Genomic DNA, 72089 nt, shown 5'->3' with positions numbered 1-72089 from the left:
CTGTCTGTCATTGTTAGATATTTGGATAGTGCAGGTAAAATTCAAGAGTGCTTCATTGGATTTTTGGATGTGTCAGGGGTCAGATGCTCAATCTGTGTTTGAAGTTTTAAACGAGAACATGCAGGGCTACAGTTTTAGAGAAAAACTTGTGGCACAAACCTACTATGGGGCTGCTGTCTTTGCTTCATCTCTCAATGGCCTACAGGCCAAAGTTAAAGTAATAGCCCCTAGTGCAGTATTTGTGCATTGCTATGCACACAGACTGAACCTGGTGTTGTCCCAGGGTGATAAATGCTTGCCTGAGTCAAGAATATTTTTTGCATCACTCTCTGAGTTCACCACATTTTTTTCAAAGTCCACAAAAAGGATGTCTTTTCTTGAGTCTGCAGGGTCTTCAAGATTGCCCAGAAACCCTCCTACTCGATAGGATTTCACATCACGGATAGTGAGCACTGTGGCAAACAATTATGATGGCCTCCTGCAGACTTTTGGCAAGATTACCCAGGATGAGAGCATGGATGATGACACATTAGATGCTGCCAAAGGCTTCATAATGAAACTGGAGGATTTTGAGTTTGTGTTCATGTTGTACACATATGAACAAATATTCTCTGAGACAGATGTTGTCTTTGATATTGTCCAGCAAAGGGCTATGGATGTTCTTTACTGCAAAAAACAATTGGGTCCCTTCTTGCTTTTGTCAAGGTGAAGAGGTCAGAGGAAGCTTATCAAGCAGTTTATGCAAAAGCAGCAAACCTCACATCAGACCCTCGAGATGAACCTATTAGAAAGCGCTGGTTGTCACAATTACAGGATCCCCAGGACCGCTACAGAAATTTGTACATGGCCATCCTAGACAATCTCATGGAGCAGATTTCTCAGCATTTTTCAAATTTGGAAAGCATGAGCTTCTTAGAATTAGTCAATCCAGGGAAATTTGATGAAATGAGACAAGTGTTTCCAGAGGAGGCATTTGAAAGTGTGCTGAAAAGTTATGGCCATTTCTTTGACTCAGGGAGACTGAGATCTGAACTTCAAGTACTATATTCAGATCATGACTTACAGGGGAGCAGGGGTAAGCTGTGTGATTTCTTGGTGTTTTTTAAAGACATGAAGTTGGATAGTGCAATGCCTCAGCTATACAAGCTGTTGTCGTTAGTGGCAACAATTGGCACTACATCAGCAGGTGTAGAAAGGAGCTTCTCCTGTTTAAAATGGGTCAAGTCATACACCCGCAGCACGATGGGCCAAGATCGTTTGAGCAACCTTGCTCTCCTGGCCATTGAGAGGAAACTGGTTAAGTCCCTGGAAAAGACGGCCAATTGGTACGACAGGGTCACAGACCATTTTCTGCAAAAGGAACGGAGGGCAGAATTTAAGTACAAATAACATAATGAATTTTATGATGAAGGCCTAATATGAGCTTCCCCTGTTTCAAAAGCTAGCAGCCGCCACTGATATATATATATATATATACATCCATTGTCTAACCCGCTGAATCCGAATACAGGGTCACAGGGGTCTGCTGGAGCCAATCCCAGCCAACACAGGGCACAAGGCAGGAACCAATCCTGGGCAGGGTGCCAACCCACCGCAGGACACACACAAACACACCAAGCACACACTAGGGCCAATTTAGAATCGCCAATCAACCTAACCTGCATGTCTTTGGATTGTGGGAGGAAACCGGAGCGCCCGGAGGAAACCCACGCAGACACGGAGAGAACATGCAAACTCCAGGCAGGGAGGACCCGGGAAGCGAACCCGGGTCTCCTAACTGCGAGGCAGCAGCGCTACCACTGCACCAACGTGCCGCCCTATATATATTTTTTTTATGATTTTTAGACCATCTCAACCCTATATATATATATACAGTGTATATATATATATATATATATATATATATATATTTATATATATATAGGGTTGAGATGGTCTAAAAATCATCAGTCAACAATAATCTGGCCTATCCACAAAGGTGTTACATATGTCATAGTGGCTAGAAGGACAGGGGAAAATACCAGTTGCTAATGTAAATGACACTTGCTATACCTGGTTGTCACAACCTTCTGTTACATAACTATCCATTATCAAGTTCAAGCACTCTACTGTCATTGTGTAACACAAAGAAATTACTCTTATGACAACACCAAAGGTGCATTTAAAGAATAGAATAGAAATAATAATGTAAAAACAGAATTCAATTAAATAAAAAAGGAGAAAATAGAATAGTCATACAAAATATTTCAGATATTTTTAAATATGTCATATACAGTGTTAAGAGATCAATTAATCAGAGCAAATTATTATTGCCCAAAATACTGCAGCATAAATTGTTATTGCACCAATTAACGAATGGTATACTGCATATTATATATTGTACGTTACCAATATAGTTTATTGCACATATTCAATTTTAAAGTAGATAGATAGATAGATAGATAGATAGATAGATAGACAGATAGATAGATAGATAGATAGATAGACAGATATCTCAGTCTGAGGAGATTCAAAGTTCACAAAGTTTATGGCAGATGGAAAACACTATTTTGTAGTCTGTTTGTGCATATGCGGGTTGATCTAAAGCTCAAGGATGAGTATGATCTTTGATAATGTTTTTGGACGTTCTCACACAGTGAGTCTTATACATGAGTTTGAGTGATGGCAGTTTAGCGTCGATGATGACCTCTGCTATTTTTATGACTTGCTGCAGGGCTTCTTTAGCAGCCTTATCATAGACTATATGATTTAATATCCTACAAATCATAACTTAATGTTTTTTTGCTTGCTAGAACAAAATGTTAAGTCAAAAAAGCAAAAGTCTTGAAAGGGCAGGGCTCAACACTTAAATATTAGTTGCAAACAGGAGAAGTTGGCAACAGACAAAACAACATATTGATGGCTTGCTGAATAAAAACTAAAGAATTCTGAGCAATTTATTTCTAGATCTACCACTAAGTGCAGAGCACCAACCCACCCTTCAAAAAATCTTTCATTTCTGCTACTTGTTTGTTATTTTAGAAGGTTCTCTTCATTTCTTTCCTTGTGCCTCAGTCAAGGCTGGGACACAGAATACTGTAGTAGCTTTTATTTAAAGTAAAACACACCATTACATGAATGATGTCTGTGCAGTCTTCACAGCAGCCACGTATAATTACATAGCAAAACATTACTCCATTTCTAATGAATTCACCTCATTGGGCAAGGCACCACAGGGACCTGAAAAAACTAGTGTTTGTTCTGCACATTGTTGCTACCGTGTTTTTACATCTCTGTCACCTTATTTAAAGTTGCTGTTTCATGCATCTGTCTATGGATCAAAGACAAAACCTTTTTTTTTTGCATCAGGAGTTAGGGAAACATACTTTGGGATTGTGGTTCATGGCTGGATGATTTGTTTGTCCTATTTCTGGAATTTAATCCCTGCTCATTTATGACCATTCTTTGTTTAGACCTTCATAACATTTACCGTTTCTCTGTGCTTCAGCCTCCAACAGTTCTGCAGTCAATAAGTCACAACAAATGTGCCTAAATGACAGACAAATATTCCTCATTTGTTCATTCTATACTTCATGGACTTATTGTGATTTGTGTTTCAAGCTAACCTGAGACATGGTGAGCCACTGCATTCAAACTTATCTTGTCACAGGGAGAACTGTCTACTACAGGGCAGTATGGATACCTTCTGCAGTAGATATGAGGCCAGTGTTGGCTAGAGTTGCCCAAGTTATCATTAATGACCATTTTAAGGCTGTGTGTCATTATGATCTGTCATTTACAGAGTTCAGTTCCCCTGTCCATATCCCAAAGGTGTCTAGCAAAGAGGACATTGGTGTCTTTAGCACAAAGCTAAACTATACAAATAGAGAACAAGATGTTTAGCATTGTTTTCATCTACATCTGCTTCCCATGGTTTTAGCTGCATTAGCTTCTTCTATTTGTAGCCAGAAAAAGAACAACCATGAGAGGTATATGTAAAAGAGCCTAACTGTCTGTTGTTACTTGAAGCACACTTCTCAGTGAGATCAAGGTATCCTGAACCGAAAAGTGTACTTCAAGAGGGAATCCTGAAACAAGTGTACTTCAATTCAATTTAGTTAATTTCAGTATAGCACTCTTAACTGAGTATAAGAACAGAACACATCCATAAATTTACAAATATCAAAACAATAGACAAACAAGTAGTACATATTTCCCATTAAACGAGAAGCAATAAAGATGTCAATAAAATGTCTTTCTGATGTTCCCCTTGAAAAATTATATTCATAGGGCTTTGGAATTCACAAAATAAAAAGCTGGCTGAGCAACTTGACATTTTTCCTCTTCTGGACATTCAACATTATGATGAGGCACATGTTGTACTCATAATATGCTCTTCAAACCAGGTGCATCTGTTATAATATGTTAGGAACAGGCTGCAACCACCTGCAGATTTTTCAGTAAAAGCAGAAAACTAACGTAATGGGACACAGAATCTCCTTACAGCCATGCCACTTTTTAGGCTTTTTTAAAATGTAGGAATATTATCTAAACCAGTGTGCATCTGAAAGATAACATACAGTGCATCCGGAAAGTATTCACAGCGCATCACTTTTTCTACATTTTGTTATGTTACAGCCTTATTCCAAAATGGATTCAATTCATTTTTTTCCTCAGAATTCTACACACAACACCCCATAATGACAACGTGAAAAAAGTTTACTTGAGGTTTTTGCAAATTTATTAAAAATAAAAAAACTGAGAAATCACATGTATAAGTATTCACAGCCTTTGGTCAATGCTTTGTCAATGCACCTTTGGCAGCAATTACAGCCTCAAGTCTTTTTTAATATGATGCCACAAGCTTGGCACACCTATCCTTGGCCATTTTCGCCCATTCCTCTTTGCAGCACCTCTCAAGTTCTATCAGGTTGGATGGGAAGCATTGGTGCACAGCCATTTTAAGATCTCTTCAGAAATGTTTAATCAGATTCAAGTCTGGGCTCTGACTGGGCCACTCAAGGACATTCACAGAGTTGTCCTGAAGCCACTCCTTTGATACCTTGGCTGTGTGCTTAGGGTCGTTGTCCTGCTGAAAGATGAACCGTCACCCCAGTCTGAGTTCAAGAGTACTCTGGAGCAGGTTTTCATCCAGGATGCCTCTGTATATTGCTGCAGTCATCTTTCCCTTTATTCTGATTAGTCTCCCAGTTCCTGCCGCTGAAAAACATCCCCACAGCATGATGCTGCCACCACCATGCTTCACTGTAGGGATGGTATTGGCCTGGTGTTGAACAGTGCCTGGTTTCCTCCAAAGGTGACACCTGGCATTCACACCAAAGAGTTCAATCTTTGTCTCATCAGACCAGAGAATTTTGTTTCTCATGGTCTGAGAGTACTTCAGGTGCCATTTGGCAAACTCCAGATGGGCTGCCATGTGCATTTTTCTAAGGAGTGGCTTCTGTCTGGTCACTCTACCATACAGGTCTGATTGGTGGATTGCTGCAGAGATGGTTGTCCTTCTGGAAGGTTCTCCTCTCTCCACAGAGGACCTCTGGAGCTCTGACAGAGTGACCATCGGGTTCGTTGTCACCTCCCTGACAAAGGCCCTTCTCCCCCGATCACTCAGTTTAGATGGCCGGCCAGCTCTAGGAAGAGTCCTGGTGGTTTTGAACTTCTTCCACTTACGGATGATGGAGGCCATTGTGCTAATTGGGACCTTCAAAGCAGCAGAAATTTTTATGTAACCTTCACCAGATTTGTGCCTCAACACAATCCTGTCTCGGAGGTCTACAGACAATTCCTTTGACTTCATGCTTGGTTTGTGTTCAGACATGAACTGTCAACTGTGGGACCTTATATAGACATTAGAACATTAGAACAATCTAGACGAGAACAGGCCATTCAGCCCAGCAAAGCTCGCAAGTCCTATCAACTTGTTTCCTCCAAGAAAATATCAAGTCGAGTTTTGAAAGTCCCTAACGTCTTACTGTCTACCACACTACTTGGTAGCTTATTCCAAGTGTCTATCGTTCTTTGTGTAAAGAAAAACTTCCCAATGTTTTTGCAAAATTTAACCTTAACAAGTTTCCAACTGTGTCCCTGTGTTTTTGATGAACTCATTTTAAAATACAAGTTCGATCCACTGTACTAATTCCCTTCATAATTTTAAACACTTCAATCATGTCACCTCTTAATCTTCTTTTGCTTAAACTGTAAAGGATCAGCTCTTTTAATCTTTCCTCATAATTCAACCCCTGTAGTCCTGGAATCAGCCTAGTTGCTCTTCTCTGGACCTTTTCTAGAGCTGCTATGTCCTTTTTGTAGCCTGCAGACCAAAACAGCACACAGTACTCAAGATGAGGCCTCACCTGTGCATTATAAAGGTTGAGCATAACCTCCTTGGACTTGTACTCCACAGATCGTGCTATATAACCTAACATTCTGTTAGCCTTCTTAATGGCTTCTGAACACTGTTGGGAAGTTGATGGCTTAGAGTGCACTATGGCTCCTAAATCCTTTTCATAAGGTATACTCTCGATTTTCTGACCGCCCATTGTGTATTCAAACCTAATATTTTTACTTCCTATGTGTAATACTTTACATTTACTGACATTAAATTTCATCTGCCACAAATCTGCCCAACCCTGTATGCTATCCAAGTCCTTCTGTAATGATATAACGGATTCCAAATTATCTGCTAATCCACCTATCTTGGTATCATCTGCAAACTTAACCAGCTTGTTACTTATATTCCTATTTAAATCATTTATATATATTAAAATAGCAGCGGCCCTAGCACTAACCCCTGTGGAACACCACTCTTAACATCGGCCAGTTCTGATGAGGTTCCTCGCACCATCACCCTCTGCTTCCTGTGTCTAAGCCAATTCTGCACCCATCTAAAAACATCACCCTGAACTCCCACTTCTTTTAATTTGATGCCCAACCTCTCATGTGGCACCTTATCAAATGCTTTCTGAAAGTCCAGATAAATAATATCATAAGCTCCACTTTGATCGTATCCTTTTGTTGCCTCCTCATACAATTTCAACATGTTAGTAAAACACGACCTTCCTCTTCTGAACCCATGCTGACTGTTCAGAATAACTCCTGTCCTTGCCATGTGTTGCTCAATCTTATCCTTAATAATTCCTTCCATTAATTTTCCTGTGATGCATGTTAAGCTTACTGGCCTATAGTTGCTTGGATCTGCCCTGTCACCCTTTTTATATAATGGGATGATATTTGCCATTTTCCAGTCCTTCGGAATCTCTCCAGTGCTCAGTGACTTCCTAAAAATATGTTTCAAGGGTTTATATATGTACTCACTAGCCTCCTTAAGAACACGAGGATAAATATTATCTGGGCCTGGTGATTTGTTTGATTTCATCGTATTTAATCTGAGCAGAACTTCTCCCTCTACAATTTCCAAATCCCTCAGTACCTCCTTAGTAGTCACGTTTACCTCTGGGAGGTTATCGACTTGCTCACTTGTAAACACCTCAGAAAAATTTAAGTTTAGGGCATCTGCTATTTCATACTGAAAGAATCTCTTGGGGTCTTCTTTCACCTTATCTGCTATATTCCTCTCCAACTGTCTTTTAGCCTCTCTGATATCCTTCTTAATGGTTGCCCTCATATTCTCATATGCGCTACGATTCAGTTTGCAGTCATTAGTCTTATATGCCTTATACAGCAGTTTTAGTTTCCTATTAATTCCAAATTTAGGTATGTATCTGTCCTGCATTACATGTAACACATTTTTAAACCTGTTCCACTGCTCCTCGACTGTCTCCAGATTTAAAAGCTTATCCCAGACTATCCTACTTAGACTTTGTCGCATCTGCTCAAAATTAGCCCTACCAAAGTTCAACTTAAAAATTTTAGTCTTTGCATCTGTATTCTTACAAAATACTGAGAATTGTATTATACAGTATTATGGTCACTTGACCCTAGTGGTTCAATCACCTCTACACCCTCAATTCTATCCTGATTATTACAGAATACCAAATACAGACAAGCTTCACCCCGTGTTGGCGCTTTAACATGCTGTGTTAAAAAACAGTCACTGATTACTTCTAAAAACTGCTGCTCTTGTGCTCCTCCATCTGCAAGGTTATCCCAGTTAATATTTGGATAATTAAAGTCCCCCATGACTACAATATCCCCCTGTAAACTTGCCTTTTTGATATTACTAAAAAGATGTGTGTTGAAATTACTGTCTGAATTGGGAGGTCTATAACACACTCCTAAAATAAGACCTCTTTCCCTAATATTTTCCAGGCGAAGCCACATGTTCTCACTAAGATGGGGCTCATCATCCAACTGAAGATGACTTACATTTAAATCCTGTTTGGCATAAACAGCAACCCTACCTCCTTTTCTGTTCTGTCTATCCTTCCTAAAAAATGTGTATCCCTCTATGTTACACTCATCCCCATCTTTGTTAGACAGGTGAGTGCCTTTCCAAATCATGTCCAATCAACTGAATTTACCACAGGTGGACTCCAATTAAGTTGCAGAAACATCTCAAGGATGATCAGGGGAAACAGGATGCACCTGAGCTCAATTTTGAGTTTCATGGCAAAGGTTGTGAATACTTATGTACATGTGCTGTCTCGATTTTTTTATTTTAAATAAATTTGCAAAAATCTCAAGTAAACTTTTTTTCACGTCTTAATGGGGTGCTATGTGTAGAATTCTGAGGAAAAAAATGAATTTAATCCATTTTGGAATAAGGCTGTAACATAACATCCATCCATCCATTCTTCAACCCGCTGAATCCGAACACAGGGTCACGGGGGTCTGCTGGAGCCAATCCCAGCCAACACAGGGTACAAGGCAGGAACCAATCCTGGGCAGGGTGCCAACCCACCGCAGTGTAACATAACAAAATGTGGAAAAAGTGATGCGCTGTGAATACTTTCCAGATGCACTGTAAATGTCGCTGAAAAAATTGCATTAAAAATGGTGTAGTAATGCAGTATTCACAACTTTATTGGAAACAGCATTAGTAAGGTCTTTCTATAGAAACCTCATTTTAATAAATGTAATACAGCAATAAACAGTACTACACTTATTTTTAATATTTGACAATTTATATGGAAATATTAATCACAACTATTAAAAATATTCCTTATATAAGGATACAAAGAAAGCACCTCAAATGGCATCCAGTAGATAATGACACACACACTCTGTATCATCACAGATTAATAACCGTGTGGGGTGGTCCTTTAGAAAAATAAACTTTGGCCCTTTGTGTAAATACCAAAGACATTATTATTAAATTTCTACTACCCTTTGATCCCCCTTGGTGTCTGGAGCACGTGCCCCTTAACTTTAATAAATGACATCCCTCAGATGATGGCAACCTAGGCAGCCGCCTACGATGCCTAATGGATTGAATGACTCTGCACAAAAGGATCTAACACACAGTATGTTTAGACAGATTGACAAGAAAAGTGTTCACCGACAAAAGCGCGATAGACATATGCGCCCCAACAACACCGCGACGGACAAATGAGCGCCGACAAACCCGCTAACTGGTTTTCGACAAATGCGCGCCGACAAAATTGCCACGACAAAATCGCGAGAGAGGCCAAGAGAGTGGGACACGTACGTGTGCATTATCAGTGCCGGATTTAGACTTGATAAGGCCCTAAGCTATTTGAGACATGGGGCCCTTTATAAGTATATATGACAATTGCTCACTCGGACAATTTGTTTTGGGGGCCCCCAAGAAGGCGGGGGCCCTAAGCTATAGCTTGTGTAGCTTATACGTAAATCCTGCACTGTGCATTATGTACACATTATGTGCTAGGTTATAACTGTTATAACTGCTGATGACATGCCGTGAACAAATAACTCAGTTGAGGGTTGGCATAATGTGTCATATACAAAGCGGAACTACCAGCAGTCAGGCAGCCAGCAAGTCTAAATACGCTCAGCTATCAAGACGTCTTGCTGCAATTCTTCCTACATATGCGAGGCGTGATCTTAAGGACTATCTGCGTGCCGTGCTGATGGCATGTTGCGTCTCATAATATTGACTTCTAAAATAAACATTATTATATATGCTTTAGACCAGTAATTCATATTTAATGAAACTTTCACGATTTTGTTGGCGCAATTTTGTCTGCACAATTTTGATGGCGCGTTTTAATCGAAGTTATTTTGTTGCCGCTCATATGTCTATCACGCAAATGTCGGGTCACACAAGAAAAGTGATATTATAAGGGGGACCGGGAAATTAAGAATATTTTCAAGGAAAACCAAGAGAAGAGTCCTGAGATAAGCATTACAAGACCAATTTTCAAGCAAAATGAAAACCAAAGTCAATATAACAAGGTCAAACAGATTTCCTATCACTAACAAAATTTGAAAATAGTTTGTCTTCCTGATTTTTACCAAGTGACTACAAAGCTTGGACACTAAAACCATCACTCCACCGCAAACCAGTGTTGCTTTTTATGATGTCATGCATTATGGCATTAATGATCAATCATGAGTGGCAACAGACAGTGTTATCAACAAAATGGCAGTGGACATATCACAGGATAGGCGCATCTGCTCCCAAAAGGCACAAATTGATAATGACTGCAATAACAAGAGTAAAGAGGTGTATCAAAATATAACATTAAAAATAAGATAAAAAAATAAAAACAAAATATTTCCAAAGTTTATCATAATATGGATTTTCATGTTCAACAATTAAGATTATAAGTATTCTTTGTTACTTTAATGTGAAAGGTGCTATGAAAAATAACCATTAACAATGGATAATATACCAGTCAACTCCACAACTGCAATATTTTGAATTGTCCTGCTTTTATTAAAGTAATATTGAATATTCTTTTTAATTAAAGGATTGTGATGACTGCAGGAACACACTAGTTTGGAAGTTTATTTTTGCGTGCTCTTAGTCATCCAATTTGTGAATGAGGTAGTCAGAATTAAATTGAAAGTGCAGCATTAAAGAAATGTGAGTGGCAATTCCTATATGAAGCTTTTTAAAGTCTTATACCACATCGACATCCATTATGCTTTACAAGTTTTCAGAAATAATGATTTAGAGTTAAACTTCAGTAGCGTTTGACCTCGCCACAAATGGATATTCTTGTGAAAACAAAACTTGAATGCTGTAGACCTCCATCAATGTGACGGCATGAGATAAAAAGACATTTATTGAAACTTTCAAAGGATAAAATCATATTGAGATGCCTTTGTCTTTACATGTTTTAAAAGAACAGGTACCCAAATAAAAGCTGCCGTTTTTACATGGCCCTTACAGGTTCATTTTACTTGTTACTGTGTTTCATTTGACTAGGGTTTTATAAAAATATGAACATGAAATAATATAGCATGAAACCAGTTTTAAAAGTGGCAAATGGTGTGCAGGGACAACAGGAGCTGCTGGAGGGAGTTCTAAACTAGTGCAAAAGAAAGAAATGCAGGACAGCCCTTGACCCTTTAATTAATTTCAGGCTTAACCAGTGGTGAGTAGAAGTGTCCAGGGGATGGGATTTAAAGCTATTTCACAGCCAGAGAGATACTGAACCTGGGGATGGAAGGAGGACCCCTGTTATAAAGTTCCACTCAGAACTTCATCATGAACTTCCATTTCGTTTAGTTTGATGCCCAACCTCTCATCTGGTAACTTATCAAATGCTTTCTGAAGGTTAAGATATATAATATTCCACTTTGATCATAACCATTTGTTGGTTCTTTATAGAATTCCAGCATGTTGATAAAACATGACCACGCTCTTCTGAACCCATGCTGACTGGTCAGTAAAACTCCTGTTCTTGCCATAAGTTGCTCAGTCTTTCCCTTAACAATTCCATTAATTTACCTTTGATGCACATTAAGCTGTAGCTGCTTGGATCGCTCCAGTCACCCTTTTTATATAATGAAGTAATATTTGCCATTTTACACTTCTTTGGAATTTTCCCAGTGCACAGTGACTTCCTAAAAATATGCATCAAGGGGTTATATACAGGGTGGTCCATATTTATGAATAATAGGTTTCAATATGATTGAAAAAGCGCTATTGTCAAGTAACACTTTTTGGAAAAGGGATAGAGTTGTAAATGTGGGTAAAAAAAAGTTGAAGCAATAGTTTTTGAAATCTTTGATAAGAATGGGGGAGTTAAAGTAGTAAATTTGTCTATAGATTGTTTAGATAGAATATGTGACAATATTACCCATGGGGATTTTAATGCGCATCATCTGGAGGGTTGTAAGGAAACGGACGGGAATGGATTGATAGTAGAAGAGTATTGAGACATGTAACATCTAGTGTGTATTAATGATGGTAGGTGTACAAGACATAATATACAAAGTAATACAGAAACTGCTACTGATCTTGCATTAGTTTCTAATACATTGGCTAGAGTGAGCTGGCGGAATACTGAAAATGATGTAATTTTAGGAAGTTATCATTATTATTGATTTGGGTGTAACTTTGTATAAAGTAAAGGAGACTAGTATTATAGATGGAATTTTAGCAAAGCAAACTGAACATGAAATTAAAAATATTATATGAGGAACATATATGTGGTATGAATGTAGAGGAGGTGGATTTATACAGTGATGTATTGTGTGATACTACACATCAAATAGTGTTTGAAGAAAGGATGTTAAGAGGAGAAAGGCTGTAACACAGTGAAATGAAGAGTGTTCAAAACCAATTAGGGACAGAAATAATAAGTTTAAACAAATTAAGAAAAATCATTGTATGAATAAACTTATTATGTATAAACGGTGGTGAAACAGGCTAAAAAGATTTACTGGAAGTCTTTTTGTTAAGGTATTGAGAAGAAGACTTCAGTTATAGCTGTCTGGAGAATGATTAAGTAAATGGGAGGTTTAATAAGAGTAAAAGAATTCCATGTATCACATGATGAGGGAAGAATGATGGTAACAGACGCGGAGAACTCTGAATTAACTAGCTAAACCTTTTATTAACCCTATTATTCACAGGAAAGACAATTTGACTGAAGAAATTTGGAAACATAGGAGTGTCATTTTAAAAGATTATCCAAATGTGTAGGAAGTAAATTAGTTTGGCAATGATGACATTACAGATGCAGAGTTTTCTTTAAATGAACATTAAAAAGGTGTTGCAAAAGTTGGGAAGACATCTCCTGGAAAAGATGACTTATATTACTGCATGTTTCAAAGTATGTCAGCAATATCCTTTGAAGTAATATTGAAATTATATTTGGAGGGTGGGGTGCATTCCCACTGTGTGGGAAAATGCAGTAGCGATACCAGTTTTAAAACCAGGTAAACCCCCTTCAGACCCTTCTAGCTAAAGACCAATATCACTAACTTCATACTTACGTAAAATCATGGAATGAATGGTAACAGAACATTTAAATTACTTGTTTGAAATCAAAGGAGAAATAACAGGTCAGCAAAATGGATTTAGGACAGGTAGAATGATGTTGCATTCTATTTTATGTTTAGAAGATATTAGAAAGAACAGGTCAATAAAGAATTTCTAGTAGTGGTATTTATTGATACTGAAATAGCGTATGATATGTTATAGAAGGAAGAACCTTTAATTAAATGAAGTAAATTAGGAGTAGGTGGAAGAATATCTAACTTTTTGAGTTTTCTATTTGACACGCAGTTCGGTACCACCCTCTAGAAATGACCCTCTATCTGCTACAGCCAGGTGTTACGTGGGCGACCCCTTTGCCTGGTCTTGCCACTCGGGTCCCCAACAATGAGGATCTTACGAGCTGGATCACCCTCGGGGGTCACATAATCATAGTGCCGTAACTGATGCTCCCTTACAATGCAGGTAATGTGCCTCATTCGGGACTCCATGAGCAACCACTCATTCAACACAAAGTCAAACCAATGGTACCCAAGGATTTTCTGGAGAGACACAGTACCAAAGGAGTCCAGTCTTCATCACAGGTCACTGGATAGCGTCCATGTCTCGTAACCATATAGAAAGACAGATATGCTTAGATATTGGGAACACCACACATCCCTTTCCATTGACCTCATGACCTGCCCATGCTCTCCCAATCCGTCTACTGACTTCATAGGAAGAGTCAACAGAGGCATAAATGTCACTGCCAAGTCACTCTCTCCACAAAGAGACACACTGCTGATGGCTGTGCCCAAGAGGTCGTTAAAGGCCTGGATTTTGTTTTTTATCCAAGACACTCAGACTCCTCACTTAGTCTCTCAAGCACCCCAATCAGAGCTTCCATTGACTCCGCGAAGATCACAGCATCGTCGGCTAAGTCAAGATCCGTGAATCTTTCTTCACCAAGAGATGCCCCACAGTGACTGGACCCCACGACCTTCCCCAACACCCAGTCCATTCAAGCATTGAACAGAGTATGAGCAAGAACACACCCCTGACAAACCCCAGAATCAACTGGGAAAAATGCAGAGGTTCTGCCTCCACTCTGCACAGCATTCACAGTACCAGTGTACAGGCCGGCCATGATATCCAGCAACATCGAGGGGATATCCGACAGGGCAGCTCGATGAACTGAGTCGAACACTTTATGAAAATTGACAATGGGTACAAAAAAACTCTGCTGATATTCGCGTTTGCGCTCAATGAGAACCCTCAGTGCCAGGATGCGGTCAATGGTAGACTTAGGTGTAAAACCAGACTGTTCTAGTATGACTTTACTCGGCAGTGTTATCCCCCTGTAGTTGCTGCAATACAGGCGATCACCCTTCCCTTTCCAGATAGGGGCGACAAGTCCCATTTTCCAGTCAGTTGGGATGATGTCAGTCTCCCAAATGGAAGCAAAGATTGCTTGCAATGCCAGGAGGACAGCCTTACCATCAGCCTGGAGTAGTTCACCCCGGATACCATAGATCCCTGCAGCTTTTCCCCCCCACAGCTGGTTCATCACCTGTGCAATCTCAGTGAGATTGGGGGGTTCACAGCTAATTGGAGGATCAGCCTCAGGAACTGTGAACCCAGAGATATCCAACGTCCTAGCCGGAGGATCTGATTTGAACAACTGCTCAAAGTAGCCAGCCCAGTGGGTCACAACTGCAGTGTCATCCGTAAGGACCGTTCCATCAGCCGCCGTGACTGTGACTCTCTGAGGAACAGATTCAGATTTGCATAATGCTTCGATGCCTCTGTAATCAGGACGTGGGGCACTAGACCACAGATGGTGTGTCACTTGCTCACAGATTCCTCTAACAAACGCCTCTTTATCTGCCCTCAGAGCCCTCTCAGCCCTCCTTCTTAGTTCCAGGTCAAGACCAGAGTTTCCATTTAGCCATGCACTGTGACTCCTCTTGATGATATCCAGGGTGCCCCGTGAGATGAAACATCTCCTTCTGGGAACACCGGTAACACCAATACAACTCTCAGCAACCATCAGGGTCTTGGCACGGAAGGTCTCCCACATCACAATACCCAAATCTGCAAATTCCTCACACAAACTGCATGCAAACTCATTAGAAACAGCCTGGTCTTGGAGTCTGGCTAAGTCCAGGCTCATTTACCTAGTAGGTGGTAACCTACTGGACCTAAGCTGGATCCTAAGAGTAGGAGATGGGTAGTAGGCTTACATGGAAATCCTATATTGAAAAGATTGTTGATAAATGTAAAAGGGTATTGAATATACCAAGATGTTTATGGGGATATGATTGGGATGCTAACAGAAAATCTTTTTTGACTATTTATATTTCAAAATAAGGTCAGTCTTTGATTAAGAAAGTGTGGCTTATTAGTCTGCTGCATCTTCAAGACTAAAATATTTATAGAGGTGATACAAGCACAGGCTCTAAGAATGTGCTGAGGTTCAATGAGATTCTGCCAAGTTTCAGCTACTGTATATTAGTTAAAATGGGAGTGTTGCCATTTCAGCTTCAAAGATTACAATTGAAGATAAATTATTACATCAATTGAAGAGGACATGAAAATAATCATCATGTTAAAAAAAGTGTTGAATTATTGTTGGGAACATCATTAAAAAAGTATAATTAGCTTTGGATGTGTGTGTTCATATCAATCATGTAATCTGGTTCTACTGAACTATGAGATAATTCCAACTGTAGCTTTAGGCATAACACCCCCTTTGTTTTTTTCTATTACTAACAGTTGATCTAAAACACTTTATTTTAATGATTTAATAAAAGAAAATCAATCTGTTATATCGCAATGGAAGATTGCTAGACAATATATTAATGAGAAATTTTATTGAATGATTCCAATTTTTACAGATGGCTCTAAAGAAAATACATATGGAAAGGCTGGTGTAGTTGATTATGTGCCAAAATTACAGGTTAAAATAATTAAAAAGAATTTTAAATCATTTCTGTATATGCAGTAGAATTGGATGCAATCATTCTAGGTTTGCAGTGGGTTGAAGAAAGTATGCCAAACAGAGATGTTGTATGTTCGGATTCATATTCAGGTCTGATGAGTATTAAAAATGGACAGACTAATAATTGTAGATTGGACTTGTTATTGGATGTTAATCAGATTTTATTTTGCCTATAAAATATGGGTATATATGTGGTTTTCCTATGGGATCCTGCACATTAAGTCCTTGAAGAGAATGAAAGGGTTGACGGCATGGCTGAAGAAGCTGTAAAATTGTCTGAGTTGGATATAAATCTCAATTACTAATGCCAAAGCTAAAGGACTGATAAAATCAAACATTACTGGATTATGGCAAAACTTATGGAACAATGGAGGTAAGGGGAAGCATTTGTACAAAATACAGAAAAATGTTACACTTGTGGAGGAAGGTGGAAAAAACAGGAAGGGAGGACACAATGTTAAATAATTCACTATATATTGAATAGGAAAACATGCTTCTGGATTTTGTAGGCACTGTGATCAGCAACAAACAATAGAACATGTAATATTTCACTATAAAGTATATAAAAAGGAAAGGAAACAACTTCAGGCAGCAATTCAAGAAATAGGGTTAGTAGTTTAACTGTGAAGGATTTGATTAGTTTTGAAAATAACCGTAGCTTGTGTTAGAGCAATTTTTCAGTATTTTGAAAGGCTCCAATCCAGTTGGTGGCAGTACTACACCATAAGTGGGTATGCCAAATGCCATAAAAAGACAAAATAAGAAGAAGCCAAAGTTCAGTTCAGACTAGGAGAAAGTGAGTATGCAAAGAAATAAGGTGGCTGCAGAGTGATTTACAGGCAGAGGACTAGAATGTTATTCCGATTTGCCAGGGTAAGCAATCTTTCCCTTTGAGTTTGTTTAAAGACGGAGAAAGAAAAAGAGAAAGCAGGTTAAGCATTGTTTTCACTTAAGAGCTGATTCTTTGGAGCTTGTTAAAAAGGTATTGATTTTTTTGTTCGGAACATTATTTTTTCAAGGTGAGTTAAATGCATTGCAGGCCATGAGTTGAACGCATTTTTTTCAACTTTGCCTTTTTGTTTGTTTTTCATTATGAATTATTGCAGTGTTTGTGTGCATTTTTATATTGTCTCTATGGAACTTTTTTGCAATAAATACACCTTTTTAGTTGGTATATCAGCGGTGTCTGTCTCCCTTATTGTCCCACTGACTCTCTGTCCCTGTACTTCATGTCACCAAGTTCCTGTTAGAGCCTAAAAGTAGGGACACTGGTATATGACAAGGCTGTTTATGTATTATGAACAGAATGTATATATAGGTTGTTCATCTTGAGCCCGTCTTTGAAACAGAGACATTGTGGGTAAAGAACATTACCAAATTGCAAAGTTACCCTCCATTTTCCAGTTAGTTGGGATGATGTCAGTCTCACAAATGAAAGCAAAGATCGCTTGTAATGTCAGGAGGACAGTCTTACCACCAACCTGGAGAAGCGCATCCCAGATACCACATATCCCTGCAGTCTTCCCTACCCTCAGCTGGTTCACCACCTGTGCAATCTCAGTTAGACTGGGTGGTGTGCAATCTCAGTGAGATTGGGTGCTTCACAACTAATTGGAGATTCAGTCTCAAGAACTGTGGAACCAGAATTCTTTGCTACAGCCATCCTCAATAGGATCTGTGATCACTTGCTCACCTACCAGCAACCGGAGCAGTCTGATTTTACGCCTAAGAAGTCTACCATATACCGTATCCTGGCACTGATGATTGTCATGGAGAGCAAATATCAGCAGAGTTTCTTTGCAGCCTTTGTTGATTTTCGTAAAGCATTCCAGTCAGTTCATCGAGCTGCCCTGTGGGACATCCTGAGACTTCACAGGATCTCCTCAAGGTTGCTGGATATCATGGCCATCTAGTACACTGGTACTGTGTGTGTTGTGCAGAGTGGAGGCAGAACCTCTGCGTTCTTTCCAGTTGATTCTGGGGTTTGTCAGGGGTGTGTTCTTCCTCCTACTCTGCTCAGTGCTTGCATAGACTGGGTGTTGGGCAAGGTCGTGGGATCCAGTTGCTGTGAGGCATCTGCTGGTGAAGAAAGATTCACTGATCTTGACTTTGCCAATGATGCTGTGATCTACAGAAAGTCAATGGAGGGTCTGATCGGGGCGCTCGAGAGACTGAGCAAGGAGTCCAGAGTGTCTGGGCTTGCAAGAGTCTTGGATAAAAACCAAGATCCAGGCCTTTAATCACTTCTTAGGCACTGCCATCAACAGTGTGTCTGTCTGCGGAGAGAGTGTCGACCTTGTCGAGAGGTTTACTTACGTCGGCAGTAACACTCATGTCTCTGGTGTCTCTTCCTATGAAGTCAGTAGACGGATTGAAAGAGCATGTCTTTAGAGTCCTGATGCTTACTGTCTTGCTATATGGTTGCGAGACATGGATGCAATCCAGTGACCTGAGGCTAAGTCTGGTAAAATGTCTCTTTGGAGAATCCTTAGGTACCGCTGGTTTGACTTTGTGTTGAATGAGAAGTTGCTCATGGAGTCCCGCATGAGGCACATTACCTACCTGCATTGTGAGGGAGTGTCAGTTACGACACTATGGTCATGTGGTGCGATTCCCAGAGGGTGATCTGGCTTGTAGGATCCTCATTGTTGAGGACCCGAGTGGCTGGACCAGGCCAAAGGGACGCCCACATAACACCTGGCTGTTTCAGATAGAGGGTCATTTCCGGAGTGTGGGACTTGGCCATGTGTCTGTTGTTTGCCAACCAAGATTCTGAGCTGTTTTGTCGTGTGGTGAATGCGGCAGCATACTGTACCAGTGCATGCTCCCCAGCCTGACCTGACCTACACTAATGTTTACTAGGAATTTGTCTTGATAGTATTGTTGCAACATACAAGAACAACACAGAATACAAAAGGCAAATATGATCTATACTAATAAAAGGCAAAGCCCTCACTGACAGACTGACTCACTGACACTGACTGATTGACTTACTGACTCATCACTAATTCTCCAACTTCCTGTGTAGGTAGAAGGCTGAAATTTGGCAGGCTCATTCCTTACAGCTTCCTTACAAAAGTTGGGCAGGTTTCATTTCGAAATTCTACACATAATGGTCATAACTAGAAGCTATTTTTCTCCATTTACTGTAATGGAGTTGAGCTCGAAAGCCGTGGGGGTGGAGTTTCATGTGACATCATCACGCCTCTCACGTGTTCACGCAGTATGTAGAAAACCAGGAAGAGCTACAAAAAGCACTTAAGAAAACATGCATTATATAATTAAGAAGGAAGCGAAACAATTAGAAGCGAGCGAGTGACATATAAAACCATATTCAGCGGCTCACGTGAACTGACCCAGTGCGCAGACAAAAAGCAACAGTTCCAAAGAGTGCTGTACAAAAACCGAATTACACTGCTACACTCAAATAGATAAACCACACGCCGTGGCGCAATGGTAGAGCCTTCGCCTCTAGTGCTGGCGTCTGAGGTTCAATTCCTGAGAGGGGATGCACTAAGTATATACGTGTACTTCTCGATTCATTTTAGCCTCGCATCCCCTTGGTTTGAGACGTATGAAAAAATATGTGGTTAACGCAGAAAGACAGATCACCAATTGAAGCTTCATGAATAATGGATACTTTATTCGCGATCAATGATTGTTTTGGTAAAGCCATACTCAGTGTATTCATTAGATGAACTGTAAAAAAGTAAGAGCGAGGGGAGGGTAACTTATTGAGGCACACAGGCAAAACCACAATAGCACGCGGGCTCGATGTACTGTAGTGCTGCGTCAACTCGATCTGAATTGCGCGATCACATTCGAAAAAATATTTCTTTTCAAGTTCTATTTAGTCCATATGTGTCAAACTCAAGACCCACGGGCCACATCCGCCCGCCTGTAATTATATCCGCCCGAGATCATTTTATATACTGTATTATTGTTATTAATGGCCCGGGGATATGAAGCGCTGGTAACACAATAAACTACAGATCCCATAATGCAGCGCTTCAGCTGCCTTGCCGAACACTTACCGCGTTAATCAAGTCTAGCTTATGATGCTGCAAGTTATTGTGAAGCTAGCCCACACGATGCCGAAGAGAAAAGGTGATTCTGAACATAGAGCCCTTTAAAAACCGATGGGAGGCTGAGTATATGTTTACTGACATTGCCGGTAAACCCGTGTGTCTCATTTGTGGAGCTAATGTGGCTGTAATTACAGAATTTAATCTAAGACGGCACTATGAGACAAAACATCAAGATAACCTGAAAGACCTGAATGCAATGCATAAGATACAAAAAGCAAAAGAGTTAAAGAAGAATCTGACACTTCAGCAGACGTTTTACCCGTGCAAAATCACAAAGTGATTTCAAGTGAAGCTGCTTTTATGGGAGACACAAATGCACCAGTGCAACTTGCCCCACTTTCCCTATTGCCAAATAATGTTGAACCAAGTCGGCACTACGGTGTTCCCAAATACGCACTTTGCTGATAAACTGAGCGCACTGCGCACTGAGTTCGCACGGTGCTTTGGTGACTTTGAAGAACAAAAAAAGAATTTTGAGTTATTTCGCAACCCATTTGCCGTCGATGTGGAAACTGCACCTGTGCAGATTCAGATGGAGGTGATTGAGCTGCAGTGTAATGGCACACTGCAGGCAAAGTATGATACTGCACGGCCCGCACAGTTTATTCACTCCATTCCCACACAAATGCTCCAGCTCCGTCTACATGCGGCTCGAACCTTGATCGATTGATCACTTTATCTTGATTGATTTTTGCATTTAATTTTTCCTATTACATTTTCTTGGTTGTTCTTGATATTTACACTGTTTCTGTTCCTCTTAAAAATTAAACACAAGTTTTCTATTCTTATGTCCTTTTAGTATCATAATTATTTTTATATTACATTTCAGATAGAAGACCTAATTGGCCTGGTTGCTCAATTTAGCTGTCTCTATGAGCTAAGAATAATCTTGTCAAATTACATACTGTATACAGAAGCAGAGTGTAGAAACCAATTTAATGTTCATATGATTTTTAAAAATATTTTTTGATCTTTCAATCAGAGTTCTATAATAAGGGTTTTAGGTCTTTTATTTACCTCTTATTGGCATTCTGAATTCATGGATAAATATAATAAATTAGAACTCTCTTGTGTTCTGGAAATGGGAGACAGAAGAACAGTAAGAGCCACCAATAATGACTAATATATGAAAGAAATTAAAATTAATATTGCATGTCTTTTGTTGTGATCTCAAATCATTCTTGATTATGTCTGGGGTGCTTGGAAATTGTCTGCTTTTGAATTTTTTATTATATTTCACAAACTTTCTGTTGTTTCTTTGATAACACCATCCAATGTTGGTTTTGTGGTGGTTGATATGGATGCTCTCCTGTAGTGATGTCTTTTTTTAATCAGTATTGCCTTTTTAATGAGTGGTACTTTACATTGAAGCTTAAAGAAACAGCAGAATTAATGTTAGTCATATTTTAATTTCTGCCAAGAGTTACCACTTTATATAACCTACAACAAAGTACTAATGATAATGGCATAAACAGAATAATTGTTCTGTTTGACAAATACTATAACTCTAGGAGCAATGCAAATCTTCATATTCTTCTCTAACATATGGACAACCTGAGAAGGCAGAAAGTACTCCTCTGAAGACACACAACCATCAGGGCATACTGTACATTTATCTGAATAACATAACTATGCAGAATGCATGGTTGTTGTCCAAACATTCCTATTCCCACAAAACGTTGGTAGAAACATTAAGGATGGACTTCCCAAAAGGAAGCAAGAATATTTATGATCAGTGTCCTTTAAAATAATTGATCTATGTTAGCCAGTAATTCTTTAAAATGATATTTAAGTTTTAGACAAAGTGTGACACCATTCAATTTCTTCAAAACAGTCTTGTTTGCATCAACAATCTATTGGAGTGCATTTCAGAATTATCGTATTGCTAGATCTTAGTTCAGAATACACCAGCAATAATCTTAACATGAAAAACAAATTTTTAACACATAACAACAGTATTAGCACCATTACACTGGTTACCTGTGTCCTTTAGAATGGATTAGTATATACTGTAAAGCCATAAATGACCATGCTCCTTTCTATATATTGGAATGGCTGTCCACCTACATTCCAAGTCGCAACCTTAGATCTTTTAATCACAATCTGCTTATTATTCCAAGAATTAAGCATAAAAGTTGTGGTGAGGTGGCCTTTTGCTGTTATTCACCAAAAATATGGAATAATTTACAAAGAGAGATATACCAGGCTAATGTATATCATTTTAAAAAGCTCTTAAAAATCACTTTTTTAATTTGGCTTTTTCATAGCTACATTATGGTTGCCTGGTTGATGAAGTTGCTTTCACTGTGTGTCGTGAACTAGGAGTCCCAAAAGCACTTTCAAAAAATGCCCACTAAAAGGGAATATCACTGTCAAACCATGGTTAGTAATAAGATCAAACACAGAGGTAAATACAAAGAATAATGTACATCAACAAGAGTAACATCAACATAAATAAAACAATCAAAAACAGACATAAAACATTAATTTCAACTCCAGACAGGGCAGTAACTCTGGCTATCATATGAGAGCATACTGTGTGGGCCCTGCACCTGCTTGCATCTACACTGCATCCTATCTGAAGCCAAAACATTTAAGTCATTTTAACTTTAGTTGCTATATTTCAGCTGGATGTTTTGGGTACAAATTAGTAGAGAGTTGTGATGACGCTTAAACTGCGGTTAAGTACAATAAAATATCAGAAACTTAAATTAAATCACTATTTAAAACACTATTTAAATCACTGTCATTGGTGGAGAGGGATGTTTCAACTGTCAGTGTCTGACGAAAGATGTCTGTACGAGGCCAAATCAAGATTCAAACTGTGAATGCAATCATCAGGCTCCAAAGCCACAAGTTTTGAAAATGATGCATGGTAAGAGCTTACTGGAATAAAACAAATTACTAATATTTTTACACAGTTAAAGATGTACAATAATGTCTAACCCAACAAACACTATTCAGAGTAATATCAGGTGAGATTTCATTGTGTAAATGAATCTTATGACACCTTAAAGCACACTGATAGCACATCACCTTATTCTGTTCAAATGCAAGGATTTTAAACCACCTGGCATAACAAAGTGGAAAAAAAAGGTTCTGTTTTATTTAAGATTGGAAAAAAAAATAAATTCACTTTACAAACTTCATTTAAATATGGCAGACTTTTAATAATTCTGTAATTAACTGATTAAGCATCCTAAACCTCTGGTAATCCCTAGGACGTCTCAGTATTAATGTCTGGTTATTTTACATCAAATCCTCTGAGCAGGTGGTGAAAGGGATGCTGATTATAAGCTGAACACATTCCATGTCTGAATGATCTGTAATTCATTCATTGTAACACAGAAAACAAGAAGATAAGAAAATAAATCAAAATAAGACTTACAATTTTAAAATGTATTTGTGTGCTGTTTGGTCTTTCTTTTGTTAATTTAAAAAGAGAAAATAGTGAATATATTGAAAAATAATTTTTAGAGGCCTTACATATGGATACTCTTGGCATAGTGAGCTATTGAAATTGTCAGTTCTGTTGCCGTGGTGTATATAAAATAAATGCAAATTTTTAGGCCATAAGTTAAGGAAAACAAAAGAGTTATATAAAAGAAGGAGCAAAATCCTTGATTACCTTTCTTGGTGCTTTCTGTGCCATCTTTGTTACTGTGAGACCATCTGATTGTGAAGAGGGCACTGGCATGCTATACAGTCTTCTTGGAGACCGGTTGTCAGCATCTGTTGTGGCATCCAAAGATAAGCAAGACTTGCAAAAGAACATGTTCTTGCTCTGAAGTTCTTCTTTGAGTCGATCAATTATTTGTTGTTGCTCCACAATTTTATCGTTCTACAAAAGCAGGAGTAAAAAAGTTACAATTAACAAACATCTCCACTGTTTCATGTTCATTACTCAGTTCAGTTTTTTCACAGTCTTCAATTGAAGCTGTTCATTGTATCTTTCACCTACTCCTCGGCAAAATGCCTTGGAGGGAGCATTCTTCAAAAGCAGTCCATTGCAGCATGATCAGAATGATCAGAGAAACAAAGAATAGAGGTTCATTTTATAAACTACTGTATTGAATTTACATACAGTGTCATTCAATTCAAACATTTACTCTGGTTGGTTCATTGGTTTACACCCAAATGACTTATTTACAATAAAAGTTTATTATATTATATTCTGGTTCTTCTTGTACCTTTGAGTTGAGCCACCACCCCTGAAATTTCAGTCCATATAACAAACTGTCCATTCTGGTTGTTTTACAGGACATCTGCTGACTTCTTAGTCATCTTTCAGTACATTTTGTTGTTCATTTGACCTTTATCTAGTTTCCTGATATGCCTGCAAAGGTTTCTGACATTTATTAACCCTTTATGCTAATTATTTAAGATGAAAGCTATGTTATCTGAAAATTATTCTTCCATACAACTTGATCAATTCAGATTTAAAGTCACGAAAAAGACTTAATCACGCAAAATGAGGCAAAATAAATAATACTCCCAAGGGGAAGTAAACTAATACAAGACTGTCAAAAATATAGATTCAGAATGTAAATCTTTAAATATAAGCAAGGTTTTTGCAAGAAGGCATTATGAACACTGAGGAATGTACTTAGTTTGGTTTCCATGCTAAAAATCATTTGTCAAATTTGCATTATATTACTGTATCTCAATGAAATGTTACTCAGACAACAGGCAAAGGTTTGATATGAATGATTATATGCAGGGTTTGTTCGGTTAACTTACAGGAGTAAGAAACAAAGAGAAAAGCAGGAAAGAAAGATCTAACTATGCAAAACTACCCTTACTTTTTGGGTCAGGTGGTTTATCTTTTGGCCTTTTTAACCACCCAGCTTCCTTCCTTGGCTTCAAATTTGCTTTTATGATCTTTTATTCACACTCCCACTGTCATTGAATTACCTTCAATCATTTCCTAGTTAAAAATCACAGGCATCTCATGCTTTTCAGCATGTATTTAACAAAAGTTAACGGTCAGAGGATGTTGTAAAATATCACAGACCAACAAATCTGTTGCACTTCCTAACATCTATAACATAAAGCTGTATCCTTGAAACTATTTTGGGGATAACCAACCATGTTATTAGATTCAAAGAAGGAAACTGTTGATAACTGTTGTAATAAAGTGTAGCACTGTAAGTAAGTACTCAATTGTAGTTGTTATTCCACAAGTATGAATGTATATAAATTGTGGAATAACAATAACAATTTAGTACTCTATTATAGTGTGTGATGGATGCCCCTGCTACATATGTTCTGGGGTTGCAAACATGAACAGCTCAATACCTCCCCCGGGACGCTTGGTGGCAGCCTCCCGGGCCAACGGTGATTCCCCAGCCTCCCGCCTGGCTCCATGGGAGATGGAGTCTTCAACAGCCTGGTTGGGACCTGGGATGGCTGCTAGGGGGAGCTGCATGGAGTCAACAGCCCGGCTGGACAAGTCTTCAGCCCCACCCAGAAGTGCAATTAGGACCAGGTGGCCAAGCACCTGGAATGCTTCCGGGTGGGCTATAAAAGGGGCCAGCCACCACCACTCAGGAGGCCAGAGTCTGGAGGAGGAGGACTAAGCTTGAGGAGGAGTGGTTGACGAAGAGAGTGTTTTGATGTTGTGTTTTGCTTTGGGACTGTGTTGGGCTGTATGACATGGGAAAGACATGTCCCACAGCTGAAGAGAATTAATAAAGCCACTGCTTATTTGATACGTGCCTCTGCGTCAGTCTATGCCGGGTCGGACGCTATATAGTGTCCATATTACACTGGCTTAGTCGGCAGGATCCCGGTCCAACAATTGGACCAGAACCTGCATCAAAATTCGTGTGATGACCCGACTCAGCAGAGCGAGGTACATGCTGGAGGCAGCTACATGGACAGCGTGTTCCCGAAGCAGCTGCAGGCAAGCACGCACAGTACAGCGCGGAGAAAGGGCACTCCAGGCCGCAAGCGGGCATGCACAGCACAGCGCTGGGAGAGCGCACTTGCAGCCACAAGCAAACCCGCGCAGCACAGCACACCAAAGCGCGCACACGCAGCAGGGGCCGCAGGACAAGTGCTGAGGAACTTCCGACGACACCGCACCAGCTATGGGGAAGAAAAAAGTCGGGCGAGCACAGAAGTCAGTCGCCAGACGGCGTTACGCTAGCCAGCAGCACAAGTTGCAGCCAGAGGTAGGTGACGGGCCCACAGATGAAGGGTCGCGGGCAGGGTTTTCCGCATGCGCGTCAGACTACCTCCTTGACGGCGAGAGGCAGAGCACCCGATGGCTGCCTGGGGATATGTGCCCGTGGAGTGACGGCGGAGCAAGTTCAGGAGAAAGCGATGCTGACCTGTGTCTCCCCCTCGGCCTGATCTATTGCCAGGAGGAGGAGAGCCTGGACGAGCTTCCCAAGGCAGTGTCCCCGGTAGAGCTCCTCCCTGAAGCAGGTAAAAGGGGGAAGGGCATGTGTGGGTTGCCCACCGAGGTAGATTGACTGGTGGGGATGACGGACCTTCTCCCCAAACCTCCGGATCACCCGAAGGGGCCTGGAGAATACCCAGGGCCTCGATGGCTCACGGTCGGCAGGAGGGGACGAGGGGACCCCGAAAATATTAACTTCTCTTGGGCTGTACGAGAGCTGAAACTTGTTCACCACCCCCCGCAGTCCTTAGTTAAGGTGTTTCAGGTCCTGCAGGAGACGAAGGAGGGCTTGGACAAGAAGCTCGGCGCCCCGATGGCAGCCATTGTCGACTGGCTGGAGATGCGTGAGGCGTCAGCCTGCAGGACGTAGCGGTACAGGTAAGTGTGCCATACAGGAAATGGGGGAGCGCAGCGCAGAGGCCGCGGTGATGGTCAGTACTGCTTGCCAGGCCGCTCCACCCACTACACAAGACGCTGCCATGATAACCGACAGCGTGGCAGAAGAGCATGCGGAGAGGCAGCTAGTGAATGTCAGCTGCCAAACAACTCCGCCCCGACTGCCCATGCCAGGGTTTCGGCCATCTAAAGGGGTGCAGACGGCACAGGATGTCCGTTCTTCCCATAAGGGGACCCAGACCGTCAGTGCACCCCAGAGGAAGAGGAGGACCCGGAAGAAGAGAACGGGAACTCCTGACAGGGCACAGCGTAAGCCCATCGACTTGCGAGCACAGGAGGTCTGCACTGCAGAGGGGCGGAGACGTCACAAGCCCTCTGCTGAGCTGGCGAAGGGTCAGGGGTTTCCTGCCTGCTTCCACTCCCGCAAGGGTCAAGTTGGAGGGGGTCGGCCATGTAACTGCGGCCATAGTGACCATGTCTGGAGGTGTTGTCCAGAGAGGATGTCCGAGTGGCAGGAACGTCAGGGCAGCACCCCCAGATCTGTTTATTATGTTTCCACAGGGCGGAGCCGTGGAGTTAAGGACACTGACTCCCTGTCCTGGAGAGGACCGGCCCTCACAGGGCATGCCGATGAGCCCCGCCAGGCTCATCTGGGAGAGGGGCAGTGTGATGGATGGCTGGGTCCCATGCCTGGCCGGGACACCCCTGCTACATATGTTCCAGGGGAGCAAACATTAATTAAAACTCACAAATGAGCCATGAAATAATTATTGCAAAAATAGAATAATTTACTATGAAGCACAAACCATACAAACATTTTTTTGGTTTTCCAAACTATTCACAGATAGCTCAGAAATACTCAGAAGTGACCTTTATTTTATGCAGTCATGTCTATGATGTATCATGTCGTTCTGCACAAGCTAGTTACCATAGCAACCTGCCCAACAAATGGTAGCACCCATCTTGAACCCAGAAGTTCAAGAAAAAAAATAATAATGACTAGAAGAATTGCAGAAATATCACAGAAAAAAAATTCCTCCTATTCTCTTGAGCAGTGTTTTAAACATGTGTCCAATGTTCTTAACTCTAGAATTTCTCAGGAAGCTGAGTTTTAAGTGCACAAAATGCTTAATGCTTAATGCTTAATGGTTGCTGATTCATTAGGTATGTTAATGTAGGTACTTATGCTTATTACCAATTCAGAGATAGTGAAGTGATATTTAGTCAGACTAGGGGGCTCCGCCCCCTGCTTGCTTTGCTCACCCACCCCCGGGTTTAGTTTACCAGACATACAATTTAAAGAGATTGTTATTTTCATGGGAATTGTTACATATGCATTATTTTCACTTTTACTTTAAAACTTTTGTAAAAACAATACTTGTCCTTTATTTCCGGCCCCGGGTGTGGTTAAATCTTTCTTGCAGGACGTATAATGCTGCTTGTGTTGTGAAGGGGGGGGCAGCTGAACGCATGCTGAGGAGGTGCTGTCAGGTCATCTGCTGTCTTTCTGCTGCTGCTGTTGTCGAGCTGCGTGTTGTTTTTGTTACGCTGCACATCTTTCTTTTACAAGTCTGTACAGCAGCTGTCCTTTTGCCACTTCATGTCTCTGCCACTCGCGTTGTGAAGGGGGGCTAAATGCACGCTAAGGAGTTGCAGTTGGATCATCTGCTGGATTGCTGCTGCTGGCGAGCTGTCGCGGTTTGAATTTATCTTTGCAAAGCCTGTACAGCAGGCTGTCCTTTTTCCACTTCACGTCTCTGCTGCTCGCGTTGTGAAAGGGGGTTTGGGGGTGGTAGCACTGAACGCACGCTAAGGTGAAGCGGTCGGATCATCTGCTGGCTTCCTGCTGCTGCTGATGGCAAGCTGCAAGTTCTGCTTGTCATTTGTCATTGTTTTAAGAGCTGGGAGCACATGATGTCTGTCGGCCAAAAGCATTCCAACAACTGCTTGGTTAGATGTCTGTGAACTTGTTTTAAATGTTGTCTCACTGCCTTTTCTTGCGTGATGTTAAAGTGTCTCTCGCGGGACATCAAATTGTCTTTGCGTGACATTAAAGTGTCTCTCGCAGGACATCAAATTCCGAGAAAATCACGTTTCATCTCCCTAGTCTCCCTCCCAGGATTTTTTTTTATAATAGAGAGATAACCAAACGATTTCTTAAAAGTCAGATACCCAAGTAATTTCTTGAAGATATGTTCATAGTTTTTTTTTAAAGCAAAGAACCATCACAAGACCCTAAGTGTGAATAGAGAGACATCAATATGCTGGCTGTGCCTCAGACAAAAATCTACTGGTATTCTAAAATCGAAAAAAAGGGATTGCGCTCTTTCATGGGATTCCATCAACCTGCATTATATGGGAGTGCAAGCCAGCATTACAAACTATGTGCTCTTTTGTCTAGTGTTTTATGTTAATGTCTCTTCTCAGCATTGGGGAAGATTTTTTGTGTTTTCATTGTGGCTTACAGTTCTTTCTGAACACATTCCCAGAGTGTGCTGTTCTTGCTGGATACAAAAAATATTTATTCATTTCTTAAGTTTCTTCTCTGTACCCCTTGTAGTGATATAATAGAATATAAGTTTTCATAAAGTAAACTGGACTGGATCCATGCCTATCCTATTAGCACTTAGTGCTAGGCAAGAGCCAGCTCTATTCTCAGTGCATTCAATTTCAGAGCATAATCACATTCACACACATACATTTTCTCTTAAACTAGGACAGTGTAAAATCACAAGCTAACTTAACAAAGATATCTTTGTAATGTGGGAGGAAAAGCAAAGTCCCTAAAGAAAATCACACATGGAAATGTGAAGAACATGCAAACTGTGCCCAGAGAATATGAATAACTTTTCTTAGAACCCTCGTAGCCACAGTGACATCTGATACCATTTTATGTACTGTATAAAGTATTAAATGTGGCCTGCACTAAGTATTTTGTAATATAATGAACAATTGTTTGCAACAATGCCTAATATTGGCCAATAAATTGATGAAATGGGGCCCCACCCAAGTAAACATTCCTTTAAGACACATTAATGGGGCAAGGGTAACATAGCTAGTAAATGTAGCTGCCATCCTGGCATTTTCAGAGAATTACAGAAATGTACCTACTTATCTCCTAGAGTATATTATAGTTATTGTGATATTAGAATACTTAGTAATTATAGCAAATTTGATATTATTATTATTATACTTTTTTAATTTCATATTGACTAAGGACATGAAAGGCAAACTACAGTTAAAATAAAACAAACAATGATGTTGTTCAAAAGCTTGGAATACATTTACTCCTTTATGCCCATTAGTAAGCAATAAAACTTGATATTCCTGATAACTGCAATTTTTGCAATATCCTATGGCTCTAATTGAAAATTAGATATTGCAGTACAAATCATGAACCATATGAAATGCTAAAGCTTACTCTGAAGTTGTAAAGTATGTTGAAGTTTATATTTACATAATTCAATGGTAATAAACAGATTTAATGAAAAGGTTGATTTAATTCATATGTGAGTATTACTGACGAAACCTAAATAAATGTATATAGTTCAACTGTTACCTGGAGCTTTTGTTTGTTTTCTTCGTCATCAAGAATGGCTAAGTGCACTTTATTCTCTTGAAGAACTGTGTTAATTCGAGCCTGTAATCGTTTCAATTCAGCTTCTTTTTGACTAAAAACCTTTTCATCTGCTGCCAGAGCATCCTTGAAAAAGAAGAGATCAAAAAATAATGTTACAGATCTAAACTTAGATACAACTTTCTGCCAGCAGTCACAGCTGCACCAGTAAACAGAAATACGATTTTTATAGAAATGCATGTCTGTAAATTAGATACAAGTTAAAAACGACCATAGTTCAACATTCCAGTACCATACAATACCATTTTCCAAGTCAGCTTAATCTTGTGCAGGGTCACAGGGGACTGAAGCTTATCTCGGGAAACACAGGAAATACGGACACAAACACACTTGGGCCAATTTACAATCCTAAATCAGAAAAAGTTGGGACAGCATGGAAAATGCAAATAAAAAAACTCTTGACGTTACAAACCCAAGATATTTTAGGTTTGATCTAGTCAACTTCATTTCATTTGTTAATATACATCCATTCCTGCATTTCAGGCCTGCAACACACTCCAAAAAAAAATTGGAACGGGGGCAAATTAAGGTCAAAAAATGGGTCAAAAAAATAAATAATGTGATTTCAAACAGGTGATGTCAACAGGTGATTGTAATCATGATTTGGTACAAAAGCAGACAGACTGCCCAAAACAAATCACTCCAAGGTTATATTAGTGTTTTTAGGATAACTAAACAAATAGGTCCAGTTAACTATAGATTGTTCTACTCAAGTACATCATTCCACATTTTATGTCTGAAACAATTATGTGTTCTGTTTTTCTTTTGGTTTTGAACTTATTTTAAATAGTTACTAGCTCTGATTAATTTTAGAATTAAATGTGATTTCCTTTGTCACTGATAGTTGCCACTAATTTATTCAAATCATCACTTCTCTTTAATAATTGCAGTCTGTTCTTGAGGTGGGTTAATGTTGCTTGTTATAATATTTCTGTAAAAGCTAAATTACCAAGTTGGACAATGAAAGTACTGTACTAGCTATCATATTGTATTTTTCTTTTCTTCTTCCTTTTTCACCTTGTGTCTTGGTTAATTTGGAGTCAAATTGTAAAATCCAGAAAATGTAAGATTCTTGCTGTTTTCAATGTTGACATCAGTATCTAGTGAGCTTGCGGTCCAGAAATCAGAGATGTGCATGATCCCACTTTACTTTTGCTATGTCATCAGTAACATCCCATGAAACTTAAAGGATGTATTCCAAGTTGGCATCTTAAAGAGAGGATCTTTGTCACTATTTGTGAGAAAATTCAAGTGTTTTGATTTTGTTGAATGTGATAGCTAATTCAAAAATTGAATCAATTGTTATTTTTATTGTCTACAAGAAAACACGTGGACCTCCAGTCCTCCCAAGATCTAGGTTCTAGGTGCTGCCATCATTCTTCATATTACATTATCAGCTTCTGAAGTTTGCTTCACACTCAGTAGCCATGTCACCTTCTCGATCAGTTTGCTTATGCAGTTTGCCATTTGAAAGACATGAACCCTGATAACTTTGCCGAGGCTAGAGTTGTTGATCTTCATCTTCCAACCATGTAATATACCTCTGCAATTTGCCTCACATTCAGCAGACGTCCCTGCTGTTCATTTTCTTTCTGCCATGTCACCTTCTTGTGCAGTTTGCCATAGGAAAGACATGAACTTCACAAAGCTTGCTTCTGGCAACAGTTTTTTACTTCACCAGTGCGAATTACATTATAAGCTTTCGAGTAAGATCAAGAAAAGGTTCTAGCCCCAGTGGTTCACAAGTAATCACAGGACAGACTGATACAGCTATTAGCATTACATACTGTATATAGATTTGTTTTTGCATGTGATGCTATTGTAATTGTTTTATTAAAAGTGAGATGCACGCTCAGTCAGTGAACTTTGTTTCAACGACCTTTTTTTACAATCTCTAGAATTTTCTTTTACTTTTAGTTTAAACTTTGTTAACAACTTCAAGCTTCTCTAGTATTTTTGCTCTGGTTGCTGATTTCTAGACCTTTAGAAAAAGATCTGTGTTGTGTCCAGACTGTCATTCTTTACAAGTGCAAGACTTCAACCTCACTCTAGCAGTTTTTATGTAAACATCCAATTAATAAGCTCAAGAAAAGGTTTTGAAGCAAGCCACAGATCGTAATGAGAACAGCATGCAGTATTAATTACTCAATATAAAATAAAAAAAAACAATCTAAAAATATATGAACACACACAGTTTAATTACCGGATTTTCTGAAATAACTACCACCTAATGAATAAATAAAAGTGCCCAGTCATGATAAACTGATAAAACACAAATACGTAAAGAGAATGACCTGGCACCCATACAAAATGTGCTCAAAAATGCTGAGAAAAATTAGGATTCAAAAACTGTTGCTGATAAAAGGACAAAATCTAGAATGTTAAGACCAATAAAGCCTACTTGTTCTTATTTTCAGACCACTTTTTTTAACAAAGACATTGCTGCAATGCCACATGCCTTTTATACACATACTAGGCAACAACACAAGTGTCTCAACATGTCTGTGTTATTAAAAGTCCTCAGCAAGAAAACAGAAAAATAATCTATTTATACATACAAGCATTTCGCTGTACTCTGTAAACATGACATGGTAGTGATAATAATAAAGAGAGAACAAAAATTGTTATAATCGGTTTCTGCCCTTAACACGTGGAATATACAGTATCTGGCTGGGTTCACTAGGTAAAATATTGGTCAAAACTCTATCTATCTATATATATATATTGTTCTCATATCTATCTATCTATCTATCTATCTATCTATCTATCTATCTATCTATCCATCCAATGTGCCATCAAGATTTTTTTAATGTGAAAACAGATCTTGTAAGTGCAAAGAAGTTCTTTAAAGGAATAATCTATATTATAGTCACTCTAGACTAAAGTAAACTAAAAATAAAGTTGGCAGGGATGTTTATAGTTAACCCACAAGCTATACTAATTTTTGTAATTAACTTACTAAAAATAACTCGGGCATTTTTAATAATAAAATATTAGTGCTGCTTAATTTAGCATACAATGTAGTAGAGTTAGCTACAATATATTACTGTAATTCTAGTTCACCCTGCAATTACCAGGCACCATATCCAGGGATTGTTCCTGCCTTTCGCCATGTGTTTACTGGGATAGGCTCCAGCTCCCTCATGAGCCTGCCCTGGATAAGCAGATTAAGAGAATAGAAAGATGTTAATACTAAGTAATGTTGCCTGTTGGCAACTCCTCTGAACACTACAAGGCTGCTAGTTGAAACTCCATACAATCTTGAATAAGGTACTTAAAGCGAGCACTACAGCAGTAAAAAATAAATTCATAACCAGTTTTACAGTTTGCATAATCTTATAGAGCAGCTCGTATTCACTATATAGTGGCACACTATTAAATCAAAAGTGTTAATGAGCTGTAATATATAAACTTTTATGGAAATATCTTGAATTGATTTTTATTTGTATGCAGAACATAAAACATTTATTACAGTTAATTCAGATTTTTCAAAGGACTTCATGATTTAAAGGAGAACATATACAATATACGTGGTGTGACAATTTAAATCCCGGAATGGACTCGTAGTGTCACCGAATGTAATTGTATAAAAATCATGAGTATTCGTGTTTGAACATGTTTGAACTAATACGTGCATACATTGCAAGATGATAGAGCTAGTTGTTAGTTAGCTATTGAGAAGGTAATAGATATCTGTGTGTACACTTTGGTGTAAAAATGGGTGATCAAAATTTAGAGCAACGTACAAGTATTAATATGAAATTTTGTGTGAAAATCGGCAAATGCACTACTGAAAGGTTACAACTGTTGCAAATGGCATATTGTGAAGTTGCTATCAAAGAGTCGAGTGTGTTTAAGTGGCATAAAAGGTTCAAAGATGGGCGAGAAGAGGTGGCGGAGCATGCAGTGGAAATCCACGAGTTCACTGCACCCTAAAAAATCATGAATGTCTCGCTCACAATTTAAAACCATGCCGGTGTGTTTCTTTAAGCACAAGGGAATAGTCCACCAAGAATTTATTGAACAGGGACAAACAATCAACCAACAATGTTATTTAGAGCAGAGGTTCTCAAACTCGGTCCTGGGGGCCCACTGTGGCTGCAGGTTTTTGTTCCAACCAGCCTCTGTTTTTAATTGGACTCCTGTGCTAATGAAGTGGACTGTTGTTTCCCAGATTCCCTGTTTTGGGAACAATATACAAATTAGAAAACTAAGTTTGTTAAAAAAAAAGTATTAAAATGTACTAAGCAGTTACTGTATATGTATTTTTTTCTTTTTAACAGTATTTTCATCTTGATTGTCATTCTACTTTTCTAGGTGTTCTAATTGTTTAATTAATCTGTTATTTACTACTTTGTGGGGCTGACACTAAAGTAGTTGCAGCCTTTCACGATTGAGTGTTGTTTGCTTGGATTTCTGCTCTGCTTGTTTTTAATTGTCATTATTAAGATTCAATGAAGGTAGCAAACTGCACAGAGAAAGGGCAAAATGTAATAAAAAGAGAGTTAAGCATTTAAATCCATAGCAAAAACAGAAATATTTCTAAGTTTCTTATAAATGTAAAAATCATGCTGCTGTGCTTCTCTGAATGTAGAATTAAAGATAAATACTACCAGCTAATTAACTGAGATCAGTGCCATCAGGTGTTGTCACTGATTTGGATTCTAGTTGGAACGAAAACCAGTAGCCACAGTGGGCCCCCAGGACTGAGTTTGAGAACCCCTGATTTAGAGGTACTGAAGAGAGTACAAGATTCTGACTGAATTGTGGCCTGACAAGTGGATCATTCATCATGACAATGTGCCAAGTCACACTGCGCTCACTGTGAGAGACTTTCTGGCCAAAAAAGCGATTACCCAATTAGATCATCCTGCCTATTCACCTGACTTAGCTCCTTGTGATTTCTGGCTATTTCCAAAATTAAAAGCTGTGCGTAAAGGACAAAGATTTTCTAATAAAACTGATATCCAACAGAATGTGAGACAGCTGCTCAACAGTATTCCGGAAAATTAGTTCTAGGCCTGCTTCCAGAAATGGGAACACCGTTTAGGTCAGTGTACAGATGCACAAGGGGCAGCAGCCACTAGTGTACAGTTCCACATGTATATTTTTTAAAGGTGCATTCTGAGGAATTAAATTGTCACACCTCATATATTTTGATTTAAACCATTAGCAATTAAGCCCCATGTCTGTGTCTCCATTACATTACTAAAGAATAGCTATGCATGATGCAGAATGTTGAAGGAAAATATTTTATTGCTATAAAGAGCCTCTAAAAGGTGCTTGATGTCTTAAAACATTTTATCTAAGTTTATTTTATGGCACATATCATCTGTGTATGTTTTAAAACTTAAGTGTGCCTTCCTGCTTTCACATTTGCTTCTTTTTGTGTTGGTGGCTGAGAACAATGATCCTTTCTCTGATAGGTCATTTAGGGTGAAGGAGGATGTTTGTGATGGTAGGCTACAGTGACAACTATACCTGGGTAAGGTCCGAAGGAGCTACACTGATAGAAAGTAGTTGACTGTAGACCACGGTGCAAGTACATTGCAACTGTGAACTGTATATCCCCAAATCACAAGTGTATATGAATAGACAAATGAAAGTAACAAAAGAGGTTTAAACATTATATTGCAGGTCAACCTTACAAAGAATAATCTGCACAGGTATGAGAAAGTACATGTTTTCAGGAGAGGCGTGCCCAAAAGCTTTTTCAAAATAAATCATTAAATAAACTATCAAAATCCATCGAAACCTAAAGTGAAACTTCCTCAACTAAATTTCCAGAATCTGAACAAGAAACATAAAAAAGCAATATTGACATTTTTGGCTGTACCTGACACTTTTTCAGTTCTCTCTTAAGCTGCAGAACAGTATGAAGATTAGGCTCATCCCCAGTCGTACTTCCTCCACTGTCCACTCTAGCAACAGAATTCTTATTCTGAAATTCCTCAGCTGCATCCAACCATTCCTGTAGTTTACGTTCCTGTATTTTAGGCAGGGTGGTTAACCCTTTTAGCTCTAACAAAATATTAAAGGCATCTTCAGCTGAGGTACGATAGCGGTGACACTCTGCCTGCAGCCGAGTCAGCTGCTCTTCCAGGACACGGATCCTATTTTTTCCATGTTCTCCTGTTAAGTCCTGAGATACCTGGCTGCCTTGGCTTGCTATGAGTCCATGATATTTCTGCAGTGCTTCTTTCAGTGCATGAATTTCAAGCTCCATTTCATCAATACGGTCCCACTCTGGATTATAATTGACTATTGGTTTGTTCTTAATGTTTCTTGCCCTGTTTGCATATTTAAGAGAATTTAGGGATTCATCGAAATTTGAAGATGAAGGGCTTATACAGGCAATCATTAAGGTCTTGGCATTGCCACCCAAAGAGTCTTTCAATATCCGTGTAATTTTGGCATCTCGGTAAGGCACATGTTGACTTTTACGTTTGGGGTCTCCAAGCGCGCTGATAACATTCCCAAGTGCCAGTAAGCCACTGTTGATCTGGACAGACTCCTTAAACCGCTCACCAGTGTTGCCTGTTTTGGTGACTCTCTCTGAGCCTGACAAGTCAACAAAGTGGAATTTTGATGAGATGACCTGACTAGAAGTGTGAAATGTTTCCTCAGCATCTTGAACTTTGTTCAGTTCTTCATCTAGTTTATCTACCTTCTGATCAACTGTAATCGTGAGGATGGCATGAGACCGACTGGAGTATTCATTCATTTGTGTAGTCCCTGTATGACGAGCTCCATTACCGCCTTCTAACAGATGTATTATTTCCTCTGCACTTTCCACAACACATTCTTTAGCTCCAACAATCACTGGTTAAAAGATAAAGAAAACAAACATATTAAATTATTATCTATTCCATGAAGATTATGATTCTTGACATGTTAAGTTATAGCATTAATACCTATATATACTTGGGTTGAAAACAAAGCAATGAACATTTAGTACAATGTTTGTTGTCAGGACTCAGCAGACATAAAAATGATTAAAAGAAATGCTGCTGAGGTTTCTTGATTAAAAAGCGATGAAGCAGAATTAATATGAAGTTAGCATATTAATCCATGCTAGCAGAAATGCAAGTTAATGAAGTGACCTTTGAAAAAGCTCAACAACAACCTGCCCCATTGAACTACAAAGACAGAAATGGGAACCTTTCTGCAAAACACCAGCTCTAACTGAGGTATCTCAAAAAACACCACAAGGAGAGAACAAGCGCAAAAAAAATAAAATCATGGATGTGGGAGCACATGGGAATATAATTAGTGCTTTGAAGACAATGTGCAGATAGAACCAGAAAAGAGAAATAACTGTAAAACTCAAATAAAATGCCATTTGTCTTTGTATAAAGACCAGAAAACCTAACAGTTCCCCCACTTTCTGAATTTCTAACATCAGAAAAAAATGACAAGGAAAGTGTCATGAAAACCAGGAGCTTTCATTAAAATCTGAATGAATCCAATTTTTAATCGATTGGTGGACATTTTTAGTAAGTTATAGATGGGAAGTCAGAGACAGCCCTGATTGGAGTACTCGATTAATTTGTGTAGCTCCTCAAGTATAAGTATGGACTAAGTAACGTGCAGAAACAATTAAAAATGGCATATAAAATGTTAGGTTATATTGTAAAAACTGTTGAATGCTCAAACTTTATAATGCACTAGTAAGACTGCATTTGGAGTACTGTGTGCAGTTCTGGTCACCAAGGTACAAGAAAGACATAGCAGCACTTGAAGTTGTGCAGAGGAGAGCAACCAAGTGCATCCCAGGACTTAAGGACATGTTGTACTCTGACAGACTCGGAGAATTAAACCTGTTTAATCTCAAACAGATGAGACTGGATGGGAACCTAATCCAGGAATTTAAAATGCTCAAAACCATTGTTAAAATATAAGTGTGAATCATGTACTCAAGAATGTCAGTGGGAATTAACAGGAATTGTATTTAAGACTGAAGCCAGGACACACTTTTTTACACATAGTTGTGGGCCTCTAGAACAAACGTCCGAGTCATGCAACTGAAGAAGAAACCTTGATAACTTTAAGAAGAATCTGGATGAGATATTGGGACAGCTTAGCTATTAGCTAAACAAATGGGCTTGATGGATTGAATGGTCTCCTCTCGTTTGCCAAATTTCTTAATATGTGATGCACTGCATTTACACTTTGTAACACATGTACAGTATTATTATTCATCTGCATTTTCCACAGCACACTTTCAACTCCTTTGAGTCAAAACAGATTGCTAAAATCAATGTTTACATGAAAACCAAAACTATTTTAACTATGAGGGTAAACAGGTTTTCTCAAAGTAATTCCTTCATTTTACAACAAAATTCAGTGCCCATACTGTATTTATCAAGCATTTCTGAGTAAGAAAAAAGTTAAAAGTGGCTCGAAAATCACAGAGTAATGCAAATTTGATTCTACTCTCAGGAGAAGTAAAAGCATTTTATCAGGTTTCCTAATTTAGAAAAGTACTTCTAACTTCAGCAGTATTTACGAGAGCTCGTAAGCTACCCTACAACGAGCTGCAAGAAAATGGCGTTCAAGCAGATTCGCTTGCACAAGCAGAATATTTTGGAAATGCATGACAACCATGAACTCATAAGAAGATATTGACTTCATAGAACTGGAGTTATGTTTGTAACAAATCTTGTACGTTACGTGATTGATTCATCTATGTGGAGAAGCCATGTGCTGTCAGCTGAAGTGAAAGTGTTGGTAACGTTATGTTTTTGGCAACAGGGAAAATATAGCTTTACAACATTTTTTTTTTTATTAATTTTATTGCATTCCATACAAATCAATCAAGTTTTACATAAAGAAAATTTGAGTTAAGAACAAATCGATCCCCACCCCTAAGAGAGAGAGCAAGCCAAACAGCAAATTTAAGACCTGTAGACATACCTAAATTAATAGATTCTCTGTGCTTTATGAGATTATTTTAAAATATTACTAATTAGATCCTGCCATGTTTTGAAAAAAGTCTGCACAGATCCTCTAACTGAGTATTTGATTTTCTCAAATTTCAAATAATATAACACATCAGTTTCCCACTGACTTAAAAGAGGAGAGTTTGGGTTCTTCCAGTTTATCAGGTTAAGTCTGCGTGCCAAAAGTGTAGTGAATGCAATCACAATTTGTTTGTCTTTCTCCACTTTAAGCCCATTTGGAAGAACCCCAAGCACAACTGTTAATGGGTTAGGAGGGATTGTGAGTCCAAGGCTGTCTGAAAGGTAATTAAAAATTTTCGTCCAGAATAATGTTAATTTGGTGCAGGCCCAGAACATGTGACCCAGTGAGGCTGGAACTAGTTTGCAGCATTCACAGGTTGGATCATGTCCTGGAAACATTTTATGAGAGTTTTAGTCGAGACAGATGTTCTCGATATATAATTTTGAATTGTATAATTGTATGCTTTGCGCATATGGAGCTCGAGTGAATTCTCTGCATTGCTACTTTCCACTCCTTTTCTGATATATTAATTGAGAGATCTTTTTCCCAGTGACCTCTTGGATCTTTAAAAGGGAGGGATTGTAAAATGATTTTATATATTGTAGAGATGGAGTCTAAGTCCTTGAGATTGAGCAATATTTTTTCCAGCATGGATTTGGGTGCAAGATGAGGAAAATCTGGGATGTTCTGTTTTACAAAGTTCCTGATTTGAAGATAGTGAAAGAAATGTGTAGCTGGAATGTTAAATTTGGAATGTAATTGTTCATAGGATGCAAAGACGTTGTCTATATAAAGATCTCTAAGCAAGTTAATTCAAAATTTTTTCCAGATATTAAAAACTGCATATGTTTGCGAAGGTTGAAAGAGGTGGTTCTCTTGCAGAGGTACCACAGATAGAAGCTTCTCCGTCTTAAAATGCTTTCTACATTGGTTCCAGATTCTAAGTGAGTGGAGCACAATTGGGTTATTAGTGTATCGCCGATAACGTGTGTTTATTGGAGCACAGAGCAAGGAATACAAAGAAGTACTGCAGGAGTTTACTTCTATTGCGGACCAAGCTTTACAACATTTCGTAAAGTTTGTACCAAACTCTGAATATCCTTGCAACACATGACGTAATATGCAGATTCATACAATTCCACATGACTCTACGTTAGGTGGTGTTAAAGCAAGCTGCATTCATGCAAATCGGCACACACATAAAAATCAATTTTCCAAGAGCACACATGTGAATTGCAAATTATACTACTGTGTCAGCACGCAGGTGGCCATGGATGCAAATTCTACTGTAGTAGCCAACATATTTCCATGAACGTAAGCAGAGCTGAATGGGTGATTGACAGTGAAAAGTCACCCAGGTGCTTGTAGATCTGCGTTTCATGGAAAATCTGCATTACAATTTACATTTCCAGGAGGATTTAAGAAGACAGGTGCAAACTCATGGGGCTTTGGTTAAATAGAGCCTCACAGAAGATAAGGGGAGATCACAGAGAGAGATACAGCACGCAACTCCGGTAAATTATCAGGAACACTGGAAAAGTCAATGTGACAAGAATAGCTGTGGATAACAGTGAGAAGGTGATTCTTCTGAAAATAAGGCTGTGGGTCATTCATTATTAAATAAATATGCTGGTTACTCTGGCCTTGAATCTTATTCAATGTGAGTGTCTCAGTCTTTCATTTACAGTGCTCATTATGGTATTATTTTTGATGTTGTTGTGAAGTGGCAACAATTACATGTAGCTTAGTACAGTGTTTCCCGAAGCCCCTCCTGGGGGCCCACTGTGGCTGCAGGTTTTTGTTCCAACTAGATTCCTATCAGTGACAACTCTTGACAGCACTGATCTCATTTAAATAGCTGGTATTATTTTTCCTTTATTCTGCATTCAGAAAAGCACAGCAGCATGATTTTTACATTTATAAGACATTTGGAAATATTTCTGCTTTTGCTATAGATTTAAATGCTTAACTCTATTTTATTGATTTAATTATATTTTGCCCTTTCTCTGTGCAGTTTTTCCCCTTCGGTGTATCTTATTAATGACAATTAAAAATGAACAGAGCAGACACGCTGGCAAACAGCTTAGAATAATCAAAGGCTGCAACTACTTTAGCGTCAGACCCACTAATTAGTAAGTAATGGATTAATTAAACAGAACACTTAGAAAAGTAGAATGAAAATCAAGATGAAAACATTGTTGAAAAGAAAAAATTACATTTTTCCCATATAACTGCTTGGTACATTTATATATATATATATATATATATAAATATATATATATATATATAAATATATATATATATATATAAATATATATATATATATATATATATATATATATATATATATATATATATAGTCACACACGTGTGAACAGGAGGCTGTTGTGTGGACCAAGTAATGGTAATTCCATGCCAGGCCAGGGGAGGGCGGGGTGCATTAAACCTTCTCCTGCTATCTCTACAGACCAGCTGCGGGAAAACCTATCTGAATCAAGAACATCATTTCCAGTTCCGGCACCTAGGAAAATGTCAAACCCAGTTCCGGCGCCCAGAAGATTGTCACTTCCGGTCCCGGCTCCCAGGCTGATGTCAGAGAAACATCACTTCCGGTCAACCTACATCACTTCCAGTTAAGATACATCACTTCCTGTCTGACCATTTAAAACCGCCATCTTTTCAAACCTTCACCAGTTCTGTTTTGGACTCCGTACTGTCATCATCATTGAATGAACTTAAAAGAATCCTTTGCAGCTAGGAATATTATACGGGTGGCTGCCCCAAACCTTTTCTACGTGTGTCGAGTCGCTTCTTTTTACAGTGGCGTAGCCGATAGGATGATAGCCTCAGGAGAGAAAGGAGGATAAACCTTAACCTAGGCTCGACACATGCTCATAAACCAACAAACTATCAGATGGGTAAGTACCGCTCCTGAGTTGCCGAGTGGGCGTCAGTTGGGGCGTGTCGGGGAAAGCTGGAGTATGCTTCGACCCATCATCTTTTTAAAGGTCTGGGGAAAAATAGCCCCAGGAACCACAGACTAGAGCCAAGTGCATCAGGGGACGCCTTGGGTTCTTATTTTGGCCTCCTGGGTGTGGGGACTGCCCCATCATATCCCACAAAGGGCAAGCACTTTAATAAAGATGGGAGAAACCCAGGCTGGCAGGTGAGAAACATAATGGCCTGGACATTTAACCCCACTAAGGCAACCAGGAAACAAGCCGTGGCTTTATGGGCTAAGGTGGTTGGTTGGCTTAAACCCCATGAAAATTCCAGCTACCAAATAGAGGAGCAGGTGGCCTGCACTTTGTTGCTCCGAAGCCTACCTGGGAAAATCTCCCAGCCGGCCTGGGAATATACTGATATTGTCTCACTAATTGAGACAATAGATCACATAAAGGCGGAAACCGGCTTGGGAGGGTCAGAATGGGACTCGGGTGAACCTGGGCGTGCTTGCGTCCCTAAAACAGAGTCCCGCGGCTACAATACGAAGCATATTCGAGTGGACTCTGAGACGCGCCGGCAGGCCCTGTGAAGCAACAAAGGGGTCTGCGGAGTAATGTGGGAGGAGGCATGGTGCGTTCTCGCTAATCCACTGGCTTGTTCGCATACGGGAGAAGTGTTAGTACCGCGGACTTACTGGCGACAGGTCTGTGAACTAGCACATACCCATCTGCTGGGAGTCCATTTGGGTACCAAAAAAACACTTGAGAGAATTAAGCTCCGATTTTTTTGGCCTGGAATTAACGAGGAGGTTCGCCGCTTTTGTACATCCTGTCCGGAATGTCAATTGAGGCAAATTCCTAGGATGGACCGTGCTCCTCTAATTCCCTTACCCTTAATAGATATCCCTTTTGAACGTATTGGAGTTGTGAACCCGGCCCGGATACAGACAGGCGGACATGTTGATTTCCACCACCACACATTTATTTTCACAACTATTTACAAAATAAAGTCACGTGCACCACAAACCCCAATACACAGTCCTGGCCACACAATGCCTTCTCTTCGGGCCGCCACCACACTCCTCTCGTGCCTCGTCCTTCTTCCACCCGACTCCTGCCTTGTTTTTCTTCATATCCCGGATGAGCTCCAGGTGTTCCCGACACTCCCCCGTTGGCCACGCCCCAGCGTGGCGGAAGTGCCGGCTGTTCTCCCGGCAGCTCACCGGGTGTCCTTTTAAATCTTCCCCCCAGCACTTCTGGGTGTGGCGGAAGTGCTGAGGTAACAGGTCCCCAAGGCATTGGGGCGCCTCCTGGCAGTGACCACGGGCCCCTGCAGGGTGGGGCTTCCATGCCCTCATCCCATGGCCCCCAAAGCAACCAGAGCGGCGGCCCGCACGTGATCCAGGGTGGGCGCAGACCCACATCCAGTCCTTTACGGCACCCCGGCCGGGTCGTTGCCCCTGGCTTCCCTGACAAGGTCGACCTGGTGGGACCCCTAGAACCCTCAGCCAGAGGTCATAAATATATATTGGTCCTGGTAGATTATGCTACCCGGTTTCCAGAGGCTGTTCCGCTGCGCTCAGCTACTTCAAAAGCTATCGCACTGGAATTAGTTGGGGTATTTGCGTGTGTCGGAATCCCTAAAGAAATCCTGACGGATCAAGGGACTCCTTTCACCTCGCAGACGTTCAGGGAGACTGCCAAGCTACTTCAAATAAAACACTTAAAGACCGCGGTATATCATCCTCAAACCGATGGTCTTGTAGAAAGGTTTAATCAAACTCTCAAACAGATGTTGCGTAAGGTAGTCAATGAGGATGGAAGGAACTGGGATCAGTTCCTCCCCCTTGTCCTTTTTGCATATCGGGAAGTTCCACAAGCCTCCACGGGGTTCTCACCTTTTGAATTGCTATATGGACGATAACCCCGGGGCATATTAGACGTTCTAAAAGAAGGATGGGAGAAAGAGGCCCTCCCGTCAACAAATATATTAGAGTATATCGCACAGTTACGCGATAGATTTGAGAAAATTAGACCCATATTAAAAACACATATGGAAAAGGTGCAAGCAGCTCAGGCCCGATGCTATAACCGGGGCACGTCTCTGGGAGTTCCGCCCGGGAGACTGTGTCATGGTTTTAGTTCCTACCTCTCATTCCAAATTACTGGCTCATTGGCAAGGCCCTTATGAAATTAAGGAGAGGAAGGGGCTGGTCGACTATTTGGTGAAACAACCCAGCGAGCGGATTTATCATATCAATCTGCTGAAACTGTGGAAGGACAGGGATTCCGATCCCTCCTCCGGACAGCTCCACTCTCTCTTCGCTCATCAATTACACCTTAATTTTGGAGATAATTTGACTCGCCAACAATGTCAGGAGCTCGAAGCAGTTATCCTGTCTGTCCCTGAGGTAGTCAGTGAAAAGCCAGGTCGGACCTCCCTGATTGCGCATGACATTGTGACGAAACCTGGGGTTATAGTCAGAGAACACCCATACAGAATTCCCGAGGCAAAAAAGGCTGAAGTGGAGTTGGAGATCAGACAAATGCTGGAGCTAGGTGTGATTGAGGAAAGTTATAGTCCCTGGTCCAGTCCTATCGTTATGGTCAGTAAGCCCGATGGAAGTTGGAGGTTTTGCAATGACTTCCATCGGCTTAACCAAGTCTCCCAATTTGACGCCTATCCGATGCCGCGAGTGGATGACCTCCACGAGCGGCTAGGACATGCTAAATTTTTGACTACTTTAGATATGACTAAGGGGTACTGGCAGGTTCCCTTAACGGACTCCACTAAGGAAAAGACAGCGTTCAGCACCCCTAGCGGTCACTGGCAATATCATGTCCTCCCATTTGGATTACATGGGGCACCTGCGACCTTCCAACATCTGGTGGATAAAGTGCTCCGTCCTCATAATTCATATAGTGCTGCCTACTTGGATGATGTTGTCATCTATTCCAACACCTGGGAGGAACACATACTGCAGGTTGAAGCTGTATTGCGGTCACTGGCAGAAGCTGGACTTCGTATCAACCCGAAAAAATGTTATTTTGGGTTGGTCGAGGCCAAATAGTTAGGCTATCTAGTGGGCCGGGGTATGGTGAGACCACAGTGTTCTAAAATAGATGCCTCACAAAGAAGGGTCGACCTAATCATGTGGTATGGGATGAGATATCAGAGGCTGCATTCAGTGACTTGAAACTGGCCCTTACGTCAGCTCCTATATTAAAGGCACCAGATTTTTCTTTACCTTTCATTCTCCAGATGGACGCTTCGGACACAGGTCTTGGAACCGTGCAGAGCTAGAGCGTCGATGGAGTTAAAAACCCCCATTATGTACCTGAGCCGAAAACTGTTGGATCGAGAAACTAGGTATGCGGCAGTGGAGCTGGAGGCTTTGGCTATTAAATGGGCGATTACTCAGCTGAGATACTACCTCTTGGGATGTGAATTCACTCTTGTGACGGACCATGCACCCTTACAGTGGATACAAGGAGTCCAATCCGCGGGTCACGAAGTGGTTTTTGGATCTACAGCCGTATAAGTATTCGGTCGTTTATCGCCGGGGTGTTCTGCAAGCCAATGCCAATGCCCTTTCTAGATGCCATGACTTCTCGGACCGGTATGCCCGACCCGATGGGTCTGGGCTGGGGCCATGTCACACACGTGCGAATAGGTGGACATTGTGTGGACCAAGTAATGGTAATTCCACGCCAGGCCAGGAGAGGGCGGGGTGCGTTAAGCCTTCTCCTGCTATCTCTACAGACCAGCCACGGGAAAACCTATCTGAATCAAGAACGTCATTTCCAGTTCCGGCACCTAGAAGAACATCACTTCCAGTTCCGGTGCCTAGAAGAATGTCACTTCCAGTTCCGGCACCTAGGAAAACGTCACTCCCAGTTCCGGCACCCAGAAGATTGTCACTTTTGGTACCGGCTCCCAAGCTGATGTCAGAGAAACATCACTTCCGGTCAACCTACATCACTTCCAGTTAACATACGTCACTTCCTGTCTGACCATTTAAAACCGCCATCTTTTCAAACCTTCACCAGTTCTGTTTTGGACTCCGTACTGTCATTATCATTGAATGAACTTAAAAGAATCCTTTGCAGCTAGGAATATTGTACGGGTGGCTGCCCCAAACCTTTTCTACGTGTGTCAAGTCGCTTCTTTTTACCATATTACCATATATATATATATATATATATATATATATATACTGCTCAAAAAAATTAAAGGAACACTGTTTAATGAGAGTATAGCATCAAGTCAATGAAATTTCTGGGATACTGATCTGGTCAGTTAAGTAGCAGAGGAGGTTGTTAATCAGTTTCAGCTGATTTGGTGTTAATGAAATTAACAACAGGTGCAGTAGAGGGGCAATAATGAGATGGACCCCCAAAACAGGAATAGTTTAACAGGTGGAGGCCACTGACATTTTTCCCTCCTCATCTTTTCTGACTGTTTTTCACTAGTTTCACATTTGGCTACAGTCAGTGTCACTACTGGTACCATGAGGTGATACCTGGACCCATTGTCAGACCCTATGCTGGTACAGTGGCTCCTGGTGCACGACAATTCCTGGCCTCATGTGGTGAGAGTATGCAGGCAGTTCCTGGAGGATGAAGGAATTGATACCATTGACTGGCCTCCACACTTTCCTGACCTAAATCCAATAAAACACCTCTGGGACATTATGTTTTGGTCCATCCAATTCCACCAGGTTTCACCTCAGACTGTCCAGGAGCTCAGTGATGCCCTGGTCGAGATCTGGGAGGAGATCTCCCACAACACCATCTGTCGTCTCATTAAAAGCATGCACCGATGTTGTCAGGCATGTATACAAGAACACAGGGGCCATACAAAGTGCTGCGTACAATTTTGAGTTGCTGCAATTAAATTTTGGCAAAATGGACTAGCCTGCCACATAATTTTTTCACTTTGATTTTTGGGGCGTCTTTGAATTCAGGGCTCTGTAGGTTGATCATTTTCATTTCCATCAAATGATGTGGCATCCTTTCGTTTCTAACACATTACCCAGTCTATATCAGTATAGATATCCAGGAGGATTTCTTTTTCCCATTGAGATCTGATGTGTTTTCAAAGTGTTCCTTTAATTTTTTTGAGCAGTTTATATATATATATATAACCAAACTCAGTTTTCTAATTTCTATATTGTTCCCAAAACACAGAAACTGGGAAATAACACATACCTTAATTAGCCCAGGAGTCCAATTAAAAACAGACGCTGGTTGGAACAAAGACCAGCAGGCACAGGGGGGCCACAGGACTGAGGCTGGGAAACACTGGCTTAGTGCAATATCCTACCTTATTATGTTTGCGTTATTATTCTACTTCTTCACTTGTTACTTTTAATATTATCATTACTCTGTTCTTATCTTTGTTGTGAAGCTTTTCTCACAGTATCATTAAATTACAAAACATCATCACGAGTGCCAGTTTGTGGCTGTGGTACCATAAAAGCACAACATCATTCATTCTTAAAAGTGGCCTCCTACGTGTTGCTAGAAGTTCATACAGGACTCTTCATAACTATTTCTAATGTCATCATGTTCTAAGGTTGGGACAAATTCTTCTCATAGTCTGAATTTTATTGCAAGTCCTAGGAGTATTTCTAAGATGATAAATACAGGTACAGATGTTGTTTATGCAGATGGCCATCTTCTAATGGTCACGTGGCAAGTGCAAAATGTGCCTTCCAACTACATAACCTCATTGTGACTAGGGACATAAAATGGCAGTACCCACAAATCCTAATCCATAAAAAATGCAGTGCCCACAAAAACAAATACACAAAATGGGATTGCCAAACTCATGACACCAGTATACACCCCACAATGAAGGTGAGCACAATGCTTCTTTTGGTGGTATAACCCCCAGAATTTCAAATCACTGCTGAAAAAAAGGTTTCTAAATATCTGTGATACTGGACACTTGCACTGAAAAACTAATTTGAGCTGTCAAATCTTATGTGTTTCTAGAAAGGTTTTGAAATCTGTATTACTAAATGAGCTGTTTCTTTGGCAAGATAATATTTTCTTGACACTTGTGGGACATCAAATCTATATTACACATATTAAATAACATAAGAAGACACATCCATCACGATAAAAAGTTAACACTTCAAATAAACTTCTGGACAAGTGAAGCTGTCCCCCCACACATCTTGTTATGTCTTCTGTTTGCATGGCATATTATGGGATGGCATTGAGATGCAGCAAATAGCTTTGCAACTTCAAAGTGTTTGGGTTGGAAGTGCAGTTCAAGGCCTCCTTCTGTAGTGATTGATAATGTTCTTCCAGTGATTTTTGGGATATCTGTAGGCAACCTACTGTTGAAAGACACAATCTCACATGGATTGTGGTCTCTAAATTAACATGATGTGGTGTGCTTTTGTCTGTGCTAGTATGAACTAGTATGAAATAGACCTCTAGTGCATGCAGGGTGAATTTATGTAACGTAGAGATTAAGGCTGTACACTTCAAATGCTGCGGTTGCGAATTCAATTCCCACTACTGACACCATGTGACCATGAGCAAGTTATTTCACCCAACATTCGAATTGGAAAAACAAAAGAAATGTAACCAATTGTATCTCAAAAGTTGTAAGATGCCTTAGATAAAGTAAATTAGTAAATAATTATAATTTATGCCTAAAACTGCTTGTGGCTTAAAGAAAGACATTTTGAATACATTTCTAGAAAGATATTGTCCTGGAGTGCCAGATCTTTGATTTTTTAAATAAGAGATGTTTATATTTCTGGTATAGCGGGTCCAGGGCCAGGTTTTAAATCTGTATAGCCATGTTGTTCTCCGTGGGAACGATTGCACGACTGCGGGGAGTTATTGAGGTAGGTAGAGCGAGTCGCACCTGCACGTGTGGGTGCGATCGTTCTTGATTGCCTCATTGGCTTCCTGTGGTGTGTGATTGAGACACTGCACCCATAGAGGCGTGCTGGGATGCGTAAATATATATATATGAGTCGACACAAGAGGTGGAGAGAAATAGAAGGATCGAGGAAAGAGAAAGCATGAAGTTAAAGGACTTAAAACAGCAGTCATGAAGTGGCCCCACGAAGGAGTGTTAGGCTGATGCGCTCTGGGGGCTAGTTTGCCACACTGAAAGTTCGAGTGAGTGGGGTGAGCAAGGCAGGTGTCCTCCCGAGGGATCCGAGGAGAGACTACGGGTGCGCAAAGGATGAAGGGAGGAGAGCCGACCTTGTCGGTCTGGCAGTAACATCCGTAAGGTGGCCAAGATGGAGGTTGGTTTAAGGAGCTCGTGGCTGTTGGGCCTCCGCCAGCTGCAAGAGCAATGGGTGAGCCGGGGAGAAAATGATGGAGGTGGGCCAGAGGGTAATGAGAGAGACTGCATTAACTTCTGCATTTCATTTTAACCTCGGATTTGAAAGGATTTATTTATTGATGATTTTTATCCCCACTGGACATTTGTTTTCTGGAGTATTTATTGAAATTGATGCGCTGCACTTTTTATTTTGATTATTCTTTTAATAAAAGCACTTAAGCACTTTTGGAAATATCCCCTGGCTTCATTTGAGAATTGTCCTCACTTGTCAGCTCATCTCGGTGACATTACTGGCAGTGTTGGGTTCAAGGGCTCCCATAAAGATGGATGGGAGCGTGAAGAGAACCCTTAGCATCACAATATTTTTAATATCTTTTGCTCAGACAAACAAGATCAACTGAATCTATGCCACACTTTCAAGGGCAATTAACATCAAAGCATCTTCTCTTACTGAATTGTAACAGCAACCTATCACCTTAAAACATCTCAGGCCATGTTGATTATTTTAGCACTTGGAAACAGAGATGTGTAAAAAGACCAGAAACTTTGACAGGCAGCCAATCAAAAGTGTGTAATATCACATGTCACGAAGCCCCATGTGGAATTTTAATATAAATATGAATTTGAAAAACACCAATTGCTAAATCAAACAACACCTAGGACGGCACCCAATCCTTGACATTTTCTGTAAGCTTTTTCTAAAGCTAATATCTAGACTATTATCATTTTTATTTTCTATCATATCTTGTTCTAGTTGGTATTATTATTCGTTAATTAATACCACTTTGCATTTACATTGTCTATACTTTATTCTTGTATCTAGAGTGATTGAAATAAGAAAATGAAAATGAAGACACCTGTGTGAGGATTTTGCCATATTACTTGCTCACAAGGTTATCAAGACTAGAGGTTGCTCTTCATAAGAAAGAAAACCGTGGTAAAAAGCAGGGTATATTCTTTGGTTGTTAAGTGGCACATAACCAAAATAGTTGTGTTTTTAATTGTGTTGTGATGACAACCACATGTTTATTAGTGATACTGATGATAGTAAGTTCTTAAGTAGAGACCCCTATAGAATATTGATTAGGCTATCTGTGTATAAATGTGAAGGGGTTCTTAGCAGAATATTGTGGTGGGTGACTGATAATTAGGCTTTCACCTGAGACTTTCTCTATAGGAGCCCTATGTGTTTGTGCATCTGTACGTGTGTTAATCTTAAGGTGTGAGAGTAAACCAGCACAGTATTGAACCTGGCAAGTCCCACAGAACTCACTATAATACAGACAAATTAAAATTAATATTTCTCTGACACAGTAAATCAGGGATAAAGGAGTCATATTTTTATGAAAGCTGCATGAGGTTCAATGTGTAAATAAGTAGTACAACATTTTACATTCAACGGCAGAGGAATAGTATTATAGATATGCAGGAAGCGCATGGTACAGCAGCAGTGCTCTATAGGCTGCTGGTTCAATCTGCTTTTGAGTCGCGTTGTGTGGTTCTGAGCAATAACAAATGTGTAATGTGTTGTTATGGGCGGCACGGTGGCGCAGTGGTAGCGCTGCTGCCTCACAGTTAGGAGACCCGGGTTCGCTTCCCGGGTCCTCCCTGCGTGGAGTTTGCATGTTCTCCCCGTGTCTGCGTGGGTTTCCTCCGGGCGCTCCGGTTTCCTCCCACATTCCAAAGACATGCCGGTTAGGTGGATTGGCGATTCTAAATTGGCCCTAAGGTGTGTGCTTGATGTGTGGGTGTGTTTGTGTGTGTCCTGCGGTGGGTTGGCACCCTGCCCAGGATTGGTTCCTGCCTTGTGCCCTGTGTTGGCTGGGATTGGCTCCAGCGGATCCTTGTGACCCTGTATTCGGATTCAGCGGGTTAGCAAATGGATGGATGTTGTTATGAATATTGATATATTTTTTTTTAATTATATAATAACTGTTGGCTTTTGCAGAGCTGCTTACAGTTTTGCTGGATTTGCTTTCTTCATTAATAAAATTGCCTGTTTTTGTAAAGTGATCCAAGAAGATAAGATTTGTGCTGGATAGAGAAATTGCAGAAATTTAAAGATATTGCAGAAATTGTACTGGGTAGGTAACTAATCTGACAAGATGTTCCTTCATTCTCATGGGCATTTGTGTCTGACGCAAAAGCTTATATTTTTATTGCATTTCAAAGGCATCTGTGAACATAACAGTTGAAATATATTTGAATGAACAATCTGGCCTTTAAAATGTTTTTATGGAAAACAACATTTATTCATCCTGTAACATCAGCAGTAATGTAAATTTTTTATGTACAGTACCCCATTATCTTGGTCTTTGTGTAGAGTAACCATTATTTGTGATACACTTATATTGCAGTCTATTCATCCATCCATATATACAGTACATTTGCTGAAGATGCTCATTCAAATAAAGGTCAATTGTGGCCAGAACCTATCCTGGTGTTGTTAGGGGAAATGTAGGAACCAGCCGCAGATGGAGTGCCAGTCTGTTACAGGTCACATGCATACTTACACTAATTTAGAGCTACAAATTATTTGAATGCACAGGTGTGTTTGGGATGAGGAAGACATCTGGAGTGCCCAGAGGGAGAAAAACATACACACATAAGGAGACGGTACAAAGCAGCAAACTGATAGAAACCTGACTAAGAACGGAATTGTTTCTTTAAAAGTTTTGAGGCTGCAGTTACTGTGCCACCATAGTGGACATTAGTTCAGCAAAATTTCAAAATACTTAAAAACAGAAAAAATACAACCTAGGACCATTGATATATTCTGAAACAACATGGCTCCAAAATTTGTTTATGTTATAAAGATTTACAATAGTTCAGAAATGTTAATAAACTGAATGTCAATTGGTACTGGTGTGGAGAGGAAAGTTCTCCTCTGAGGTAACTTGCTAGCAGAATCTACTGTATCTCTCTATTATAATAAAAAAAGGAGATGAGACTTTTTAGCCTGGGATGAGACGTGACTTTTTCAGAGAGATACTTTCATGTCCCACAAGCCAACAGATTTAACCACGCCCAGGGCTGGAAATAAAAGACAAAGAGTAGAACGTTATAAAGAATTCAAAAAATTCAGCATGATACACATGCAGAGCAGGTTAGAGATAATGAAAGTACTAAAATTTGAAAAATTATAGTAAAGTTTACATTAGAACAAAAATATTGTTTGGATTTAAACTTTAAGTCGGAGACTTGCAGATCGTCTGATTTGTGTTGCTATCAGGGAAAAGTTTCTTCCCAATGAAGAGGCATATCTGCAAGAATTAAAAGATTTGTTGTTTGGTGAAAGTGAAATCCACATACGCAAGCGGCAGAGATGCGAATTGTCTGGGGCATAGTGCAGGGGGGTTGGTGAGCAAACCGAGCAGGGGGCGAAGGCCCCTAGTCTATACAGATAAAAAAACTAGCTGTGCTACCCAGGTTCACCGGAGAAATTTTGAAAAAACAATGGGCCTTTGTTATAGCGCCAATGTATCAGAAGATACTTTGTATTATTATTGGCAGGTGTAGTGGTTAAGAGTTTGGACCTTGGACTTCAGACCCAGAAGTTGCTGACAGTGCGTGACCATGAGCAAATCATTTCACTTGCCTTACCAATTGTGTCTCAAATGTTTGAAGTGGACTTCGATAAAGCAGTCATTATGAGCGTGCTCTACACTGTTGTCCATGAGTAAAACATTCCTGCCATTATATCAATTCCTGCTTTTCCTAATGACTTGGCTTTTGTTGATGGTCATTGCAAAAGATCATTTAACAAAAAAGTGTATTCTTTTGAATTGAAATGGGTAATCAGTAGGAATAATGTGAAATTTGGGTATATGTTATCATCATTGTTAAATATTTAATATTTTCGATTGTTTAAATCATTCACTTAAGGATTTCTTTATGTGTTTTTTGTCAGTTGTATGTGGTTCATCTTTAAAGTCCACAAATGCAACTGCGCATGTCAAGGAATTTTGGAGGAATGAACCATTCCCCATTCAAAGCAAGCAGATGGGCATGTGAATGTAAACAGTTTCAGAGGGTGAGGGTTCCCTTTTAAAGTCTGTAGATGTGAATGCACTGTATAATACAATGGAGTAGCTCGTTTAAGGTTCCTCTCTCCCTACCTTTCTGCTTCTATCCAGGCAACACCTACGCTCACAGCCACAGTGCTGGACACCCTCACTGGAAATTTATAGAACTTTATAACTATTAAGCTTTGCATCTTCACTGAGTTTCGCCAAGCTTTCATGTTCCAATTCTCACGTCACTGTATGCAGCAAATCATATTTGTTTTTTCTGTCCAGTACTTCACTCCTTCTTCAGTCGATCATCCATCCACACAATTAGTCAGTGGTCTTAATCAACAGTTTGTGATGTGATACCCACTCCTATAGAAACCAATGGAGGTCTGGGTTACCCCAGCAATGTAATCAGACTTTGACTCCTTCTCTCAGTAAATGGCAGTGTGAGCTGATAAGAAAAGAACAGCCATATTGGAACCTGCTACATCAGACAGGAAAAGAAATGGTGGCAACATCTTCTGAGAGTGAAGCACATTACACAATGCAGGCACATCAAACACAGACAGCAGCCTATACAAACTGACATCTGCTCCATTCTTATAATCTGATTGTAAAACAAAACCATCCATATTGTTGTGCCACGAAAAAAGATCCATGACCTCAGATCAGCATCCTGGCCAGGAAGGATGGGTCCTTTTTTGGCCAGGAGGCCTTTTTAGTAGAAGGATGTGAGTGGACAATGTGCCACTAACCAACCTGGTCGGGATCCCAATATAATGGATGGACAGAGACAGACTACTTTCCAGGACTACTGTATATGCTTTCCCTGAGCATTAGTTGGCGACATTACTCTGGTGTGCTTCTCATTCAGACACTCACAAAGCTCGTTGGGAGTTGTAGATTTGGTGGGCAGTCCTGTTAGGGTCCTTGGGTGTCACTAGGTGCGCTGCTGGAGGCAGACCCTCTTATCTCAGGGATGGTGCTTCCTGGATACAACATGACAGAACCGGAAGTTATCCCAGATCTGCTATTAGAGAAGCTGCTGTGCTTCTCCCAGTGAGTCAGAGTCAGGAGAGTAGACAGACAAAGCTCACCTGAGAGGAGTGGAGAAAGGTGGAGTTGTGTAGTGTTTGCACCTGGAACTATGTCTGCAAATTTTGTGTGAAGGATTTGGGCTGTACACATATACATTTTAATAAAAGCCAATCACAACCCTTGTGGATGTGCAAATATATTGCAAATTGTTATTTAAGTCCATTACTGAATCAACCTTAGCCTGCTTTGTAAGAGCCAGAGCCTGTTCTGTCAGTATTGGATTACAGGCTGTAATTCATACAGAAGTAAGGTTACAGCTCTAAAGAAAACAGATCATCACAAATAATATCATAAGCCCGTTGCAGAATAGGAATGGAAAATGCCTTGTAATGTGAGAAAACAGGCATAAGGCTAATGTTAAGATTTGCCAGCACTCTACACTTAGAAAAAAGACTTTAATTAAAAATTCGGCCCTGAAAAAGGGAGAAAGGAACCATAAAAATCCCAGGTCCTAATGATAAAAACCAAGCTCTGATATAATAAAAGAGTTTCATTATCAAAACACAACCAGAATCAAAAAGAAAAATAAAAAATGTCTGCCTACAAGAGGCAAACCAGGCAATGAACAACAGCATGTCTGAAAAACCAAGATTCAACTGAACTAAAGGATCAAAAGAAAGAAGGTAACAAAAAAATCATGAAAAACACTGATGAAAATCCAAAGGGGAGAGTTAAAAAACAATAGAGAGCCTAAAAGGGAGCGCATGATGAATACATACGTACACTTAAGTCCTTATGTAAATAATAATACAATGCAAAAGGGAAATAACAAAAACAATTTTTGAAACATAAATTATAAAGAAAAATAAAATAAATGACTAAAAAGAAAGGACATCGGAGCCAGGAATGAAATTCTGGCTAATGCATAACAGCTAGCGTATCTGTGGATATTTGTAATTATTTCAGATAGGACAATTGCTTCATTTCAGTTTTTCCAGCAAGTTCAGATTGTTGATTACATTCTCTACATTACATTACAATTGCTACTGCAATTTTTCCAATAGTCTGCTTTTAGGGAGAAAATACAAAGATGAAAAATTTTATACACAGATTTTTATCCACTGTGGTGGGCTAGCGCCCTGCCCGGGATTTGTTTCCTGTCTTGTGCCCTGTGTTGGCTGGGATTGGCTCCAGCAGAACCCCGTGACCCTGTAGTTAGGATATAGCGGGTTGGATAATGGATGGATAGTGCCAGCTAAAAAGTACATGCAATGACTTCACAAGAAATTACTTTTAAATCAGAGAGAACATAGTGCTAATGTACTTAATTTGTTTGATTTTCAACATTCTTATGTAAAGTAAATGTGTACCTGGGAGGTGTGAAATGAAACTTCATTTGACAAGTCTGGGACAGTTAGAGGGACAAAGTTTACAAAAATAGGAAATGTGATACAGCAAAGAACAGAGGAAAAATGGAAATGGGTACAGAACTGGTACTACCGTGGATACTTGTGCATAAGCTGACCCTGAAATTTTTAACCAAAATGCCATGAAAAGTGCGTTACCTGCAGACAAGCTAAATGTGAAAATTTAAAATGCTCTGGAAAAAAATAACATTACTGTACTTTTTCAAACTTAACATGTAACCTAACACAGTACTTATTTTTATTGAAGTAAAAGTACCTGTGTTACTTAAAAAACAGATCTGCGTTACTAATGGAAAATTATAAAACAAAGTGCTGCATTATTTCTCAAAAGTATGGCATTTTGAAGACACTGCCTTCTGCTGTCTGTGTAACATTGTACAAGCATGGGCTCCGGCCGTCTTGTGAGGAAGAAGTGAAGCATTTGTGCAGCATATAATCAAGAGAAAAGAACTGAACAAAAGTTATTGGTATAAATTTAGTCTTGCATGTGTTGAGGGGTAAATGTAATTTTCCAAGTTTAGGATCACAAGGAGGCAGAGATTATTATAGCCACACTGTGAGGCAAAAAACTAAATATGGTACGCTGTTTCTTCGGGAACAATTAGTAGTTGTTTTAAATGCCGTACATTTGTTATTACTGTTATTTTTTTATTATTTGTTTATTACTATCTACTTCAATTTATCATTATTCATTTACCTACTAGACATTAAGCCTGTTACAATAACGGGAGCTAGAACAGTAGTGCATAAACATTAGTAGGAACAGTTTATATTAAATGGCAAGGGACCTTGACCTCATTCTGTTTGTTGTCTTAATTTTTTTTGTTAAAAATATTTTTGCAAGAAGCCTAAAGTAAAATAATATTAAAAATAAAATCGAAACGTATATGGCAATACAATAAGTATAATTAATAATGCCTTAGTGTAAAACTTTGTAACAATCTGTAATACACAATATCTGAAGAAGATATTTAGGAAAAAGTTTTTATTTTTTTACCTCATGAAATTTTTCAATAAATTTTCATTATAGACAACATTTTTTGTAAATACTCTGTCTGAGTTTGGCAACAGTTTGCCTTGTTCAGGACCATCTACAACATTGACAACAACATCTCTAAAACTTCAAACTCTTGATAATGCAACATATAACTGACCGTGGCTGAATACTGGTTCTGGCAAGTAAATGCCAACTTTTTCTAAGGTTTGCCCTTGAGCTCTATTGATTGTTATGGCAAAGACTAATGTAACTGGAAATTGTTGCCTTCTTAAGGTAAAGGGTAAATTAGTAGAGGATAGAGCCAAATCAATACGGGGAATATTCTGACGCTCATTTTCTTTTTTACAATCGATCTATTTGCTCGTCTTTTTTTTTTGTCTTTCAGCCTTGCTTTTGTTGATGTTTACTTGCTGAGCTGACCGTTCTTCCAGGAGATGTTGCTTATATATGATTTGAGTGTCTGTGTCTTTTGTCCTACTTGACGTGTCCTTTTTTTGGGTGGCATGTTGTTAGTAGATAGTTAGTTAGTAAACATACGCGGGGCAGTATGTGTGGTGTCTCCCCAGGAACGGATTTTATGTGCGCGGCCGCAACTACCCAATCAGCTCTCTCCCCAGCAATGCTGTCCTTTATTTTCTTATCATGCGCGGCCGCGGCTGCGCCATTCACTGTGTGCCCAGCTTCCAGTGTGTGTGCGTCCACGGTCTCCCCAGCAATGATGTCCTTTATTTGTTAATCATGTGCGGCCGCGGCTACGTGATTCACTGTGTGCCCAGCTTCCAGTGTGTAAGCGTCCACGGTGCCGTGCAGATCGCACCGAGCCCCTCGCAAGCACACTTCACCAGAAGACACACACTCAGACACCTGGACGCACACAGGGGTTTTATTAAAGAGGATTATTTATGTATTTATATATCTATTTATAGCATAGTATTGTTCTTAACTTGTGTTGCACTTGTCCTGTTTTTATATATATATGTTGCACCACAGGCCTGAAGAATGTTATTTTGTACTTTTGTATGCTGTAATACAGTGTATGACTGGTATGGCAATAAAGCCTCTTGACTTAGCTTGACTTGAATTACACAGCTAAGCAGAAAAGAGTGTGCTGCATGCAATCCATTAGCAGAAACCTATTAACAAAGTGTAACATTTTGTTTTACCCCGATTATTTGTTAGATAGTTTAAAAAAGCAGCCAGTCTTTGGGAGCTTGCAATTTAGGATGAAAAAAAGGAATAGATGTTATTAACTTTACTGCACATGAAGGACTAACTATATTGATAAAACACAAGAAAATCATTAAATTTGACTGGGTTTCGTCAGTTTCATGAAGGTTCCTATATGGGATAAGGATTCAGCAACAAATGGTGGCTACTGAATTGTGCAGTTTTTCAAACAAAAGAAAAAATGCTTGTAATGAGTTACAGTACAATTTATTATTTTTTGTAAGTAATGAGTGATGTAACTAAGTTAGTTTTAAAAGTAACATTACCCAAAACTGATGGCACATGACAGTTTGAATAGTTTGTCGTATGTTGTAATACTCTATGAAAGTAATGTCACACAAACAAAGCAGTTTTGCCTTTATGTAACGTGTACTTGCTTCTTTCCAAGTTAACTCCACGGTTGTCTAGTAAGCATCATTTACAAGTTTCTAGCATTTTGCAGTATTTATAAACTTTTTTGATTTGTTTCAAGTTTTCTTAACTTGATGTCATTTTTAATGTTTTCTTCAATTCCTGCAATTTAAGATAATATGCCACGTAAATTAGATTTTTTAAAGTTTGTAGCAGATGGCTGAGAAAAAAAATGTAATCTCTTGTTTTCATATACAAGGAGAGAAAACAGTGCCACTGTGCTGTGTGCTCGTGGTGATGTATAATTATCTCTTGTACCGTCATCAGTCCACACCTTGAACCTGTCCCAGTCATTCAATACATAAGACACAATGTTCCTCCGGATATCAAGAGTGAGCCTGATATGGCCGTGCAATATGTAACAAAGAGAATGGAAAAGGTAGGTGCCATCCCCGGGCATGAAAACCACTCGGTAAGTGACAGTTCTTTGATTAACGGTGATCACCTCGATAGACATGTTCATGGGGGTATGGTTGGAATGATAAAGGAAATGGGTACCTGAACAATGTAAAGTAAGTCTAAAATACCTACACAATAACTATAATCGTAATAAACGAACAATAAAACAGCGGAGAAGCTGTGGATTAAATAAAAAGGCTGTAGAAATCAGCAGGGAGACGCTGGGGGGATGGGGTACCCAACACTGCCTCACACGGTGACCGAGCTGCAGGCTATGGACGTATATATGTACCTAAGTAGGATTCAGTTAGCGTTGGGAACCCGCATACCAAATTTCTTGAAGATGGGCCCATAAGTAACAAAGACCGTTGAAAAGTTCAATATGGCAGCCGACAGTGGCATCATGCCACCGAAATAAATACGTACATTGGTTTCGGTTAGCGCAGGGAAGCTGCCTACCAAATTTCGTGAAGATGGGGCCATAAATAAAAAAGTTTAACGTGGCGGACGTTGTTGACCGTTATGACTGTTATGCGTAGAATTTCGAAATGAAACCTGCTTAACTTTTGTAAGTAAGCTATAAGGAATGAGCCTGCCAAATTTCAGCCTTCTACCTACACGGGAAGTTGGAGAATTAGTGACATTGGATAGTTCAATATGGCGGCCGACAGTGGCATCATACCACTGGAGTAAGTACATACATCGGTTTTGGTTAGCGTAGGGAAGCCACCTACCAAATTTCGTGAAGATGGGGCCATAAATAAGAAAGTTCAACATGACGAACGTTGTCAACCGTTATGGCCGTTACGCGTAGAATTTCGAAATGAAATCTGCTTAACTTTTGTAAGTAAGCTGTAAGGAATGAGCCTGCCAAATTTCAGCCTTCTACCTACACGGGAAGTTGGAGAAATAGTGACGTTGGAAAGTTCAATATGGCGGCTGACAGTGGCATCATACCATCGAAATAAGTATGTACATCGGTTTTGGTTAGCGCAGGGAAGCCGTCTACCAAATTTCGTGAAGATGGGGCCATAAATAAGAAAGTTCAACATGGCATACTTTGTCGACCGTTATGACCGTTACGTGTAGAATTTCGAAATGAAATCTGCTTAACTTTTGTAAGTAAGCTGTAAGGAATACGCCTGCCAAATTTCAGCCTTCTACCTACACGGGAAGTTGGAGAATTAGTGATGAGTGATGAGTGAGTCAGTCAGTCAGTGAGGGCTTTGCCTTTTATTAGTATAGATTGTTTATACCCATGGCATTTGAAAATTTTGTTTGATGCAAACCATTCAAGAGGTATTTTGAAATGTTCTAATAAAGTGATTTGATGGACACACAGATTCTAAGCATATAAATAAAATAACGCATGTGAAAACAACCGTTAAATATTTACATGTGGAAAAATGATAAAAGCAAATGATTTGCAGTTGCATGTTAGTAACATCCAGGAGCTTGTATGGGTAACATGTTCAATGAAGGTAGATAACAGGATGAGAACTCTTGCACTAAGCTAATGCCTTTCAAATGTAATTTTCTTGATTGACACCACTACAGGGTGTACAGAAACTAGGTGTTTAGGATGTCGGCCTCTATGTGAAAACATGTTATTTATAATGGAACTTTGCAAGGACTGGCATTATCAGTTCTTTCAAATCTAGAAATAAGGCTGAAAATATAATTTTTGCTAATAATACTTCTACAATAATCCCTTCTGATTCGTGAGGATTAGGAGTGCAGGACCCCCGTGAATACAAAAATCCAGCAATACATGTTGGGCTCAAATGTAGGAAATGTATCTCTGGCATCTTCAGCTGTATATTGTACATTCATTGCACTAAAAAATATGCAAAATGTTGCCAGAAACGTGAGATTGTTTATGCAGTGATCATGCTGTCTCTCGTGGGATGTCAAATTGTCTTCCGAGAATATCATGTCTTGTCTCCCTCCCAAGATTTCCCAAGATTTTTTTTTATAATAAAGTGATTTAAATTATAATACATTTTTATGTATATTTCTGGTAGTAAATGACAAAAAATATTTAATATTACAGATACAAAAGAAAATCAACAAAACACCAAGTAAAAAATAATAACCACTCTCAACATAGTCCAATTATGATGGAATATTTATGAAATTAAATCCCCTATGAACAGCCTCCTGAAAATTTATGTCTAACTGTGATGTTGATATGTGTGAAAACAGACATTTTTTAAACCACATGAAATCACACAAACAATCGGGCACAGGACAGGAACATAAATCCAGAGAAAACTATTATACGATGGGTGTAATTGTAATCCAAATGTAATCCAATTGTGTAGTTCAGCATTGCAGCAAAAAGACACCACCAATCGTGATCCTACCAGCTTGTTATGGTTCACTTTTAAAACTAGCGCCTTTATCTTTCATCCAGCAACCTTCGCGGCAACCACTAAGATTGCCCAATGATACAATTCTACAAAAGTGGTTCAAACCTACAAATCTGACATAAACAGTCATTGAGATTACCTTGGAAAACCACAGATGGCTAAGTGATAGGAGTTGTTGTGCCTGCTAAGATCCAAGCAATCCCAAAATAATAATGGTTTATACTATTTAAAATCTGGGCACTGGTTTAATTAGTTTCTTTTTTGATTGTTTAAAATAATTGTTTTCAATGTCTTATCAAACATTGCATTAGTTTATTTAAAGGATTTTTATTTAAAATCAAAAATAGCTGTGAAAGCATGTGGACATATCTTTAAAGTTGTGATTGTGTTATTTATATATTTAATTATTTTCACTACTTCTAAGATGCTAAACTGTGGCATAGTGTTTAAATCAATGGTCACTTCATCTGTTCATGAGCCTCTTGTCATGCTTTTAAGGCTGAAGGATGATAAAATGACGTAGATAAGTGTCAAATAAAAGTACAAGTCTGTCCTTTCTGATGCAGTTACATGTTCACTGCTAAGATAAAATGATACTGTTACTTTATTTTCATTTGAATGAAACAACTGAACTGTCATCCATCTGACCATTGATTTTTAACTAGCCGATCCAGTCCAGGTTCTTGGGAGGGAAACAGTCTATCCCAGCAGTACTGGGCAAAAATCAGGCACCAGTCCATCACCATGTAAATGTAAGTGCAAACATACACACTCACTTGTTGTAGGCCAGTGCAAGTTAGCGAGTTAACATAACTTGGATGTCTTTGGGATGGGAGGTGAAAACAGATGACCCTGAAAAAATACAGACAATTACAGGTAAACCATGTAAACTCCACAAAGAAAGTGCCTGGGCCATGATTTGAATTCAGGGCTTAGAAACTGTAGTGAAACAGCACTTACCATGGCTTCACCTTGCCAAAAGTGTAAATACAGTGTTCCATAATCTAAAGTTTAAATTCTTTTATAACACATACAGTTAGGTCCATAAATATTTGGACAGAGACAACTTTTTTCTAATTTTGGTTCTGTACATTACCACAATGAATTTTAAATGAAACAACTCAGATGCAGTTGAAGTGCAGACTTTCAGCTTTAATTCAGTGGGGTGAACAAAAAGATTGCATAAAAATGTGAGGCAACTACCGCATTTTTTAACACAATCCCTTCATTTCAGGAGCTCAAAAATATTGGACAATTGACTCAAAGGCTATTTCATGGGTAGGTGTGAGTAAGTCCGTCGTTATGTCATTATCAATTAAGTAGATAAAAGGTCTGGAGTTGATTTGAGGTGTGGTGCTTGCATGTGGAACATTTTGCTGTGAACAGACAACATGCTGTAAAAAGAGCTCTCCATGCAGGTAAAAGAAGCCATCCTTAAGCTGCAAAAACAGAAAAAACCCATCCGAGAAATTGCTACAATATTACGAGTGGCAAAATCTACAGTTTGGTACATCCTGAGAAAGAAAGCAAGCACTAGTGAACTCAGCAACACAAAAAGACCTGGATGTCCATGAAAGACAACAGTGGTGGATGATCACAGAATCATTTCCATTGTGAAGAGAAACCCCTTCACAACAGCCAACCAAGTGAACAACACTCTCCAGGTGGTAGGCGTATCAATATCCAAGTCTACCATAAAGAGAAGACTGCATGAAAGTAAATACAGAGGGTGCACTGGTTTAGTTCCCTCACATTTTTATGCAATCTTTTTGTTCAACCCACTGAATTAAAGCTGAAAGTCTGCACTTCAACTGTATCTGAGTTGTTTCATTTAAAATTCATTGTGGTAATGTACAGAACCAAAATTAGAAAAAAGTTGTCTCTGTCCAAATATTTATGGACCTAACTGTAAATCTATTCTTTTAAAAAATGTACAATACTGTATATTTTTACCTGTGTTTCCTTTCTCATCCTCTCTGATGTGTATGTCTTTTGAAGATGTTTCATGTCCAAGTAAGTCCCTGAGCTCTTCCTTGTAGACCTCTATGTAGGATACCTTAACTGTAAACTCTGTATTTTGGTGTTCAGAGATGCTTTGGAAGATTTCATTGATTGCACGAGGTATGATGCCTTTTTCTTCATCAGCAGTGGAAACTGGAAAAAGTCCAGAAGAGTCCTTTTAATGTCAACACAAGGAATGACTACATTGCAAAGCATAATGACAGGTTATAAAATATTTAATCACTTGTCTCATTTTAAACTTGATGCCCCAAATAATGATGCACCATTTTGTTATTCTGTCAATAGGTTTAACTTATGCAAAGCAATGATTTTCCTATCTAAAATGTAATTAACATTGAACTTTTACGATGCAAAAGTGTTCTCAGGAGTCACTTTAGCCTTTAGTAGGTAAAAATTTAATGTTCATTTTATATAAATGTCTGCAGCTCTCCAGCAGAGTATGTGGCATAGTCAGAGACTTGATTCTGATTGCAGAACTTACAAATAAGGGAAAATATTTACAGTAATCCTTCAACAGTAATCAATATCACCATGACTCATCTTTAAAATCCACATTCAACACTCTTGGATTATGCATTCATCATAAAAAGCAATTATAACCTACAGCAGATGACCTAACAAATTTGTTTTTCAGAGTGCTGCTAATTTTGTGGTGTTTCCAAAAGGCAGGATCCTTTCTATATTTTCAGGTTTTATTGTGTGAGCACAGCAGTCTGTTTATAGTTTTCCCAATCCTATAATTAAAAAGCTTTTTAGCTGAAAGTGCCTCTTTCAGAAAATGCTACATTATTCATCACAGTCTCAAATATTGTTTGTTTACCAAAAGAACAAATCTCATAATGGCAGAAGTAGTGGTGTGCTTAATTGAAGTTCCCTTTCAGAGTAAATGAAATAAGAAAAAAAAAGTATTATGTGCTCATATTTTATTCTATTTTGATTTTTTAAGGATTCCTTATCAGCATACAGATTGTTATTATTATCCATATTTTCTGAGCCTATTGTTCAAATATGCTGTAATGGGGAACAGAGGCCTATCCAAGAAACTCCACTGGTGGAGGCCATGTTCACCTTCCAGTCCCATCTGAAGTTTCCAATCAACACTACATGTCCATGTGTTGGATGTGGAAGAAGAAACTGACAGGAAAAGCATATGAAGGAGGATGTAATGTTAAGAGGTGTGTCAACACCCCAACATTAATATTATTGCTACAATTATTATAATTATGTATTCTGTTTTTCTACTGATTTCTAAATTACAAAATTTTAAATTCAGTAAATGCATAGATAATGATGAAAAAATACACAATTAGAACACCTGAATTTCCAACATTAATTATGCTAATATATGACTTAGGCAATTTCTACATGCAAAGAACCTCTCCTCTGTTCAACTTTATAAAGTGTATTCTGTACGTTTACAATTATGAAAATGCTACATTTATAGTGACATGCATGTGAATACTAATAGTCCAATAATTTTACTAACTGCTTGTAATCTTTCACATTCATCTAATTTGTAAAGTACTGTATGCTGAATTAGCGTAAGCCATCCTAAACTGGGTGTTCATAAGCAATGTAATGATTTAGTTGATGAGGTAGAAGTACATAAAAAATTAGAATAGTTGCATCAAATCATTGAAATATTAAAATTGATACTTCAATTTAAATGTTTAAAGTCTAAATATTCTTGATTGTAACAGATAGTTTTCATTTTTCTGATAGAGGTCCATACAATGCTAGATCCCTAGTGATGGATCAAAGAACAAAATAACATTCACAATCACTGCCCCACCATGCTAATGTCTGAAATTTGTCATTTTTAACTTTCTGGGAGTGGATCTTAAAGGGCTAGAACCACCAGTAAAGAAATAAACTTGACACAGCATAAAAAAACATTCCACATGCCTATATTACCGAACCCCATTTTTTCAAAGGTTTGTGAAAAGGAATAACTTTGATGCATCATATTCCATTAGGGTGTTTCATCTTTATCATAGGGTGTAACTTCCTGCACAAAATATTGTCCAGAAATGGGCTAAAAATTAGTTTATTTTGTGTCTAGAGGTCCCAAAATAAGTGGAATCCCAGAAAGCTCTAAATCCTGCATAACTATATACAGTATCACATTTGGGGGTTTTCTTGTACCGGTGAGTCAGGAGGCACCAGACAAAAAATTTAAATGATTTCAAAGTGTTCAAAAGTAACCCTTATAAACAGAATAAAATGTGAAACTTCCAGGAGGGCGAACACTTTTAATAAGCATAGCAGGAAAGCATGATAGAAGCTGGCTTAGAATATCACTGGCTATATGTATATTAATATGGATTCGCTCTGTCCCTTCTGCTCTTGCTCACTCTCTTTGCACCATCCGAACAGCACCTACTGCCCAGAAGTATAAAATTGCTTCAGTCTCTGCCTAGATCAACATGATGATCGATGAAATAATGGTACATGTCAATTTTTTTTTGCTAATCAATAGTCTAAACATATTTTCATTTCGCAGGAGACTGTACTTGTTTAATATGGGAAGTGACATCTTTTACATGTTCCACAATTCTGTGATGACCAGTATGATTTTCTACACTCTGGTGTCTTGGGTTTGGAATTACCACTTCAAGAGAGGAACATCAAATCAACAAGTTCATTAAAAAGGAATTTTCATTTATGGACCCCTGGATGCAGTAGCAGAGAAGAGAATGAAAACAAAACTAAGTTCTGAATCATGTGCACATCTTCTCCCCATGACACTTCAACATTGAGAACTTTCAGCAAAGGTGCTTCAAAAGAAACACTAAGGGGGCTCCTTTAAACCAGCAGCATCACACTTTTTTAATGCCTCACTTTTCTGGTGTGTGTTTGAAGGAGGTGGTTGTTAGTAGTTACAGTACTTTTTATATTTATCTTAATGAGCTTCAGAAAAAAGCTACATTTCCCCATTGGGACAAACACTGTGCTATTTGTCTCTCAATTAATGATATACTAAGCTTGAAAAGAATAGTAAAATGGGACATCATAATATGTTCAGTATTTAACAAACAAGGGAACATGGCACAAAGATGCAAATCTGCAATCTGGGACACTGCTGAGGAAGTTTGAATTGTTGTATCACCTAATGGTAACAATAAAGTAAAGTGCCACATCTATGAAAAAGACCTCTTAACATTCTTTTTGCTGGCCCTTGTCCAGTATAGAGTCATTTTGTGTTGATTCAGCATAAAGCTTCTAAAAATGCAAAAAAGAAAAAAGATTAAAACCAACACAATTAAAGAACCCCCTGCGGTATTTTAAGATTGTGAAAATTCAAAATAAACTGCTTGGTAAATCAGAAGTTAACCTGTCCCTAACTGTGCTGGCGTGGCAGGAAGCAGCACAATCCAGAATGCATGCCATTAGAAACACACAAGGCTAGTTAAAATAAACAATCCTATAATGTACAGTGAATGTGAGTTATATATAAAGTTCAAGTGGTCACTAATATCTGTTCCAATCGTATTAAGACTATTAATACTATTAAATCCTATTAATTCATACTGCATACTGGCCCACACTGAGCTTCTTCAACAAGGAATATAATATAAAAAAATCTCCTTTTTTATACTTTCAACAAACAAAAGCTAAATCTGTACTTTATTAGTGATATAGCTCTGCTATATCTCAATGTATTTTGATTGATATAGCACATTACATGATAAATGGGAGTATGGTGGCTTAGCAAAGTGGCACCACAGTTTTAAGATACTGGTTTGAATCATTGCCCAGACACACTTTGTGTGGAGTTCGCATGCTCTCCTCACGTTTCTTTGTATTTTTTCCACCAAGATCTTGCAAAAATATTCAGGTTAGTTTGGTGTGGTGTGTATACGTGTGCCCTGCAATAGAAGGGTACCCTGTCTAGGGTTGGTTCTCGTCTTTTTCCAGGTGCTGCTAGATTAGGGTGCAGCTCTCTGTGACCCCATCTTTGAATTGGACATTTCAGATAATGAATGGATAAATCAAAACATGTTTCTGTTATAATTGACACTTTTTCAACATTTTAAATTACAAATAGTGTAGACAAGACGCACGTCTGCTCATGATATTAATGTTGATAAAATGGAGGTCATTATTGTTCTATCTTCAAAGCCTAAGAGAACAATTTTTCTTCATTGCTATTTAGATTTGATAATTTTACACACAGTATATTAATGTAATGGCTTTTTTGCTTAAAAAAAACTTCCCAATCAATTTGTTAGCTGTATAAGCTGAAAAATCCAAAACTATAAAAAATATGCAATTTGGTACAACAAAAGTAGGATAGGCATTTTTCTTTGCTAGCATATTTTGAAATCATAAATTATGAAGAGCGGTCATAGTGAAAACATTAAACGTTACTACTCAGAATGAGTGGCTAGCAATGCTGCTTCACAGCTCTGGAGTATTGGTTTTAAATCATTACTTGAAAAGAATTTCTGCAAAATATTCTCCTGGAGACAGGGTGGATTTTCTCAGGGTACATTTAATGATTCCACTCTCGCCAAAGACATGGAGGCTGCTAAGCTAAATGTCCCATTAATAGTGAAAGTGTAAGTATATATATGCCCTGTGATGGAATTTGTCTCCATTCATGTTTAGTTTCTGTCGGGAACATTAAAGAACTCTCTACAGTACACTGGAGCCAAGTTCATAACTTACTATTGAAGCGTTCTCAAAATGGAATGAAAGTGAGGCAGGTACATGAACGCTACTCGAATTCTATTTCAAGGGGGTTTGCACAACCCTGTATATGAATTTATGGATTCAGAAAAAAAAATGTTGGTAGGTTTATTATAGTTAAAAGAACTGAAAGTGTTATACTTTTGAAGTTAATTATATCTTTGAGCTCCCCAGATATATTAAGTCATTACATGTACTGTAATTCTTAGAGATAATCTGAAGACCTTTTTGTGAAAACAGAATTTTACTAATATGAACTTTATGAAAACCAAACAAATATTCCTTCATGCAACCATTAGTCCCATAATACTGTATGCAGTCTCTAGAATGTCAATTTTGACCACTAGATGACAAAATTGTGAGAGATTTGGTTATTCCAGCAGCACTAAATCAAACATTTTAACACTAAGAACACTTCTGAAAAAACAGTAGAAGCCTCTGAAGAAAGATAATAATATTAATGCAACTGCCCTTCATCTACTTGCCTCACTTCCAAGTCTGCTCTCCCCATAGACAATTATGGACTTGACTCCAATGTACAGAGAGTTCAATAATGATGTCTGTGAAGTTATCTGTCATGGCAATGCTAAGAAATAATGACATCACACAAATATATTCTCTAAAGTTATTGTACTGCAAAGCAATATGAGAAAAAAAGTCTAAAAAATTGTTAAAATTGTATTGTACACTAAAATACCAAATAAATACTTGAAAAAATATAAAATTGACATGCTTAACTGATTGCAGTATGATAACCCATATTTATAGTCTCTTGTTTTGTAATTTACCACTCACAATGGATAATAGACATAATTTTTATTTTTATTAATTATACTATAGTGGCAATAACTAATATTTTAATTTTGAAAAACCAAAACATACAATATAAAATAATTATAATAATTGGAAATTGATAACAATTACATTGAAACTTTATTAATAAAGTATTAAAAATAATTTATATTTATTTAACTTACCAACATGTCCACCACCTAATGTGTAGGTCTTTCCAGAGCCAGTTTGTCCATATGCAAATATTGTGACATTGTACCCCTCGATAAATGATAACACCAAGGGTTTTATACAGGTAGCATACACTTGATCTTGAGCTGACTTTTGTCCAAACACAAAGTCAAATGTGAAGGCCCGATCTTTGCCAATGATAACCTGTTGGGTGTTTGGTACAATTCTCACACATACATGCTGATGGCGGAAGATCTCCTTTGGAAGCAATGGCCTAACTCGTACTGCCACCCGAACTGGAATTTCTTCCATTATAAGTGACTTGCAGCTTCCCTCTACATGTAGAACAGTCTTTGATCCACTGGCCAGACTCCTTGCTCTGTCAGAAACAAAACAAATCAAAATGTACTCAAAAAAGTGCTGTAATTTGGTTCCCTTATAAATTCATATTCATAAAACATAATAATATGTCACACTTTATTCCTGGGGAAATTCTAGATTATAGTGGATTCAGAAAATACTCAGACCCCTTCACTGTTAGCATACTTTGTGTTGTATTTAATTTTAAATGGACACATTTGGTACTTTTGCCCATCAATCTATACTTAATAACCCATAATGACAAAGTAAAAACATGTTTTCAGAAAGATTTGCACGTTTTTTAAAAATCAAAAACTGAAATTTCTCATTCATATAAGTATTCACACACTTAATTAAATACTTTGAAGAAGCCCCTTGGGAAGTGATTACATTATATTTGATAAACTTTATTAATCCAATGGGAAAATTCAGAATTTCAGTTTCAGATCTTCTTGGGTGAGTCATTTCAAGCTCTGCACACCTGAATCTAGGTAGTTTATCACATTCTTCCTGACAGATCCTCTCAAGCTTCATTGGAATGGATAGGAAGTGTCTATAAACTGCCATGTTCAGATCTCTCCACGGATGTTCTATGGAGTTTAAGTCTAGATTTGGCTGGGCCACTCAAGGATAGTTAGAGATTTGTCCCAAAGCCATTCCAACATTGTCTTGGCTGTATGTTTCAGGTCATTGTTGTGCTAAAAGTGAACTCTTGCCCTAGTCTTTGGCTAAATTGAGCTGGAGCAGGTTTTATTCAAGGACCTATATGCATTTGGCTACCTTAATCTTTTCCTCAATTCTGAACAGTTTCCCTTCTGCTGAAAAACACCACCATGTTTCACCATAGGGATGGTATTAGGCAGATGATGAGCAGTGACCCAGGTCCATCTTGCCTAGTTACTCATTTTGTTCGAATGGCCAACTCTAAGAAGAGTCCTGGTGGTTCAAAACTTCTTTGAATTGACAATTATTGAGGCCACTATGCTCCTGGGAAAACTCAAAGCTTTAGAAATTGGTTTTATACCCTTGCCCTAATCTATGCCTCACCACAATTTGATCACAGAGGTGTACAAAGATTTCCTTGGGAAACACTGTTCCACTCCATTCAAATTAGTGCTGGTGCTGAGGTGTCACCCGTGGCATGGCTGTGCTCAGGTTCTAATTTGGGATGCTAAGGTAGTTTGTCATATGATGGGTAGGGTAATGCACTGTATCTCTCTCTCATGGCTTGGGTTTTGTCCTGACATGCAGTGTGAATAGGCACATGGTAGTGCTGATGTACTTCTGGTGAACTGTCAGCCAGCTCAGTCACTTCCGTTGTCCATACTGCAGTTGTGATTTTTGTTTAGTGTTGAAAATATCCAAGAAAATGAAGTTTAAGTTTCATTATGCAGATAGCTCTATAGCTGAACCTTATTGTGTATCTTCACGTTCAGGTTCCAGTAAATACAACAAGGTACTTCGCTTTTAATCATTTCCCTCTGATGCGGAAACCCAATCTAAATGGATCACCTTTATCTGGAGAGAGGTTTTTTTTACGGTTAGACCCCTTTCCTGTATTTGGAGCCAGCATTTAAATAAAGAGGATTTTTGTGAGCCAGGGTCTGAGACAGGGAAGTGACTGTTGAAGAAGGGAGCGGGTCCAGCATTGTTTGAGTGGAACAAATTCTCCATTCCACTTTCAAGACCAGGGATGTGAGAGAGGAGAAAGCAACCGACAGATGATGACACCCAAGCAAGGAGGATGATAAAATCCTTGAGGACCATGACTACGCTTTACTTCCAGATCTAGCAGTTGTTGACCTAGCTCTTGACGAAAACATGTCTCTCAGAGAGGAGATCGTCCAGCTGAGAAAACAAATTGAGAACCTTGCAATGAAATAGAGGATTTTAACATTTTACTGGCTCAGAGAGAGAAATTTGCTTTTTAAAAAGGTAAGATGGCCAGCAGACTCACGTTATTATGTATTGTAGCATCAGTGCTGAGCACCACAATGGAAGGATTTTCTGCTCTTTTCATGGATCTTTGAGGTGGCTCACTCTCCTTAAAAGGACTGCTTTCCTTTTGCTGCACTAGTTGGAAAAGCACATATAGTTTAAA

The 72089-nt window shown here is 39.1% G+C and overlaps 1 protein-coding gene across 1 annotated transcript; it reads right to left on the bottom strand.

Moving 5' to 3' along the window:
- Positions 1–29528: 29528 nt before the first annotated feature.
- On the bottom strand, positions 29529–69940 carry LOC120528702 (kinesin-like protein KIF27). The gene is made up of 5 exons (XM_039752858.1): positions 69643–69940; positions 63905–64105; positions 36674–37659; positions 30760–30903; positions 29529–29546 (listed from the first exon to the last, which is right to left on the bottom strand). Exons 1-5 carry the CDS (start codon positions 69938–69940, stop codon positions 29529–29531), a joined length of 1647 nt encoding a protein of 548 aa, XP_039608792.1.
- Between the last annotated feature and the right edge of the window lie 2149 nt (positions 69941–72089).

This window comes from Polypterus senegalus, chromosome 4 (assembly GCF_016835505.1).
Source record: "Polypterus senegalus isolate Bchr_013 chromosome 4, ASM1683550v1, whole genome shotgun sequence".
Lineage (NCBI taxonomy): Eukaryota > Metazoa > Chordata > Cladistia > Polypteriformes > Polypteridae > Polypterus > Polypterus senegalus.
The sequence above is the reverse complement of the archived record's forward strand: the minus strand, read 5'-3'. Positions and strand labels throughout refer to the sequence as shown.

Excerpts from the sequence above, each read along its gene's own strand:
- LOC120528702 (XM_039752858.1), bottom strand. The coding sequence starts at position 69,940 with ATGGAAGAAATTCCAGTTCGGGTGGCAGTACGAGTTAGGCCATTGCTT. Across the intron at positions 37,660-63,904 it reads GGATGAGAAAGGAAACACAG|TGATTGTTGGAGCTAAAGAA; the intron begins GTAAAAATATAC and ends TCTTTTAACCAG. Across the intron at positions 30,904-36,673 it reads GAGAACTGAAAAAGTGTCAG|GATGCTCTGGCAGCAGATGA; the intron begins GTACAGCCAAAA and ends TTCTTTTTCAAG.